This window comes from Scleropages formosus, chromosome 10 (genome assembly GCF_900964775.1).
Source record: "Scleropages formosus chromosome 10, fSclFor1.1, whole genome shotgun sequence".
Classification (NCBI taxonomy): Eukaryota; Metazoa; Chordata; class Actinopteri; order Osteoglossiformes; family Osteoglossidae; genus Scleropages; species Scleropages formosus.
In genome coordinates, this window is record NC_041815.1 from 10,396,977 (window position 1) to 10,468,511 (window position 71,535).

At 42.0% G+C, this 71,535-nt stretch overlaps 3 protein-coding genes across 4 annotated transcripts; all 3 read right to left on the minus strand.

The window, feature by feature from the left end:
* Positions 1-30,685: 30,685 nt before the first annotated feature.
* Positions 30,686-40,978, minus strand: LOC108938333 (Y+L amino acid transporter 2-like). The gene is made up of 10 exons (XM_018758835.2): positions 40,909-40,978; positions 40,040-40,605; positions 38,811-38,936; positions 38,457-38,601; positions 38,157-38,280; positions 37,857-37,960; positions 32,746-32,842; positions 32,395-32,544; positions 31,939-32,122; positions 30,686-31,367 (listed from the first exon to the last, which is right to left on the minus strand). The coding sequence occupies exons 2-10, from the start codon at positions 40,563-40,565 to the stop codon at positions 31,273-31,275; spliced, it is 1,551 nt and encodes a 516-aa protein (XP_018614351.2). The 5' UTR covers positions 40,566-40,605; positions 40,909-40,978; the 3' UTR covers positions 30,686-31,272.
* Positions 40,979-43,768: 2,790 nt separating this feature from the next.
* Positions 43,769-56,187, minus strand: ripk2 (receptor-interacting serine-threonine kinase 2). 2 transcript variants are annotated; one of them, XM_018758834.2, is made up of 12 exons: positions 55,885-56,187; positions 55,387-55,628; positions 53,784-53,937; positions 53,082-53,237; positions 52,455-52,612; positions 51,521-51,570; positions 51,202-51,363; positions 50,717-50,802; positions 49,274-49,375; positions 47,363-47,465; positions 46,730-46,915; positions 43,769-46,076 (listed from the first exon to the last, which is right to left on the minus strand). In XM_018758834.2, exons 2-12 carry the CDS (start codon positions 55,611-55,613, stop codon positions 45,697-45,699), a joined length of 1,764 nt encoding a protein of 587 aa, XP_018614350.1. In that variant the 5' UTR covers positions 55,614-55,628; positions 55,885-56,187; the 3' UTR covers positions 43,769-45,696. The 2 variants fall into 2 exon arrangements, with proteins under 2 accessions (XP_018614350.1, XP_029111264.1); XM_029255431.1 differs by having other exon boundaries at positions 55,387-56,187.
* A 657-nt stretch (positions 56,188-56,844) lies between these two features.
* Positions 56,845-57,699, minus strand: LOC108938283 (1-phosphatidylinositol phosphodiesterase-like). The gene has a single exon (XM_018758752.2). The coding sequence runs from the start codon at positions 57,697-57,699 to the stop codon at positions 56,845-56,847; it is 855 nt and encodes a 284-aa protein (XP_018614268.2).
* Positions 57,700-71,535: the final 13,836 nt, after the last annotated feature.

Genomic DNA, 71,535 nt, shown 5'->3' on the forward strand with positions numbered 1-71,535 from the left:
TGGGTTTGGTTGGCGAAGCTGGTATCACTTGAGCGTATCTGGTCTACATGCCGACACCACATCTCCAATCCAATATGGACCACATACAAAACCAGCCGGTAACATTCACTATAGTTCCTTGGACCCATTTCCTTCCCCTCCTGTAATTTCGAGCCAGCACAGAATCACACAAATGAAAGGATTGAGCACTCCTGGTAGGCACAGGGGCTGATTTGAGATGCACTTTCCGAGAAATGTCAAGGACACAGACATCCAGCAAGCAGACACTTTATACAGCCCCTACTGTGGCGTTATATGTGATTGTTTGTGTCTCTTATTATTAAAAAAAAGAAATTAAATTTAGTAGGAGGTTATCAGGATTCATCTATCCTGTGTTTTATGCACCTACTTGAGTGATGAACATCGGTGCATCAAGTGGAAGGTGACAAACTAGGTTTACTTAAATGTTACATGTCTGCAGCCATGTCTCCTTCTCTTAATGTAATGCAGAAATGGTATTTTTGCTGAGATGTACATCACTTTCGAGAAAAGCGTCTGCTAAATGAATAAATGTAAATGCAAATAAATGTAAGCAGTGAATGGGTGTCCTGAACATCAAGACTGAAGGTAACAACCTGGTGACTGCATGATGGGCGAAACTGTTACGTGATATGCTGCACTCCATTATTTTTCAGGAAACCCTTGAATTTGGCAGAACACGAACTGTGGTCCGTTATCGGAGGTTAACTGTTCAGGAAGACTGTAGTGAACAAATAAAGTTCTGGTTTCTTCCACAAGACAGGTGGCGGTGGTGGAAGGTATACTGATCACCTCAGGACACTTAGAAAACGCATCCACTCCTACCAAATACATGTTACTGTGGATCGGCCCTGCAAAATCCATGCGCTCTCTTTACCAATAGGTGTTCCCATGGGTGCAAGGGAGCACGACCCAGGGACAGTCTCCAATGCTGACACTCATCATACTTTTTAACCAAGTCTTGTAGTGCTTAGTCCATACCCAGCCACCACACGTAGCTTCGGGCCAGGGCTTTTAGCGCCACCATTCCCAAATATCCACTATGTAAGATGGTGAGCACTGCTTGTCGACATGCAGGGAGCACTACTACTCTCACTCCATAGCAGGCATCCATCATGTATTGTCAGCTCAGGCCGTTTTTAGTAATATGGTTTCAGGGGACTATGCTTATCTAGCGTCAAGGTCCAGCTCTTCATTGTCGCCTGAAACACCACACTGAGTATGGGGTCTCTCTCACTGTGGAGCCTTGATTGCTTGACCGATAAGGACAGAGGGATAACCATTTCAACATGATACAAATCAATGTATTCTAAATAGTCATTTAATGGCAGTGGAAGGCAGGACAACCAAGCAGCATTGCTGTTCATGTCAGATTTACAGTAGACTATATCATAATGAAAGCCTTGCAGAAACAGCGCCAATCTTAGGATCCTTGCAGCAGCTATAACTGGTACCCCCTAATGCAATGGAACAGGGCAGTTAGCGGTTGATGGTCAGTAACTGATGTAAAGTGTCTAACTTCCAGATGCTGTTGGAACTTACGTATTCCCCAAACTATGGCCAAACCTTCTTTGTCCATCATGGCATAATTTTTCTCCCGATTTGTGAGCATCTGGGACGTGAACGCTATGGGTGTCTTGTTACCATCGGGCATGATGTGGGACAGTACAGCACCTAAATTATAGGACGAGTTATCTACAGACAGAGAGACTGGCAGTTGTGGATCGAAATGACATAGCACCTGTTCTGAAGCCATCAGTTCCTTGGCTTTGTTGAAAGCTTGTTGTTGTCGAGCACCCCATACAAATCGACTGCCTTTTCTCAATAAGTGGTTCAATGGATGTAAAATCTCTGACAGATTGGGCATAAACGATCTATAGTACAAACTGTAATTGAGCATACCACAAAAAGCTCTTACTTGCTGTGCATCTTTGGGAGGCAGATCATGTAGCAACGCTCTCACCTTTTCTTTTGACTTGTGCAACCCTTCTTTCTCAATCACGTGTTTGAAATAGTGGACTTGGGTGCTCTGAAAATACACTTTTCCCCATTTGGTCTTAGTCCGTACTCCTGTAAGCATGCCATTACTAGATGCAGGTTGGTCCAGTGTTCTGCCTCAGTCCGCCCCGTGATGATTATATCATTAAGGTAGCATCGTGATTGTGAAATGTCTCTTAATATTTGGTCCAAGGCCTGTTGCCATAGCATAGGGGCAGAGGCTAACCCATAAACCAGATACCCATAAACCAGATTCTTGTAGCATTTCAGACCCAGATGAGTATTCACAGTCAACAAATGCCTAAATTCATCCTCTACCTCCATTTGTAAGTACACTGATGCCAGGTCGAGTGTAGTGAACACCATTCCCCCTGCTAGCTTTGCAAATATTTCTTCTATCTGTGGTAGCGGGCAGATTGGCATCCTTAGCACCAGGTTAATTGTCACAGAAGAGTCTCCACATACCCTTACTTTACTATCTTGTTTCAATGGGGCCACAATAGGAGCTGGCCTTTCAGAGCATTGGACACTTTCAATTATGCCATCTGCCTCTAGCTCTAACAACGCCTGTTCAACCATAGGTTATCTGGCAAATGACACTGGCCGAGCTTTATGAAACTGTGGAACTGCTCCTTCTATTAACTGTAACTTTGCTTTAATGCCCTTTAATTGTCCCAGTTTGTTGTCATATACCATTGGGTATTTCTGTACCATCTCTCGGAATGGACTCTTACTCCTTACGTCATGATATGAGATGTTGCTCCTTTTTGACTATTCAGCTATAGGATCAATGTCAAAAACCGCTTCCCAGTCAGCCATCTTACGTAACCATTGTCTTCCAACAAGTGGGGGTCCAGTTCTTTTAACTATGTATAGATATAGAACAAACAACTTCCCGAGTTCTTCAACCTGCACCTTAGCCTTCTGGACCACCTCCAAGTTTTCACCAGAATAGACTGTCAGGGATATCTTGGCCTTGCGGGCAAGGAGCCCAGGAAACGTCTGGTGAAACTGGGCTTGGTTTATAATGCTCACCCCGTCAATCTCCATCTCCAAAAGTTTGTCCTCGACCTTCACCATATGCATGAGTGGCTCAAATGATGTGTAATTACACATTAGCATTTGGATGGATTGCAGTGCTGGCTCCTCTAAATCACTAGCACTGCTGTCATCTGAGTTATACATGGCGTGCACTTGCCCTGTCTGGTTTGATTGGGGTTTCTTCTCATGACACATGCTTGCTTTGTAGCCTCTCTGCTGGCAGGCATTGCATGGCTTGTCTCTAGAGAAACAGGTTTGGGAAGCATGATTTCAGCCTCCACAACAGTGGCATACACTGGGTTGGTCCGACTTCCAATTACCACTATTGATCTGTTTCGGGGCTCTACTGGGATCCATGAAATGCACCTCGGTTTTGGATGTGCCTGGTGTGTTGCTAACGCCAGCAGTCTTTGACAGTGCAAAAGCTTGGGGGTCTTTTTGAGCTGCCTCCATCACTACTGCAATCTCTACAGCCCTTCTTAATGTCAGTCCCTTTTCAGTTAATAGCTTTTTCTGGATGGCTTCAGAGCCCACAAACAAACCTGTCTCTTAGTGTTTCATCTAGAAAAGTTTTAAACTCACATTTTTCTGCCAGGCATTGAACCTTCTGCAGCACCCTCCTTTGATTCCTGAGTAACTGAATAGAATCTGAAGCATTCTGCAATGGTTAATGGAACTGGATATAAATGCTCCTTCAGTGTCTTAATAACAGTAACGTAGCTTTTGACCGTTGGCTTTTCAGGAGCTAACAGTATCTGCAGGAGCTCGTAGGCTTCAGCACCTATTAGTGCTAATAACTCTTTTGTTTTCGTCAATGCTATTTGCATACAAAATTTTTCAAACTTGTCACAATAATCATCGCATAAAGCATTCTTGTTATAAGCCTCGATCTGTCCGATGAGGCTCGCCATCTTGATGTTCCTTGCTGGACGTCAGTGCATGTGGGTGCTTTTCTTTGTCCGAATGTGGCTCGTCAGAATTCCGTATTGACACAGTTGGACTACTGCATTCAGGGTCCCTTCCTACTGTAGGGATCCCATCTTCGTCGGCAGTTATTAAATCCGCAATCTGTGAAACAAGAAGGTCACATGAGGTTCAGTGGAACAGAACATGTCAACTTTATTTTTACACTCTGCACGTGCAAGCGCATGCATATACGTCAATTGGCGTTGCAGCTTGTTCATAACATACACAACAGAAACAGGCTTAAATATTTAAATATTGAAAAAAGTAAGTTAGCAAATTAGTGAGGTAATAATAATTTGTGCAGTTTAAAACACCAGTCATACACAGCTAGATGATAATTTACTGTAATAAACTGACACAGGAAACTTTAATGAACTCTGAGTTGAAAAGCATCTTGTGAGAGAAACCAGGGGGACAGTGGGATGTGGGAGTGAAGAGTGGTGCTAAGATAAGGGTGGCAGACAGCTGTGTCAAAGTCTCAAACCGGTCTCACTGTAAATGTCACTTGCAGCAGAGCATGGGCTTTTCATACTGAATAATTCATGTGATCATCTTTTAGATTTGGTCCTAAATTTACAACTGCACCACTTGATTAAGAGGAAATATGAGCTCTCTTCTAACTAAGAGAGCAAGTTAGTGAAATCCTAAGCAGGGAAAAGTGATTGAGTTTTAATAAGATAAGGGAAATAATGAAAGTTGCCGTTTCTCAAACCTTAGTCCTGATCCAATAGCTTAGAACAAAATACACAGTACTTGTTCTTCTCCTAGATTCATGGAAGATGAAAAATCTCAAACATAGAAACTCAAACCCAACAGCTGAGTATAGCTGAAAACACCTAATACAAACCATTGAGTGCAACCTGCTTAACATACCCCACAAGTTACACACGCTCATTATTGTTGGAAACAGCATAAAATCACCACCTGACAAGCCCAAAAACATTTTAACAATAAATTCCTAGAATATGAGTGTGTTTTAGCAGTATGTACTGTAACACAAGAAGCTGCTGTATGCTATCTATATATTATATATAGATACACATACATATTTTTTTACAGGCAACAGGGTGGCATGGCACAGCCAGTAGTGCTGCTGTCTCACAGTGTGTGAATGGTGCGAGAGAATGTGGGTTCAAATCCCTTCTCAGTCTGTAGGGAGTTTGCATGTTCTCCCTGTGTGTGTGTGTGTGTGTGTGTGTGTGTGTGTGTGTGTGTGTGTGTGTGTGTGTGTGTGTGTGAGAGTTTCTTCTAGGTGCTCTAGTTTCATCCCATGGTCCAAAGACATGCTGTTCAGGTTCCCCCATGGTGTGTGAGTGCCAGAAAGAGTGTGTTCCACTAGTGTATGTATAACTGACCAATTGTAAATAGTGCATCTAGCAGTGTAAGTCACCTTTGTGAACAAGGTGTGTGGGCTGATAACACTACATAATATCTATTGGAAGTTGCTTTAGAGAAAAGTGTCTGCTAAATAAAGATATGTTCTAATGACCTGTGTGTTTGGGCATGAAGATTTGCTTCTTGTACGTAGTTGGATTATGGGTAAATTGTAAATGATGTGTTAAACCACTGGGGGAAATGAAAGGGTGACCCTGTTTGCCAGTGTGTTGGGGGAGAGCCTGGGGGTGCTAAGCAGGCTGGTTGGCTTGAGGCGTAGGTCCTGGAGGAAATGGGGTCCTCGGGCCAAGAGCATTACTTCCCTGGTGCCAGTGTTCAATAAAACGTTTGACGTGAATGCTGCCTCTGCATCCTTCTTTGCCCTATCCAAACCCACAGCTCTGCGTGCCACAATATTTTTCCTTATGCTTTTTTATAGCAATTTTTTTCTTACTGTATTTTTAACAATTACAAATGTGACATTAAGAAAAGGTCCTAAATGTGAGAAATATTATAGCATTGCATTGAATTGGTGTGCGGTTAATTGTAGACAGCCATTTCCTTTTCTGAGTCAGAGCTCATCACAGCCTCTATTGTTGTAGATGAGCACCATTGCACAGTGGAGACCAAACAGATTTTCACCCCCAAAAGTGGAGATATTCTAGCTTTCTCTTTATTTCCCTATTGGAAAAGCCAAAGGGAGCAGACTTCACAGACTTTTCAGACTCTCCAGTGTGGGCTGAGCTTACGCTTGGCCACTGACAGCTTTCCAGTCCCAAGGTGCCTGTATCTGTCATCTTCTCATCACTCACGGGCAGCCCGTTTAAACCCAAGCTTAATGGGTGCCACATAAATCTAAGGTGCCCATCTGACCGTGACACAGAGAGAGGAAGTGGTAGCTCTTTTCACTTTCCATCTTTTTTTATTCTTCGTTTTTCTTTACTGCCAGTGCTTAAAGCTCTCACACTCCCTGAAACCATCTCCTTTCATTTTTCTCTGGGCTCATGGACAGCCTGGGGAACATCATGGGGACCATATGCGAGTCAGTTGATTTTTTGTGTTTATCAGGCTGGTATACTGTTGCCATGGATCACGGACAGTAAGACTGTTGTTTCATAAGCTTGTGTCATGATGGAAGACATCGCAGGAAGGAAAAATTATGCAATATGGCCAAATATACTCTATACTATATACTGTATACTATAATCTGTTACTGTAGCCTTGAATAAATCCAGGTATACTATAATTTACTGCAGTGTATAGTCATTTCAAATAGGACTGAGCAGAGGTACTATCTTTTTTTAGCATTGCATTTATTCAGTTTCTTGTGAATCAGTAAATTTGTGGAGGAATTAATACTTTTGGTAGCTGTTTTTGGCATGAAAACTTTTTCTTTTGATTTCATTTGCCATAGTTGGCCGTCAGTCACAGTTTCCCCTCCTCTGCTGACCTCCAACAACTTTTATTTATAGTTTATACTGAAAAACCAATGGGGCAAAGAGACAGTCCATGAAACCCTTAAGCATCACCTGCTATAATGGCTCCTTACCACAACACACCCTTACTCTCACTCTGATTGCTCTACTCGACTCCTATTGCTCCCAACATAAGGTATGCACACATGTACAGGTCTCTAACTATCTGATGTGGCTGTTTGTACTGTGTGGGGCCTCAGGGACTGCAGCTGTGTGTGACTGATAACAATGCAGCCAGAGGCAGAGGGAGTATAGGATTGTGTGCAACAGATTGCTCCTGCCTGATTTTATCTCAGCTTATCGTATTTCACAAAAATATTCTGTAGGACTACTGAAAATACCACTGTGCACCACAAGAGATTAAAATGTGAGACAGAACACTTTGGGAAGAGTGATCAATATCATTGCATAATTTTATACAGATTTCTACACATAATTTTTTATGCATTCATATAAAATTGTACCGTCCATTGAAAGTGGAAAAATACTAAACTGTTTGCAAATTTCAAACATGCTTGTTTCTCCAAAGTGTTTGTTTATGTTATTCATTGTGTAACCTCAGACTTTCATATTCCCATGAATATAGCAGTGTCTCTATGTCTCATAGATTCATAAAAAACCTCTTTCCGAACAATCAGTGCGACAGATTTGGCAAAAGATATGTTCAACTATGCACATATTAGTGTATTATTAAGAATAAAAGTAATCTTTTGCTTTCTGGATTTATGTTGAGACCCTACATGGTAATTTCTACTATTGTCAAGTTCAGTGTTACTGTAAAATATTATTATTATTATTATCATTATTAATATTATTATTATATTTCCAGTTGTTTCAACTTGTCAAATATTAAAATGGACATATGGATGAAAGAATGTAATAAGCAAATACAAAACATAAATAAATAATTTTGCTAAAAAAATCTTAGCATCACACTTGGAAAAGGTAAAAGAACAGTGCCATTTGACAGGGCATCTTGGGTTTTTTACTCCATGAAAAAAGCAGCGTCTTCACTTGAGTCAATATTTTGAGCCATTGAAATATGGCTATCCACCTAAAAATCTCTGTCCACTGTTCTGTCACTTGGCACCTGTAATACATACATTTATTTCTTTCTTTCTTTCTTTCTTTCTTTCTTTCTTTATTTATTTATTTATTTATTTGCTTCCATGCACGGACACAGTAAAGTGGTAATGACACCTGATGAGAGACTAGGGTTCGAGTCTCGCCCTGCCCAACCCACCAGCAAGGGTTCTTTGGTAAGACTCCTAATGTGACACCTGCCTACCTCTGTATGAGAGCAAGAAGAACAAAGAGAATCATACCAGCTTGGATGTTGTCTGGCTTAACATGGTCAGTGCCAGATATTGTGGGGCCAGGACACTATTTGAAAACTGGGGTACTGGAACAAATCATGCATGAACTAGAGCAGAGAACCTGGAATTAACTGAGTGCTACTACAACAGCAAGCCCACAGAGGGGCTGCATGAAGCACATATGGGAATTGTTGAAAGACCTACATTGACACTAACTGCAAAACAACTGGTAACACACAGCTGCAATGTTGTCTTGAGGAAGTTACTATCACAACTGGAGGTGGATGGGCTGCAAGAAATAATATGCCTCATTGAAACTTTCAGTCCCCAACAACCTTCACTGGAATACTCTGGGGACACTGTGCTGACCTTGCATAGTACAGTTTCTGATATCAGAAAGAAAATCATAGCTAAGATAGCCGCCAGTGGGCCTGGAGTCAAACTACCTAAGATGGAGCAAAAGAAACCATCAGATGCTATCACAGTAGATATCAGTGTTGCAGTGCTCAATATTCCCACTACTATCACAGAAACCAATGACCCAGTATATGCCACAATGACCCTTGAAATGCTTGGCTACAAGATCAGAAAGGAATCCAATGACAGGCTGTACCCCTCATGGAGTTTAAGGCTGGAGTCCAAGATAAAGGCAGCATGCCAGGATAGTAGTAGACTGGTTCAAGTAAAGAATGGTGTTATGATCAATGATAGGCAGTCAGTACTAAAGGAATAAAAGGTAATGTCAACAGATAAAGCCAAAAACTCATTGCACTGTCTATAGGACAACACAGATACACTAGAGAGGCAGAGATCAGAAGGGTAAATGCTCTGTTCATCAAAGAACCATCCAAGGTATGCTCCCAACTAGAATGCAAGAATATCAAGACTTCAGATCCACCAAGAGCCGAAACTAAAAAGTATACCAAGGCTATTATCCCTGCTGCTGTTCTGCATAGGCCCAAATCCCCTCAGCTACATAATCACAAAGCCACATCAGCCAGCTCTTCCGCATGGATGACACCAAGCTGTATGCCAAGAATAAGTGAGACATCGACATAGTTATCCATCTCACAAGGATCTACAGCCAGGAAAAAGAGATGTTTTTCAGTCTGGAAAAGTGTGGATTAATGACAATAAAATGAGGGAAGATAATCAAGACTGAAGGGATTGAACTACCAGAAGGCAACATAGCAGACATACAACACAGCTACAAGTACCCGGGAATCGCAAAGACACATGGGAACCAGGATGAAGAAGCAAGAAAGACAGCAACAGCCAAATACTTCCAAAGGGTGAGACAGGTCCTGAAGTGTCAGCCTAATGGGAAAAACAAGATCCAAGCATTCAACACTTATGCCCTACCAGTCATCAGGTACCAACCTGGTATTGTGAGCTGGGCATTGCAGGAAATAGAAGCTGCCTACATCAGGACCCAGAAATTCTATATGATGCATGGAGGATTCCTGCCAAAGTCCAGTACTCAGAGATTGTACATCAGCCTGAAAGAATGTATCAAGGCCACTATCCTGGATAAACCACAGAACATCCTAGAAATACATTAGAGAAATGACTCTTGGGGATGACCTGCTAAGGGAATTCCTGAGACAGCACCAGACAGGGCAACCAATAGAAGTGCCATGGCAGGACAAGCCCCTCCATGGAATGTACGGCAGATACCAGAGGTGACTGACATTACATTTACATTTACATTTATTCATTTAGCAGACATTTTTCTCCAAAGTGACGTATGTCTCTGAGACGACATCCAGAAATCCTACCAATGGCTTGAAAAGGCTGCACTGAAGGACAGCACTGAGGCACTAATCATAGCACCACAGGAGCAGGCTCTAAGCCCCAGATCAATAGAAGTAGGGGTCTACTATAGCAGGCAGGAACTAAGGTACAGACTCTGCATAGAGGTACTGGCAAGATACAAGACACAGGCGGGAACATCATACACTGAATGGCACAACCAAGTGGCTGTGATAGTGTACAGGAACATCTGCATCGAATATAGGTTGGAGCTTTCCAGGTCTAAGTGGGAGACACCACAGAAGGTGGTTGAAAATGATAAGGCTATGATCCTGTGGGACTTCCAGATCCAGACCGACAAGCAGTACTAAGCGAAGCAACTGGATGTTGTGGTGGTGGATAAAGAACAGAAGGTAGCAGTGGTGATAGATGTAGCAGTCCCAAATGACAGCAACCTCATGAAGGAGAAGAACCAGGGGCTGTAAGAGGAACTGGAATGGATGTGGAAGGTAAAAGCCAAAATAATCGTAGTGGTCGTAGGAGCCCCCAGGGCAGTGAAACCTAAATTGGAAAAGTGGGTCCAACAGATCCCAGGAACAACACCAGATCTCTCAGTCTAGAAAAAGTGTGATACTAGGAACAGAAAAGATGACCAGCAGAACCCTCAGACATCCAAACCTCTGGTGGGGGTGGGTGTGTGTGTGTGTGTGTGTGTGTGTGTTTCTATAATACACACACACACACACACACACACACACACACACACACACATTTTCTGAACCGCCCGTCCCATATGGGGTCGCGGGGAACCGGAGCCTACCCGGCAACACAGGGCGTAAGGCCGGAGGGGGAGGGGAGTTTCTATAATATACAGTATAAATTAGTGTCCTATCTATATACTAATTACTCCAACTGGGGACAGCAGGTCTGCCACCTGCTGTTCTGTCACTCCAAGTTACCAGCTACTTGCTGGATGTGTCTCACTATAACTCTATATTCAATAGAATGTATAATATTTGCAGTAGATATACACTATATTAATTTACAAATGTTCTTTTGGGCCATGGGTTCTCTCGCATAGCTGGGTTTTCTCACACAGAAGTATTTAAATTGGGCCATCTTGTGGGCCCAATTTAAAAACTTCTGCATTTAATAATAATGGATTGCATTCCTTAAGTCACTAAACTGATGTATAGTTTATCAGTGAGGGTAACCAAACACTGAAGACTTACATTTATTGTCACTATTGTGGATATAGCTTAAAATATAGAGAAAATATTACTCTTGAAGGAGGGGTGCGGTGGTGCAGTGGGTTGGACTGGGTCCTGCTCTCCAGTGGGTCTGGGGTTCGAGTCCCGCTTGGGGTGCCTTGTGACGGATTGGCGTCCCGTCCTGGGTGTGTCCTCTCCCCCTCCGGCCTTGCGCCCTGTGTTGCCAGGTAGGCTCCGGCTCCCCGTGACCCTGTATAGGACGAGCGGTTCAGAAAGTGTGTGTGTGTATTACTCTTGAAGTGGACAGCTTGTAGTTGATCTGTAATGCATCTCCCATCTGATCGGCCAATGAAAGTCAAGAGTCCTATTAATCGAGATATTCAGATGCAGTTTTCCTTCCACGCTGAAGGGTACAGGTCGACTCTGGCAACAGGGTAATAGTGTACTACAAAACCACAGGACAGCAGGTGATGTAGTGGTTAGAACCAATGCCTTGCAATCAAAAGATCTGGGTTTGAAGTACATTTCCTGCTGTAGTATCCCTGATCAAGGTATTAACCTTGAATTGCTCTAATAAAAATTAAAGATACAAAAGATAAGTAGCTATGTAAACCCAGCACAGTAAGTCATTTTAAAGAACCCTATTAAATAAATGTAAATGGCCTTGTTAGCCAGTAGCGTTGAACCGGCAGCACCCATTTTACTTCCCAGTTACTTGATACATATCGGAACTAAATCTCTCCTTTATAAAATGCATATGCATTGTTTATCACTTTCATCCTCTCCATACTTTCATTAACCTTGAAGATCCTGAGCAGCTGCAATAAATGGAATTTTTTTTTTTTTAAATTCCCCTGTTATAATATTAGTCTAATAAAATCTTCACCCTACCCTCTGAAAAGACCTTGCCTGTCTTTGTTACTTGGACATATCTGAAGAGGCACAGTAAAAAGTGATGAAGAATACTCATCACATGTATCTCATTATTGTTTCAGTGGTCAGCCCTTCTTTAAATTGATATGTGAATATAATTATTAGCACCCCAACCATTAGTGAAGCTGATAAATGAAATAATGCATGGAAAGGCCTTTCATTAGAGAGCTCTGGATTAAATTTGTTCACAATGAGCGACAAATGAGACCACTGAGCACCTGAGACAGGTCTCCATGGAAAGAACCTTTCATTTTCACTTTGAGGCAATGTCTTTTACAGAGCTTTTGAAAACACAAAAAGTAAAAAAAAAAAAAAAAAAAAACAAATTTAGAATGATTAAATATTCAAAAAATTGAAATTTGAAATATTTTACTACTTCCAAAGGGGTAAATTAAAATGAAATTTGTAATGGATTTCATGTCTACTCTTTATTTTTTATGCCGTTTATTAAAATTTTAACATATTTGCATAAGAGAAAATAAAGCTGTCATACAGATCTGTTGGCATGAGAGATGGTTGTGCAGATTGGCAGGTGACAGATTATTAGCCATCCGTTCATTACTATATTATTTCCTTATAATTATCATGGGCATTAAATGTTGCTATTTCACACTCTTTTTCAAAAAATCAAAATTCTAAATATACATGAATTAGCAAATCATGCAAATGTTACAAAATATTCCTTAATAAGTGTTAATGTAAGAAGGACACCAGCATGAAGTTTTATAGTGTGATCCTACAGTGTCTATAAAATAGGAAATGTCTATTAAGAGCTGGTTCCTACATTTGCAATTGTTATATTTATTTTAATTCACCTTAAATAGGTTCAATGTCTGTGTGTTTTGTATTTGCTCTAATAGTTGTTTCAGATTAGCAAAACTGGGGTCAAATAAATGTTATTGACTACATATGCACTTCAATATCACCAGGTTGACTCATCCGCTTCTCTCAACACTAAAGATTCTGGTTGAAGTAGTTCTATATTGGGGCAGTACAGCTCCTGGGCTTCACAGTTGAACAAAAGTTCTATCTCCACTCAGCCTGTGTGGACTTTCCTTGTTCTTGCCCACAGTATGTATATATATATGTACGTACGTGTGTGTGTGTGTGTGTGTGTGTGTGTGTGTGTGTGTGTGTGTGTGTGTGTGTGTGTGTGTGTGTGTGTGTGTGAGATCGCCCTGTGATGGACTGGTATCCCATCCGGGGCTAACTGCTTCACAGTCCTATTTTTCCAGAAGAGGCTCCTAACTACTGTGATCCTGTGCTGGAGAAGCAGTTATTGATTGTTGATGGATTAATAATTCATTTGCTATTGCATAGTTTTTAACCCCTGCCTCCCAACTCTCCAACTTCCCACTCTCTATCCCTGGGCCAGTAGATCCCACAGCTGAGCTCTAAACTTGATCTCACATGCATTGCTGTTCAGTTCTGTCACTGAATGTACAGATTTGTTTACCAGGCTGGTTAATTCAGATTCTGTGAATGGATTCTTGTTTTTCCAGTGACCTTGGTGGGTCTCTCAGTTTGAGTCACACTTTAGGGTGACGGATAATCCTTGTCAGGACAGCAGTGTTGCACTGTATTTATTACGCCCCCCAAAACTTACAGGGCCAGTCTGTTTGAACAGAACACAATTTGTTCCACAGATCTGTTTCAACTGCTTCTATGAAATATGACAAGAAGTTTTCACTGTGGGCGTTTTGGCCTGTATGTATCTGGTTTGTCATTCTCTGACTCCATCCTTTCTATTTTATCAGGCTTCATTTAGCAAGGAATTAGCTTGTCAGATGCCAAAAAAGAGAAGGGCTATACCTTTTTAATCCTTTCAAAAACATAATGATATATTAAATTACCTTGGTATAACATTTTCTCTTTCATTTAGCTGTTACTCCAAGATAAAGAAAGTGTACCAACAGTCTGCAATGTCACACCACAGCTATTTTGCATAAAAGGATAAATCCATACCTGTACATTATCACGACTTTTAAGAAAAGAAAAGAAAGCAATATGCAGCAGGAAAAATTGGGAATTTGTTATCAAAACCTAATCTAAGGGGTATGAGTCAAAGAGTGAAAGATCACCCTCAAGGGAGACATACACTGTGATGCCCTTGAACAACCTGATGCTGCCTTCCACCATTATCTTGCTGTATGAAAAAGTAAAACAAGCTGTGTGAATTGTTTTTGGATTAAAGGATTGTTTGCTGAGAAAAATAATGCAAATGAAGAAAGTCATAAAGAGAGAGATGAAGGTCAAGTGGACAGCAGTAACTGAGTCCACAACCTCGGTGACAGAAGCAGCCTTAGGAGCGGTATGAGCTCCTGTCTTGGCTGACTGTTCTGCTTATAACCTAGTGATCAAGGAGCAGCTACAAATAATATGGAGAGTGGAAAAAGGTGCATTGTTGAAGACAGGTGGGGAAAGCAGCATCTTGAGGGGATCACCTGTTTGTTGTGAAGTCCCCATAGCCTATATACCTTTCACAGTGATTAATGACATGTGATTGTTGTGGCTTTCAATACTGTTCAATGCAGGCTGACTACTGTTGGACGTGACTCCTCAGCTCCCACTTCACTGGCCCTCAGGGCAGCAGCACTTTCATGGGATGTGAGAAGACTTGAATGTTTTCACCTCCAACATGGATTCCCTCTAGGGAAGCTGGGTGCAGGTTGGTGCTGACACATGCTTCCTGCTCCACAGGAAGGTGGGGGGACAGAAATAAAAAATGTAATATGAAAAATACAAATACATACAAAAAAGTTTTCACTTAAACATTGGTGATTAGAAGGTTTTCCATCAGTTATCACAAATCACATGGTGAAGTTACACATAAACCTGAATTCAAGTCAAGTCACACATTAAGTCACACATACACCCAAAACAAGATTTTCATTGACTTCAAGAGAGCTCATACCCATTATCCCCCACTGACCATCAACAGTTCTGCCGTAGAGAGAGTTGGCAGCACCAAATTCCTGGGAGTGCACATCACTGATGATCTCTCCTGGACCCCCAACACTGCATCACTGGCAAAGAAAGCTCAGCAGCACCTATATTTCTTGCGGCGGCTGAGGAGGGTGAGTGCGCCACCACACATCATGCACACCTTTTACAGGGGCACCATTGACAGCATCCTGACCAGTCGTACCACTGCATGGTATGGGAACTGCAATGTCTATGACCGCAAAACCATGCAGTGTATAGTGACTACAGCTGGGAAGATCACTGGCACCCCACTCCCCTCCTTACAGGACATCTACCATGCCCACTGTGCCCGCTAAGCCTCCAAAATTGTAGTTGACCCCACACACCCCTCCCACTGCCTCTTCATCCTCCTACCATCTGGGAAGAGATACAGGAGCATATGAGCCGGCTCCACCAGACTGTGCAACAGCTTTTTCCCTCAAGCTGTCAGGATCCTGAACTCTCTGTACCATCTATAACCACCCATTACATACCAGAATCCTGAACTCTGACCACCAGAATCAAACCCCCCCATTCAGAGGGACACCAGCCACTTTCATACGGTCTGCAGAAATTGTCCTCTCAGGTCACTGACGGTCTCTGCTGAAACCTCACTTAAATTGGGGTCCATCCGAAAGTACAACTGTTGTATTTCTTTGATACATTCCACAACGACCTACATTATGTCACGCTACCCCTTTTTCAAAATAATTATTGCAAAAAAACTCACTTTTTGGACTACCACTTTTAAATCTCTTTACATTTCTATTCATTGTAGTAGTACACTGTATGTTGTACATGTTGTCATCTAAGTCACACCGTGGTCCTGGAAAAACGCTATTTCATTCCGATGTACGTTCCAAAAAATATTGTGGAAGTGACAATAAAGTTGACTTTGATTACGATGCCAGTCCATCATTGCAGGACAGTCACTCACAAGTAGACACACAGACACACACACACACACGGTTTCTTTATAAAAGATTTGTGCCAATCATGAAAACTTGGAGGGGCTGGTATTTCCAGGATGCAGTGTATCCTGTGTGCTGGACAGTATGACGTGGTATTTCACATGGCATTTCCTTCTGTTAAATGTTGTGTCATTTTCGTTCCAGCCAGACACTGACCTCAGAGATGGTGACAAGGCCAACAATACCCTCCATATGTCATGTCACAAAACTGACCATATTCACAGCTTTCTGCTGGTTGATTTAGACATATACACTGTTGTGTACCTCTACTGTACAAATACGAATATTTTAGATACTTTGCCTAAACTGAAATTTGTTGAACCAGTACTTACTTTCATCTGAACTTTCAAAGGACACTAGAGAGAATTGTACCAACATTGCCACCTAGTGGTGGACAGAGGCACGGCGGCATGGTCCACCCACTGCTGCTCCATCAGCTATTCTCAGGCTCTGTGTGATGGATAGAGGCAAGAGTAGCATATTACCCTTATGAAAGTGAACCAGTAATTCAGGCTCCTCTGATGGCTTTCGTCAGCGCTTTTTTGTAAGAGTATAAAACTTGTATGTGATGAAAAAGAAAGATTCTCTAGTCCACCCAGCCTCTGAACGCTGAAGAATATAACAAGATTACAGTAATTAAAAGTAGTAAGCAGGACCTTAAAATCCATTTTCAACTTGTATTAACTCTTTAGTCTCTCAGATATTCTCTAAGAAACGATTTATTAGTCATGAAAACTAATAGCTATAGAATACAACGAATAACATTAAAGCAAAACAAATATTCCTTCAGCTGCATACTAAGATGAATAAAGAAACTGGTGCGGTTTTTAACATGTCAGTAAATGGATTTAGGCTATATTTGACTTGTTGCTGGACAAACAGCCATGAGCTCAATGAACTTCAGAACTGAGTAATGCTATTGTGGTTGATCTGTCATGGTTCCACATGGGTCTGACTCAGTACATTACACTGCACGCAGCTCAGGGGGGAAAAAAAAAAAAACTTGTGTGTTATTTACATATTTAGCTGATGCTTTTCTCGAAAGGGACTTACTTTGTTGGGTTTTTACACTAAGTTACTTATAGTGATTTACCAATTTATATAGCTGTGTCGTTTTACCATATCAGTTCAGGATAAGGGGGTGCAGTGGGCTTGTCCCGGGTCCCGCTTTTCGGTGGATCTGGGGCTCCAAATCCTGCCTGGGGTACCTTGTGACAGACTGGTGTCCTGTCCAAGGTGTGTCCCCTCCCCCTGCATTGCTGGGTTAGGCTCTGGTTTGCCACAAGCAGTTTCAGACTGTGTGCGTGTGTTCAGGATAAATATCTTGATCAGATCCATAAACTACGAGATGAAGGTTTTAATGACTATACAACCTGTTGGATTCTGAGACTCTTAGCATGAGTAAGCCAGCTTCCTATTATATATATAGACAGATTAAAAGGGCGGAATAAGACACATCCACAGAGGATGGAACTGTATGGTGTTGATGACTCACTGAAGGTGTTTTATTTGATGAAGGACACAGTTTATAGATTTTCAGTGTTTTTTTTTTGTGTTTGAGTGCCTGTATATTATAGTAAAAAGTTTTTACTGTCATCAAGTGGCTCTGACCAATATCTAATTGTTTTGCCTGAGAGACCATGGCAAGAGTGGTATTGCCATCTAGTGGAATTTTTGTACATTTGAAATATTCAAGCAAAACAATATTAATTCTGGAGTAAGTAATCTTTGGTCACTGAAAAAATTACACATTCCTTCACACTGTTGAGCGCCTTTTCTTTAGGACAAACAGTGTTCTTTCACTTGTAGAAAAGAGCATTCAACATGAACCAGAAACAGTTACACTTTTACTGAAACTGAAAGTCTTCATATTGTTTCTATGGAATTACCATATCATCATAATATAAAACATGATTTTCTTATCTTGCAAATATCTGCTACAAATTACTTAAGAATAATATTATGATGATTACAATGAACTACCAAGCAATGGTGGTTCAGTGGTAGAATTGTTGCCCGTCACAGAAGAGATTTGTGTTTATGTGCTGTTACAGTGAGTTATTGGTAAATCAGTTATGATTACCTGAGTCTGAAATATGAGCAAATATTAACCATATTTAACGGTTAACAATGAGGTGGTGGTATGGTTTTCGTATTACCTGGACTTTTATGATTCCTGTCTGACAGGAAGTAGGAAATAGTTCTGTTGTTATCTTCAGTGCACCAGGTGAACTTCTCTCCTAATCTCTCCAAATCCCTTCCATCCTCAATTCTGCAACAACACTGCTTGTATGTTTCAATTCAGTTTCACTTTATTAATGTTATAGTACCTATTTTGTCACAAGATGTTATAATTTTGAGCAGTTATGTTAATAACTGGTATTGATGGTGTTACCTTACTGAAGTATTGTATAGAAATTCTCTGATAGTGTTTTTGATAAATCAGAGCAAATCTTTAAAGATTAATTTAAAGAAAGCTTATTTACTTTTGTACAATTGTGATGTTTTATGGTCTGTATACTTGTTTGGACTTGGGTTATTGATATACTGCATGTTTATTTCTTTGTCTTTAGTTTCACCCCTTGCCTAAAACCATTAAACCTGTGGGCAAAAGAAACATTTGTCTTCAGAGTCGTGTGAAGGCTGGGAGTTTAGCTGACTGTCAAACCACTAAGGCTGTGTAGAGGACAATACAGTTAAAAGGTGGCTGCAGTATGAGGAGCTCAGAGTCACACTACGTAAATTTTTTGAAGACAATGGAGTCTGCACCTTCACTGAAAACTAGATCATGTGCATCTTGCTCATCCAAGCGGTCAAGTGGCTCATCTACACGTGCGGCAGCTGCTGTTGCCAGGGCCAGAGCGGAAGCAGGCAAGGCACGCTTAACATATGCAGATGAGGAAATGAGAATAAAGCTGGAAAAAGCCAAAATGGAGGCGACAATAAAGCTGGAAACAGCCAGATTGGAGGCAACAATGGACAGAATGGCGTTAGAAAGAGAAACTGCTTCAGCTCTTGATATGAGTGAGCAATGCAGCCATGAGCTTCACCTGGATGCAACCCTTCTTGATCCTATAAGGTGGACAAGAGAGTACATTTACCAGTCTAATGCATATAACATCACACGATCAGCACCAGAAGTAGATCCACCTACTCTGGATGAGACTATACAGCCTCACACAGAGCTACAAGCATCAAGCCCTGTTCCTGTTTTACATCTTTAAACAGAGAATTGTTCAGATGATGCTGATCTTCACAATACGGTGCCCATTAATAGATCATCCCAACCACCACAGCTCACTTCAGATGTGCCTTGACCTGCAAGTAATGAACAAAATGACCATTACAAACATCTAACGCAATTTAAACAATGTAGCCCTCCTCCTTTTCCACTGCCTAGATTTCAGTTTCCCCAGTATGATAATTCAAACATTAAAGACTTTGTCTACTTTGTTCACTGTGAGCTAGTCAACACTGGTCTGATCCAGTTTAATGACCAACCACAAAGCTACAGAGCCTGGCAACACTCCTTTTGCAATGCAGTCAGTGGCTCGAACTAGACACCAAGTCAGGAAATGGACCTACTAGTCAAATGGCTGGGGAAAGAGTCAGCCAACTGCATAAGGGTCTCAGAATGATATGGGACTGACTGGAAGAGTTTTACGATGCTCCAGAAGTAATCAAAAGTGCAATGTTTAGACATGTTGAGAGTTTTCTTAAGATTTCAAGTAAGGATTACTCTAAGCTCTGTGAACTGGGTGACCTCCTCATGGAAGTGGAGTCAGCTAAAGCAGATGGGGACCTTCCAGGGCTCTCATACCTGGATACAGCTCAGAGCATCAACCCTATAGCCCTATAGTCCAAAAATTACCATTCAATTTGCAAGAGAAGTGGCTATCATATGGATCCAGCTATAAACAGACATGTCGTGTTCCTTTTCCCCCTTTTTCAATTTTAGTTGGCTTCCTCTGTCTGCAAGCAAGAATAATATAGTAAATGACCCAGGGTTCAAACTCTCAGCACAAGCAGAGCTACCTCCTAAAGCAGACAAGGGCATTTGGAAAACAAGTAGGCAGAAAGAAATCTCACTTTTCAGGACTGACATGTCTCCTGCTCACGACAGCAAAGAAAGACATGAAAAGAGGACTGAGGATGCTGAAGGACTATGTCCTATTCACAAGAGGCCCCACTTGCTCCGAAAATGCCATGCCTTTTGTAAGAAGCCCTTGGAAGAAAGCATAGCATATTTGAAGGAAAAGGTATCTGTTTCAGATGCTGCTTAGACACAACACACACAGCTAGGCCTGTAAATATACTGTCACATGCTCAGAGCGTGGAAGTGAGAGACATATTTCTGCACTACATCCAGGTCCATCACCAAAAAGCTCAGGAACCAAACCCCTCACCAAAGCATGGTGGGGAGAAAGACCCCATGTTCACTTCAGAAGTGGCAGCTCATTGCACTGAAGTTTGTGGAGGTGATCTCACCAGCAAATCCTGCTCAAAAATCTGTTTTGTTAAGATCTTTCCTAATGGCTATTGTGACAAAGCACTGAAGGTCTGTGTGGTCCTTGACAAGCAAAGCAACAAGTCATTAGACCTTTATAGACAAGCTTATCAACAGTCGCAAACACAAACAGCTTAGCCATGCGATGTTTAAGAAAACATCTGATGATGACAAGGTGGCTCCATCTATTAACAATGTGAAATTCCTTGACATAATGGAACAAGGGCAGGAGAAGGATGAAAGTAACAACTGGGGGGCTCCATTACCTTTCAAAGTCCCAAGGAACTGACTCCCCGGCAACAGGGCTCCGGCCATGAAACGACTGCTATCGCTGAAGTGCAACTTTTAGAGGAATCCAGAGCTGAGACAGCACTTCTTCACCTTTATGGAGAAGGTTTTCCGTAACAACCATAATAAGGAGGCAGCCCGTCTCAAAGAAAATGAGGAGCGCTGGTACTTACCACTCTTTAGCATGACCATCCTAAGAAACCTGGCAACACCAGAATGGTCTTTGACTTTAGTGCTCGCTCAGTGATGTTCTTCTGTCTGGACCAGATTTGAATAACAGCTTTCTCGGAGTGCTTATATGTTTTCGCAAGAAAGCTTGGCAATAACAGCAGACATTGAACAAATGTTCTACTGTTTCCTTGTAAGGGAAGATGACCGCAGTTTCCTAAGGTCTTGAGGTTCCGTTCCAATGATCCGTCTGAAGACATCATTGAATACCGTATGAGGGTTCATGTGTTTGGGAATAGTCCCTCTCCCGCCATAGCCATCTACTGTCTCCACCAGTCTGTTCAAGAAGGGGACACTGAGGTCAAGCACTTTCTTAATCATGACTTGTATGTCGATGATGGCCTAAGGTCTCTCCCCACAGTCAAGGCTGCAGTTGATCTGTTCAAAAAGACAGAAAATACCCTTTCCGGTTTCAGCCTATGGCTCCACAAGATTGCCTCTAATAGCAGAGAGGTTATAGAGACTTTCCCATCCCAAGACTATGCCAGTGACCTCAAAGACCTTGATCTTGGATCTCTGCCCACACAATGTAGTCTAGGTTTAAATTGGAATATGAGATCTGACACTTTCACCTTAGAAAGATCTGATGAAGCAAAACCCTTCCGCTCACCATAGTGCATTATCCACAGTGAATAGCATCTTCGATCCTCTTGGCTTTCTCACTCCAGTAACAGTGTAGGGCAAGGCTATCCTCAGAAAGTTCACTAGCCAGAATGGTGATTGGGACTCGCCACTTCCCAAAGAGATGGGAGATATGTGGAACAGACGACAGCTTTTACTTGGAGGTTTAAGTAGTCTTCATATTCCAAGACGCTACACAAACATCACCTTCAACAGCTGCCTGAAGAGAACTATACTTCTTCTCAGATGGATCAACCAAGACAATAGCTGCGGTCACCTACCTTAAGTTAACAGACTCCAGTGAAACCAGTCATGTTGGTTTCATCATGGGCAAAGCTAAGTTTAGTCCACGTCCTGAACACACAGTCCCAAGACTTGAACTGCGTGCGGCTGTCCTAGCAGTCAAGCTCATGGAATTCATTACTGGAGAAGTAGATATGCTTCTCACAACCAAACCAGTGATGTTATGTGGGCTTACAGGAAAATCCAGTTGGCTCTATGGACTAAGATTTCTGCAAGAGATCTCTCAGAGCCTGCTAGAAGAGAACACATATGAACTTGTGGATCCTCCAGCAGATGTTGATATACACCCTCAAGTCTCTACAATGAACACCACTATGTTTAAAAAGAAGCTTGAGTCACAGCACTTCTTCAAATTTTCCAGCTGGAAATCACTGAGGCATGGCACTGCACATCTTGTCCATATATCTTGTTAGTTCTTAAAAACCCAAACAACAGAAACACCAAGTTGCAGAGGTTGGAATTACTGCTCCATAGCACCATCAGTTGAAGAGCTCTCCCATACTGAAAAGATTATCATTCAAGCTGTTCAAAAAGAAAAATATGCTGAAGAATACCTGTGCTTGGAGAGAAATGACAAGCTCCCTAAAAAGAGCCCTTTTAAGGGCTTAGACCCTTCATAGATGAAGATACCCTTCTGAGAGTCGGTGGTTGCCTCACCAAAGCAGACCAGGTGAAAAAAGGCCACTTACCATTCCTTGTCAACACCACATTGCAATCTTATTAGGCAGATACCATCCATCATGAGAAAGTACAGCACCAGGGATGACTATTCAGTGAGGGTGCCATACGTGCTGCTGGCCTTTGGATAGTTAATGGCAAAAAGGTGTGTCTGTAAGGTCATTCATGAGTATGCCGCACGTCATAAACTTTGTGGGAAGCTACAAACCCAAAAGATGGCTGACCTCCCAGCAAATCGTGTCTCCACTGACTCCCCCTGTTCATGATTGTTGGCTTAGATGTTTTCGGACTGTGGACAGTGTCAGCACAACGTACTAGAGATGGCCAAGCACACAGTAAATGGTTGGCTGTAATAATCAGTGCTCAACCTCTTATCCCTGTGTCAACTGACCCAGACGTTCTATTCATATTTAAATCCAATACACTTCTCAAACAACGTGACAACTCCTACTGCGCCAGTTGGCAATTGGATGAAAAATCTCCACAAACAACAGTGGTGCTAGGTTCAACACTTAGCTGAAATCTTCTGGAACAAAGGTAAAAAACAATACTTGACCCTTTTGGGAGGGAGTGGCCATCTTGTGAGCCTGACCTTTAAGAAGGAAGTACTGTGCTACTCAGGGATGACCAATGGAAACATAATGAATGGTCAATGGGTGTGGTTACTCAAATTTTTCCTGATAAAGACAACAAAATCCGTAAGGTGGAGATCAAGGTCTTCAAGAAAGAAGGGCATAAGGTCTTCATGCAACCTGTCACTGTCACTGACACTGTCCTCCTCCTTGCTCCTGAAAAACGCTAGAACAATGCAAAGTCAGTGGGTAGTGACATGTTCACCACGCCAGGTGGGGAGTGTGCTGTTACAGTCAGTTATTGGTAACTTAGTTCTGATTACCTGAGTTTGAAGTTTGAGCAAATATTAAGCACGTTTAACAGTATATTGTTTTTCATGTTCTTAATAAGCAAAATGTGAGGTGGGGCCATGTACTGGCGGTTTCTTGTATATTTTTCATATTACCAGGACTTTTATGCTTCCTCTCTGACAGGAAGTAGAAAGTAGTTCTGGTGTTATCTTCAGTGCATCTGGTGAACTCCTCTCCTGATCTCTCCCATCCTCAACCCTGCAACAACATTGCCTGTATGTTTCAATTCAGTTTCACTTTATTAATGTTATAGTCCATATTTTTGTCACAAGATGTTGTAATTTTGAGTAGTTATGTTAATAACCGGTATTGATGGTGTTACCTTACTGAAGTGTTGTGTTGTATTTTTATTGTTTGAGTTGATGTTGTGTGGAAAGGTGTTGTTTGTATTTGGTTGTCAACTTGTAATTGCTGATGAATGATTGGCATTGAGTTTAATTGTACAATTTGAAATGCGATTTCTAGAACTGCCACTAGATGTCCATACGTTAATTACGTTCCTTGGTCTTTTTGCGTAAATGCAAAAAGAAGTAGTGAAGAAGAGTGTACTGCCTCAGAGTGTACAAGTGGAGCGACGGATATTTGTTGGTATTTTAATTAAATGTAACGTTTTATTAGAAATCCAGGAGTCGGTCTCGTCATTTGCGAACTTGAAAGGCTGCAACGTGGTTCGTGACAACAACATTTTTTGGTGCCGAAACCCGGGAAGAGGCGAACTAAACGGATAGCTCGTTGCACCTAGCCGCGAAGGTGAAAGAGAAAATGTCGGACCGACTACAGAGGCTGAAACATAAACGCGGAGTTTTGCGGGCATCCGCAACGAAACTACTCTGGTCTCTAGAAGAAGAAACATGTAAGGACAACGTGAATTGCGACCGTTTGAGAGAGTTGTTGTCCATGCTCTCCATTAAGGAGGAGAATCTCCGCGAATTGGATAAAGACATAGAAGACGAAATACCAATAGACGAGCTAGATACAGATGTCGCGAAAACCGCAGACTATCAGGACCACATCAGTCTGTGGAAAACCCGTGCTGCCAGGTTGATTGAACGTCAGACTGAAGCGGCGGAGGGAGTAAGGGCGGCCCGGCTAAGTAATGTGAGTACGCATGCAGACAGATTAACTAATAGATCATCGGTGAAATTACCGAAGCTGTCTGTATAAGTAAATTTAACGGAGAAGTATGTCTTTAGCAAGAGTTCTGGGATCAGTTTGAAACTGCTATCCATGAAAACAGAGAAGCAAAATGGAGAAATTTGCTTACTTGAAGTCATACCTCACTGGACCTGCTGCCCGAGCTGTTGCAGGATTAAAGATATCGGACAGCAATTATGACACAGCAGTTGATATGCTGAAGGAAAGATTTGGAAGAAAGGACCTTGTGGTGAGTGCGCACATGTCCAAATTATTGAAATTGACTCCAGTAAAGAAATCTTCCGACGTTGAAGCATTAAGACAACTGTATGACGAATGTGAGGTACAGATCAGAAGTTTAGAATCCTTAGGTGTCGTATCAGACACTTATGGAGGATTATTGTGCCCCATACTGCTTCAGATGATACCAGATGATCTTGCCCTTGAGTACACCCGCAAAATGAGTCCAGGTCATGAATGGAAGGTTCTTGAGCTTGTTACTTTTCTGCAACGGGAGGTTGAAAGTAGAGAGCGTGCGATGCACTTGACTAACGCAGGAACCATAACCAAGGAGGCACAGGCTTCTCACAAGCAACACTGTAAAGTAGATGTACGGAGCGAGACAAGGGTCAGAAGGGCAAATGTGCCTACAGCCGCAGCTCTCCACACAGGCAGTTCGACCGCGCCTCTTACTTGTATATTCTGTGATAGCACAAGCCACAAATCAGAAGCGTGCACGGATGACACAGTGAACACCCGAAAAGAGAAATTAAAGAAAATGGGGAGGTGCTTTATTTGCCTACGACCACGACACATCGCAAAGGTTTGCAAAACAAAGGGTGTGTCATGCACTGCTTGTGGCAGAAGACACCACGCTACATTGTGTGACAAGGCCAAACAAGCAGAAGCCCCCAATGACACTGAAGGTTCTACAGATGCACTAATTTCATCCGTTATGCCCCGTACTGCAAACACACACACAAAGGGTCAGAACACTGTGCTGTTGCAAACAGTGAGAGCATGGACTGAAGGACCCAGCGGTCGGAAGGCGGTGCGCTGTTTAATGGATGGTGGGAGCCAACGAGGTTTCATCCACGAGAAGCAGGTAAAGATTTTGGGTCTGCCAGTTCAAAGGAGGGAGACTCTAAAGTTGCGTACCTTTGGTTGTGAGAACCCGGTAACGGCTGTGAGAAATGTTGTAAAATTAGTGCTGGAGAATGTCTGGAATAAGGAACAGAAAATAGAGATTGAAGCCATTGAGACACCGCAAGTGTGCACTGCAATTATGAAGGTGCCTGGTGAACACATTCGACACCAGCTAGAGAAGAGAGGCCTACCACAAGCAGATGTCTCAGTCGATAGCAGGGAGGAGCCAGAAATATCCGTACTGATTGGCGCCGATTACTACTGGAGGATATTGTCAGGAAGAGTAGAGCGAATATCAGAAGCCCTAGTAGCTGTAGAAACAATATTTGGCTGGGCAGTACAGGGACCAGTCTCTGCTTCAAATATGGGTGAGGTTGCTTGTATGAACATTGGAATAAGTGAATGCAATGAAGTCTCAAAGCAGCTGCGCATGTTCTGGGAATTGGATTCCCTTGGCATAACACAGGGAGATGGGGACAGCGCAGATGACCGCGAAGCTAGACAGAGCTTTGAGGAGTCAGTCAAATATATTAGAGGGCGATATGAGATAGGGTTACCGTGGAAGCAAAATGCCCCACACCTCCCAGACAATTTCAGAATTGCCCAGAAAAGACTCGATGGACTGCAGAGGAAACTGAGAACCGATGTAGTATTGTTCAAGAGATACAATGATGTCATTGAGGATTATCTACAGCAGGGGGTGTGTGAAGATGTCCCAGAAGACGACTGTTCACAGGTGACGGAGGACAATGTGATGTATTACTTGCCCCATCATGCTGTTATCAGAGAAGGCAAAATGACAACTAAACTGAGAGTGGTCTTTGATGCCTCCTCTCATGAGCGTGGCAGTCCATCTCTTAACGATTTTTTACTGACCGGTCCAAACCTTAATCCAGACCTTTTAAGCATTTTAGTGAAATTTAGACTGCATCCAGTTGCATTCACAGCAGACATTACAAGGGCTTTCCTATAGATATCCATTGCAACGAAAGACAGAGATGCCTTAAGGTTTTTATGGATAACAGGACCCCCTGACACTAAGAACACAAGGCCACGCAAGATGAGGATGGCTCGTGTCGTGTTTAGGGTTTCTTCAAGCCCATTCCTGCTAGCAGCCACTATCCGGCATCATCTACAAGGGTACAGAAACAGCCATCCACATGCTGTTAACATTCTAGAAACCTGCCTTTATGTAGATGATCTGATTGCCAGCGCAGAGGATATTGACGAGGCTTATATGTTGACATTAGGAGCAAAGGAGATCTTGTCCACAGCCAGCATGAACTTGTGTAAGTGGACGACGAATTCCGCAGAACTGAAGGCTGAGTGGCTGAATGGTGGATTTGAATGTATGGCAGAACCTGAAGCACATGGTTGCGTGCTAAAGGTGCTTGGGTTGGTGTGGAGGCCAGATAGTGATGATTTTGTCTTTGACCTTAGACAACTGATGAGCATCTTAAAGGAGCAGGGTAACACGAAAAGAAGCGTCCTAAAATCATCAGCTAGAATATTCGATCCCATAGGTTTCCTGGCACCATTCACTATACGAGTTAAGTGCCTTTTCCAAGACATGTGGCAAAGGGGCTTAGGATGGGACGAGGAGCTACCAGAAGACCTCAGTCATGAGTGGCAACAATGGTGCATGGAGCTCCTACAGCTGCATCAGATTGCCATTCCGAGGTGGTACGGACTAAGCGACTGACAGAATGCGCAATCCCACTTCTTCATGTCTTCAGTGATGCCAGTGAAAGGGCATATGGAGCAGTTGCATACCTCCAAGGACGAACTAAGGATGGAAGAACTGTCACCAGTTTTGTTGCATCCAAATCGAGAGTGGCTCCCATAAAGAAACTAACTCTACCACGTTTGGAGTTGATGGGAGCTTTAGTTGGAGCTAGAGTAGGGAGCAACTTGTTAAAGATTCTGAACATGATGCCATCCCAGCTTTGTTTGTGGTCAGATTCCATGATAGTTATTCAGTGGATTCGTGGCTCAGCACAAAAATGGAAGCAGTTCGTTGCGAACAGAGTCACAGAAATACAGTCACTGACAGCACCAGAATCATGGTCACATTGTTGTGGTAAGCTCAACCCAGCGGACCTTATCACAAGAGGACAGACAGCATCCAAGCTGAAAGGAGATGGGTTGTGGTGGTCAGGTCCACCTTTCCTAACATCACCAACACAACCAGAATCAACAGTGGAAGGGTGTTCTGAGGAAGAATTGAAGTCTGAGATGAAGCCATGTCAAGTGACAGTCCAGCTTAGCAACACTGAAGTGACTCAGTCTGAACCACTACTACAACTAGAAGCATTCAGTAAGCTTACCACTGTTTTAAGAGTCACTGCTTGGATCAGACGATTTGCCCATAATTGTCGTGCTCAAGACAAGAAACGAGGAGACCTCACAGCAGAGGAGCTGTCAGAAGCTGAGAGATTGTGGATTCAGGAGGCACAAGGCAAGGTGTTTGCCAGAGAAATAAATGAATTGAAGACAGGGCAGAATATTCACAAGGACTCAAAAATCAGAGACCTTAACCCTTTCCTTGATGAGTATGGAGTAATATGTGTGGGAGGAAGGTTGCAACAGTCAAGATTGAGTGAGAGAGAGCAGCATCCATGGCTACTACCTACCAACCACCGACTGTCTGACATGCTGGTTATGTGTTGCCACAACAAGGTAATGCATTCAGGGGTCAGGGGCACATTGGTCCAGCTGAGAGAAAGATACTGGATCCCAGGTGCCAGACGGAAGGTAAAGAAGATCATATCTGCCTGCATGATCTGCAAAAGGTTCACAGCAACCCTAGCTCAGCAGGTGACTGCACCCCTACCGAGGGACAGGATTGTTGAAGCGCCTCCATTTGAAATTACAGGCACTGACTTTGCTGGCCCTCTTTATGTGAAAACTCAGACCACCGTAGAAAAGGCATACATTGCATTGTTCACCTGTGCTGTGACACGAGCGGTACACTTAGAGTTGGTGTCAGACTTGTCCACAGAAAAATTCCTCCTGGCTCTAAAGAGGTTCGTATCCAGGCGTGGCCTCTGCAGAGTCATCTACTCAGACAATGCTCAAACCTTCAAAAGGGCTGATCATGATCTCAGAGAACTCTGGGCAGCAATTAAAGAGCCTGAGCTTCAGGAATATTTTTCCTCAAACGGTATCAGGTGGAAGTTCATTGCAGAAAGAGCACCTTGGTGGGGTGGATTCTGGGAACGGTTAATCCGATCAGTGAAAACAAGCCTGAAAAGAGTGATGGGGAGAGCTTCACTGAGTTTTGAAGAATTGTCTTCATTCTTGACAGAGGTGGAGGCTATAGTCAATTCAAGGCCGCTCACATTTGTGTACAGTGAGTTGGAAGAGCCTCAACTGTTGACACCAGCACATTTTCTTGTTGGGAAAGACTTACTTCTTTACCACCAAAGTCTTTCCACATTGACAGTCAAGCCACCAACACTGGCAAAGAGGAACTCACACGAAGATGGAAATATCGTCAGAGGCTTCTGAATGAGTACTGGAAGCGATGGAGAACGGAGTATCTGTTAGACTTGAAGTCTGCACATGCCAATAAGATACCCCCTCCTACTCCGCTAAAGGAAGGAGATCTGGTCTTGGTTGGAGACGACCGAATGCCACGACAGATCTGGAAAACTGGGATAATAAAGGAGCTGATCCCAGGCAGAGATGGACGTGTGAGGTCGTGCACTGTGCATCTTCCAGCTGGGACTGTGTTACGAAGACCTGTTCAGCGTTTATATCCTTTAGAAATTTGATGGTGTTACGGTCTTCATGGGGGGGGAGGATGTTGTATTTTTATTGTTTGAGTTGATGTTGTGTGGAAAGGTGTTGTTTGTATTTGGTTGTCAACTTGTAATTGGTGATGAATGATTGGCATTGAGTTTAATTGTACAATTTGAAATGCGATTTCTAGAACTGCCACTAGATGTCCATACGTTAATTACGTTCCTTGGTCTTTTTGCGTAAATGCAAAAAGAAGTAGTGAAGAAGAGTGTACTGCCTCAGAGTGTACAAGTGGAGCGACGGATATTTGTTGGTATTTTAATTAAATGTAACGTTTTATTAGAAACCCAGGAGTTGGTCTCGTCATTTGCGAACTTGAAAGGCTGCAACGTGGTTCGTGACAACAACAGTTGTATAGAAATTCTCTTTCAATAACTTGAAATTGCTTCGTTTAAAAGAAAAAAGAAAAAAAAAAAAAATCCAGCTGTACAAACGGGTAAAAAGCCTTTTTTAGAGAAATTACAAAAAAACCAAAAATAAAAGTTGAAAATAAAGGTAAAAAACAAGCAAACATCTTTGACGCTTTTCTCCAAAGAATCTTACAGTGATAAGTTACTTACAATTATTTACCTATTTATACTGAGGTTTCATTTCAACGGAGCAGTTTAGGGTAAGTACCAGCTCAGGGTTAGTACAACTGGAGTCGGGATTTGAACCCAGAAGTTCAAAGGCAGCAGGTGTTATCGCTATGGTATCACCTATCCCTATATAAGATGCTACACAATTCTTGCATAACCAGTTGATATCAAAAACACTTTCAGAATGTGCAGTAACAGAAATAAAAACTTGTTGAAAATTTTAAAGCTTGAAAGAAGCAAAACTGTACATGAAGTGAGATCAGTATCAAAATATAAAATGCATAGTGTTATGCCAGTATGAAACTGGTGAAACTGTTTTGCTCACATTCACATGGTGTGTTGCCACATGGGAGACCCACCTTTACTGGTCAATCACAAGTGCAATGTTATAAAATATCATGGAGACTTACGCATTATAAAGTGCTTGAAAAACAGATTCCCGATTATACTGTCCCTTGAAAAAGCAGAATTTGTCATTAATTACAAATCACCCCCAATAAAAAATAAAGAAAAAAATTAAGAATCAGTTAAATTTATCACAAAACAGGTATGTCATGACAAGCATTTGACATAAATCATGTTTGTCATTTTATATTGTTCACATATAACTTTATAATTCAGTGTACAATTGCAGTCTGCCCATGTCAGTTGCATGTTGGTCCACTGTAAACTTATATTCACATGTATTATGCAGCATGGGGGGGAAAAAAAAAAAAAAAAATCACATTTTTCCAGTCCAAGTTTTCCCAAATGTATCGTATATCCATACAGCAGTCACTGAAAATATGTGCAAGCCTATGGCCATTATAAAAGTACTAAGAAACTATTTGTTGATACTTGAGCAATATCATATTTGCAGGTGTGCATCTGTTGACCCCATCTCCAAGTAAGGAAGTAAAACAATGTGGTCAGCGTTTAAATATTAAAACAAAGCATTGCTTTGCCATGCGTTTAAATGGCACCTGTTACTAAGTACTGAAAAAGTCTCACTTGGGAAATGTGCATGTCCAGTTGCACAAGCACCGCAGAGCAGATGAATAGTGTCACTGGGCTTTGGCCTCGGCCTGCGTCTTGGACTCAGTGTCCAACTTGGTGAGACAGCAAAAACACAGGATCTGGGTGTATCTGGTGATGGCAGCTGGCAGAGGAGACAAAAGGAGACCGCATTTGGAGGAAAGGAGGGTTAGTCAGTATGATGGACAGTGCGGTCAGTGGAAAGATGAGCCTGAGATGAGTAACAGACTGTTAGCTCTTTGGATGTTGAAACCCTTGGTGTATAACTTCCTGTTCATTATATTACACTGACATTAAAAGAATATTCTCAAATAAATAAAGTTAAAATTTTGTAAATTCTGCTTTTCAGTGTTGCTGGGTGACTAAAGCCAAAAACAGGGAGACTTGTACACTATATGTTCATTTAAGGATACCAGAAACAGTAACTCAAAGCCAAACTACCTTAGCCAAGAATATAATGTAACACCAAGCAAGTCAAATAGAAAGCAGAAACACACAATCTAAAAACATGACAAAACTTTTTCTTTCCTTTACTGTGTCAAACCAGCTATTCAAATTCAGTATACTGGCAACATTGCTAATATGATAAACTGGCACTTTTAAAGTCTAAGATAAGCTTTAATTTTTGGTGGTGTTTGAGGAGTGTATGTGATGAGGAAGTGATCTGTAAGTCGTACTGATCCATGTGTACTCACCATTCAGCTGACCAATGAATTTTGGCCGCTGGTCCCCAGGGAGGTAAATCCCTACATAGTAGACAGGGATTGCCGACAGAGCAATGGCAACTCCGATGAGGGAGTTTACAGTGTCCCAGTACAGTGGGACAATGACTAGAAACACACTGCACAAGCAGTAGATGAACGGGAACAGCAGTGTCAGCTGCATATTCAAAGGGAGACAGCAGTTACCTTCGAGAAAGACTTTGATTAACTCACATAGAACAACAAATGATGCATGAAAAATGAAAATATTAAAACTATGGAAAACCTTGGAATATGACGGCAGATGTAAACCTGAAACATGTTTAACAATATTACATAACAATAAAACAATATTTTATCATAAAATCATTATAAAATACACATTTTAGGGTCTATGAGTTTATCTTGTACTGGCTGAATGAGTGATTGCCATGGAAACTGCCCCATTACCTTGACAGGTCTGTGTCGGTCAGGCTGTGTGATGCGCAGATAGATGAGCCCTGCCACTGAGAGACCCACAAACAGCCAGTAACTGAAGCTGAAGTAATTGATGAGCTGGAAGACATCTTCCACGCACAGGAAGATCAATCCCATGACCCCCTGTAATAACATATGAGAAGTTGGCATAGTTATTTGCTTCATTTGCCACTCTGCACCAGTGTGTCTACAAGCACTAAAACTTTCACAACTGATGTTAAGTTTCTATAAAAATGAAATGGATGTATTTAATAAGAAATCATGAATACACTGGGAGTGTGTGTCAGTTCCACCCATCTGACTGTTCCTGGCCTGGATACTCACATTGAAGATGAGTGCTGGGACGGGGGTGAAACGCTCCACATGGATGAGGCTAAGGCTTTCAGGGAGATGCCCTTCCCTTGCGCCTACAAAAAAGAGTCTGCAAAGAAAGTGAGATACTGGGGAATCACTGCTATCATAGCACTTCCCAGTCCTTATCCCCAGCAGCCAGAAAGTTTTCCTTCACTTAACCTCAAATTAACAAGAAAAGAACTCAAGCAACACAATAGTATGTACATGAAGGTGAAATCAATGAAAAAAGTCAGGCAGATATAAAAATTTATAAAATTGTAAAAATAATTGATTGATAAGTTGCTCAGTCTTGGATCAATGAAGTATTCATAAAATATAATACTGTGTTTCCTTGAATATAAGTGGCACTTTTTTCCCCAAAATTCAAGTTAAAAAATCGAGATACGAGATATATGCGGGAATTTTCGGAAACTAAAGTTTTTAGGAAAAAATTAAATTGACGTTTATAATTAAATCTTCAGTATTAATTATAACTGCTCACTTACTCTTCATGCACAACACAGTGACATTTATTCATTTAGCTAATGCTTTTCTCCAAAGCAACTTACAATGTTAAGGTTGCAATTATTACGTGCTTACAATCATTTACACAGTTTGGTAATTTTACTGGAACAACTGAGGGTAAGTACCTTGCTCAAAGGTACTACAGCTGGAGATGAGGGATCAAACCTGCAACCTTTGGGTCAAAGGCAGTAGCATTAACCACTACACTACCTGCTGCCCTCAATACAGCCATCTTTACGCACACCTAACACATATTCAAATAACATCCTCCAGTGCAGTAAACTTTCCACATTCAGGTCCTCAAAATGCTTTTCTTGACTTGTTGGTGTTTTGTAATGCAAGTTTCTGTTTACGCCAACAGAATATAACATGCAACGGCAAGCTAACAACTGTTGAAATGCTGATTCTCTTTAACCGAATTCCAAAATATCTGAAACTGCCGTAATACTAATTATCCATTTCCTATAGTTTTAAACTTTTTTTATGTGCATGATATATGCAAGACTTTTAAATTTAATTTTAAATTTAAACTTTTAAATGTCCCCTCTGTGAACCGCCACCTTACTGTGGTGGAGGGGTTTGAGTGCCTGAATGACTCTAGGAGCTATGTTGCCTGGGGCTATATGCCCCTGGTAGGGTCTCCCATGGCAAACAGGTCCTGGATGACAGACGAGACAGAGTGCGGTTCAAAAGCCCCTTATGAAGACAATCAAACCAAGGCTTTCGTTTACCCCGCCCGGTACGGGGTCACCGGGGCCCCACCCTGGAGCCAGGCCTGGGGTGGGGGCTTGCATGCAAGCGCCTGGTGGCCAGGTCTATGCCCACGGGGCCTGGCTGGGCTCAGCCCGAAGCCATGACGTGGAGCCACTCTTCGGTGGGCTCACCACCTGCTGGAGAGACTGTAAGGGGCCAGTGCGTTGTGATTTGGGCGGTGGTCGGGGCCGAGTGCCCGGCCGACCCAAACCTTGGGCGCCAACTCTGGTTTTTGGGACTTGGAATGTCACCTCATTGGCGGGGAAGGAGTCTGAGCTGGTGCAGGAGGTTGAGAGATACCGTCTAGATATAGTCGGGCTCACTTCCACTCACGGCTTGGGTTCTGGAACCACTCTTCTCGACCAAGGGTGGACTCAACACTATTCTGGCATTGCCCAGGGTGAGAGGCGGCAGGCGGGTGTGGGCTTATTAATAGCCCCCCAGTTCAGCCACCATGTGTTGGAGTCTACCCCGGTGAATGAGAGGGTCATCTCCCTGCGCCTTCGGGTCAGGGAACGGTCTCTCACTGTCGTTTGTGCTTATGCGCCTAGCGGCAGTGTAGAGTACCCGGCCTTTTTAGAGTCCCTGGGGGGCGTGCTGGAAAGCGCTCCCACTGGGGACTCTGTCGTTCTACTGGGGGACTTTAACGCCCACATGGGCAGCGACAGTGACACCTGGAGGGGCGTGATTGGGAGGAACGGCCTCCCTGATCTGAACCCGAGCGGTGAGTTGTTATTGGATTTCTGTGCTAGTCACGGTTTGTCCATAACAAACACCATGTTCATGCATAAGGGTGTCCATCAGTGCACTTGGCACCAGGACACCCTAGGTCGGAGGTCGATGATCGACTTTCTAGTCGTTTCTTCTGACCTTCGGCCATATGTCTTGGACACTCGGGTGAAGAGAGGGGCTGAGCTGTCAACTGATCACCACCTGGTGGTGAGTTGGATTCGATGGCGGGGGAAAAAGCTGGACAGACCTGGCAGGCCCAAACGCATAGTGAGGGTCTGTTGGGAACGTTTGGCGGAGGCCCCTGTCAGAGAGATCTTCAACTCCCACCTCCGACAGAGCTTCACCCGGGTCCCGAGGGAGACTGGGGACATTGAGTCCGAATGGACTATGTTCCACACCTCCATTGTCGGGGCGGCAGTTCGGAGCTGCAGCCATAAAGTCTCCAGCGCCTGTCGTTGCGGCAATCCCCGAACACGGTGGTGGACACCGCAAGTAAGGGATGCCGTCAAGCTGAAGAAGGAGTTCTATCAGGCCTGGCTGGCTCATGGGACTCCTGAAGCAGCTGACGGGTACCAGCGGGCCAGACGGAACGCGGCTCTGGCAGTCGCCGCGGCAAAAACTCGGGCCTGGGAGGAGTTCGGTGAGACCATGGAGGAAGACTTTCGGTCGGCCTCAAAGAGATTCTGGCAAACCGTCCGGCGACTCAGAAGGGGGAAGCAGTGTTCCGCGAACACTGTTTACAGTGGAAGTGGTGCGCTGCTGACCTCAACTGAGGATGTCCTCGGGCGGTGGAAGGAGTACTTTGAGGATCTTCTCAATCCCTCCGACACGCCTTCCGTAGAGGAAGCTGAGGCTGGGGACTCGGAGGGGGACTCGTGCATTACCCTGGCTGAAGTTGCTGAGGTAGTCAAAAAACTCCTTGGTGGCAAGGCTCTGGGGGTAGATGAGATCTGCCTCGAGTTTCTCAAGTCTCTGGATGTTGTGGGGCTGTCTTGGCTGACATGCCTCTGCAGCATTGCGTGGGGCTCGGGAACGGTGCCTCTGGACTGGCAGACCGGGGTGGTGGTCCTTCTTTTTAAGAAGGGGGACCGGAGATTGTGTTCCAATTATAGGGGGATCACACTCCTTAGCCTCCCTGCGAAAGTCTATGCCAGGGTACTGGAAAGGAGAATCCGACTGATAGTCGAACCTCAGATTCAGGAGGAGCAATGCGGTTTTCGCCCTGGCCGTGGAACACTGGATCAGCTCTATACCCTCACAAGGGTGTTGGAGGGTTCGTGGGAGTTTGCCCAACCAGTCCATATTTGTTTTGTGGACCTGGAGAAGGCATTCGACCGTGTCCCTCGTGGCATCCTGTGGGGGGTGCTTCGGGATTATGGGGTTCGGGGCTCGCTGCTACGGGCTGTTCGTTCCCTGTATGACCGGAGCAGGAGCTTGGTTCGCATTGCCAGCAGTAAGTCAGACCTGTTCCCGGTGCACGTTGGACTCCGCCAGGGCTGCCCTTTGTCACCGATTCTGTTCATTATCTTCATGGACAGAATTTCTAGGCGCAGCCAGGGAACGGAGGGTGTCTGTTTTGGTGGCCGCAGGATCTCGTCTCTGCTTTTTGCAGACGATGTGGTCCTGTTGGCTTCATTAGATCAAGACTTGCAGCATGCACTGGGGAGGTTTGCAGCCGAGTGCAAAGCGGCGGGGATGAGAATCAGCACCTCCAAATCCGAGGCCATGGTTCTCAGTCGGAAAAAGGTGGATTGCCCCCTCCAGGTTAGGGGGGAGTTGCTCCCTCAAGTGGAGGAGTTTAAGTATCTCGGGGTCTTGTTCACGAGTGAGGGAAAAATGGAGCGGCAGGTTGATGGACGGATCGGTGCAGCTTCCGCAGTGATGCGGTCATTGTACCGGTCTGTTGTGGTGAAGGAGCTGAGTCGTAAGGCGAAGCTCTCAATATACCAGTTAATCTACGTTCCTACCCTCACCTATGGTCATGAACTCTGGATCATGACCGAAAGAATGAGATCGCGGATACAAGCGGCGGAAATGAGTTTCCACCGCAGGGTGGCTGGGCGCACCCTTAGGGATAGGGTGAGGAGCTCAGTCACCCGGGAGGAGCTCGGAGTAGAGCCGCTGCTCCTCCGCATCGAGAGGAGCCAGTTGAGGTGGCTCGGGCATCTGTTCCGGATGCCTCCTGGACGCCTCCCTGGTGAGGTGTTCCGGGCATGTCCCACTGGGAGGAGACCTCGGGGCAGACCCAGGACATGTTGGAGAGACTACGTCTCCCGGCTGGCCTGGGAACGCCTTGGGGTTTCCCCAGGGGAACTGGAGGAGGTGTGCGGGGAGAGGGAAGTCTGGAGGACTCTGCTTGGACTGCTGCCCCCGCGACCCGGCCCTGGATAGCGGAGGAAGATGGAATGGAATGGAATGGAACTTTTAAATGTAAATTTCTTTTTTCGTAAAGCAAAACTGGGGGTGTGAGATATATACAAGGGTGAGTTATATTTGAGTAAATAAGGTAAATAAAAAAAGCAAAACTTATCCCTTAATATATTTTGTTTATAAACAGCCAGTTTCTGTATATCTTTGGATGTCTTAATTGCCTGGGAGGATCATGTATCCTTTCAGCTTGTTGTGCAACACAGGGGAATTTTACTGTTTCCAGGGATTTTTCTTCTCAAGACTTTACTATTTTGTTTTTGTTATTTTGCAACACTTAACACAATGCATTACTGTAAAATTTTTTGACACACCTAGATATTTACTTTTGGATTAACAACTTATCTTTTTCTCAAGACCAAATGTTCCAGTACTATTTTGAAAAACCTTTGCTCTCAGCTTACTCAACTTTTATACCACAGTTTGAGTGTCTGCTGTGTTTGTAGTTGTCAGTGTCCTCCTTTCTTTCTTTCTTTCTTTCTTTTATTTCATAATTTTATACACATTAACAGTGAGTATTTTCAGTGTGAGAATTACTCAAATTTGTTTACATAGTTAACATTATTGCTGGACTAATACAAGTGGCTCGTTCGTAGTTCTTTAATCCTGTGGCTTCATTATGCACTCTTAAGGTTCTTTCAGGCTTTTTCCTCCATTCCCATTACCTTGAGGCAGCAATGATTGAGGCATTTAGTCCGCCATAGCAGGACATCGCCACAGCAATGGGAATGACCCACTTCATGGGTCCAAGCACTTCGTTCCCAAATGTCTGAGGGACAAATTCATGAAAACATCAAATTGCATATACTTTGTGATATGGTGCACATGCTGAAATATATAAAAAAAGGCACTGGCATATTAAATAACAGAATACTACATGGACATAATGCACTCTCTTACTTAAAAAGACTATTTAATGATATAATCTGTTGTATTGCTATGAAAACAAAGCAACAAAGCATTACCACAGCAACCGCATCACTGGCCAGCAAAGATGACATATCAAGCACCACGTAGTATGCCACATTTGTAAGCAGATAGATGATAGTTACAATGGGCATGGAGATGGCAATTGCCAATGGCAGGTTCCTGAATAAAAAAACAATATGAATATTAATAGCAATAAATACATTTCAACCAGGCGGGTGAAGTGCTATCTCTAGTTTTTTAAGCGTTTCAGTGTAGTTGACATAGAGATCCTCCATATTCTGAAGGTCTAGAGACTCCAGTATCTTTGGTTTTTGGCCAGACTCAGCTAAGGTTACCTCTCTGGGTTCTGGATTTCCTCTGTGACAAAATTGAGGGTGTCCCAGCCGGAGTAGGAGAAAAGGGCCGAGTACAAGGCAAGGGCAATGTTCCCAAGATCCGTGGAGGAGCCTTTGAAGGGACTTTTGAAGTTCTCCATCTCTCCTAGAAGAAATTATAATGAGATTCAATAGCAAAGACTTGGTTATTGTTACAAACATGTTTTCAGTGTGCTCCAAGGACATACATTGTTAAATTCAGTAACAGTTTGTGAAATGCCCTCAGATGCTGTCTCAGATATACTCTCTGTGTAGACACTAACGATATGAATTAATGGTATATAATGTAGGATGTCCCAGAGTAGAACTCTTCACCTTGCATTATCTTCAGGGCACCCACAGCAATGATGAAGATGAGTGACAGGAGCTTGGTGTAGGTGAAGAAATCCTGCACCATGGTGCCCCACTTCACGCAGACACAGTTGATGAAAACTAGTATGCCTGCATGAAGAGAATGGGACAGTAAATGACAGCCATTCTTTTGACTAAAAGAAGGTTGCACGCACACACATTTTCAGAACCGCTTGTCCCATACGGGGTCACGGGGAACCAGAGCCTACCCGGTAACACAGGATGACGGCCGGAGGGGGAGGGGACACACCCAGGACGGGATGCCAGTCCGCCGCAAGGCACCCCAAGCAGGACTTGAACCCCAGACCCACCGGAGAGCAGGACCGTGGTCCAACCCACTGCGCCACCGCACCCCCTCCACCACGATACAGTTTAGGATAATAGAAGTGGTGTCAGAAGAGACAAAAAATGTTTTATTATTCATCCAATTTTTGCAGATCCTAACTGGTAAAAAAAAAAAATTGAATGGACATATGCATTATCCAGTTTGTATAGATTACAAACTGAAAAAAGCACATTTCAAGTTACAAACATAATTTATAAATAGACTTCCTTTCCCAATTGTGTTACTCATCTGAAGTCCAAGTGTATAACAAGATTATATATTAAAAACAAACAAACAAATCAAAATAATAATATTAAATAGCAATGAATATTTAATTCAACAGTAATATTAGGTAATAGGATTTTTTAAATAAATATTTAAACCAATGCAAGATGTAGGCAGGGAAAAGAGGACATGAAAGTGAGGATTCGCATAGTCAGCTGTGGTTACAGCAACAAACTACAGCTGCACCAGCTAATCACTATTGTTTCACTCTTGAGGAGGAAGATGACAAACCCATGTCACATGGCCTGACATTCTCAGTACTATAAGCCAAATCATCTCAAGAAAACATTAAAAGGTGATCACAGTGCACAATTCCTCTCATGAAAGAAAATTATGCATTACATAATGAAAATCAATAAGAGCTCTTAGCCAAATGCATGATTTACTCTTGACTTATGATTTACCAAAGCACATGAAAAAGTATTCTCTCATTTTCAGGTGCTTACTGTAAATCAGTTTTAAAAACAAAACATTTTTCCCACATCTGTCAAAGAAAATTTTCAAAATATAAATGAATTAAACATATTTATTATCAAACTGCTATTTCTTTATTAAATAATATAAATGGACTTGCAATACCCACAGATGCAGGCAGCAGCAATAAGTCTCACAGTGTTGTAGGGTTGCTGGCAGGTGGGGTAGAGACCCTCGACGAGGTAGTTGGCAAAAGTTAGCGAGATGACTGCCTGACTGGCCGGTTCCACAAGGAGGATGGACGTCCAAAGGCGGATGAAGGCTATAAAGCCTCCAAAGGATTCCAGGATGTAAGCATAGCTGGCACCAGATTTGGCAATAGTGGTGCCCAGCTCTGCATAGCAGAGTGCCCCAAAGACTGAGAAGATGCCACCCAGAGCCCAGATGACCAGTGACAGCCCATAGGACGCGCTATACATCAGCACACCCTTAGGAGAGACAAAGATGCCCGAGCCGATCATGTTGCCCACAATCAGGCATACTCCATTCATCAGTGAGATCTCCTTCTTCATCTGCAACTTGTCATTGGTGTCAGAAGCAGATGACTTTTGGCCAAAGTTGAATTCACAGTGAACCCCGGACTTGGAGTACATTCCCCTTGTGAAGCCCATCATAGCTGCGAGCCTCTCTCTCATGGCAGTAGCATGAACAGCAGTAGAACAGTCAAGGCTTGAGCTAGAGGAAAGGTGGGCCCACACACAAATACACACACAAACTACATTTGTCAAATACTTTTTCCTTGAAGCTTAAATAGACTGTTTAATGAAGCCGATTATTCAGATTTATCACACTGTAAATCAGTTTTTTGTGTCTATAGCAATGAAATAGCCATGGTTTCTCCTATGAAATAAAAACACAACTTACTGAAGCTTTAAAAACGGACTGAAATAACTTTAAATCACTTTGCCACACGGTTAACTGACATGGAACAGAGCAATCTGCACAAACAAAACTATATATGTAAAATGCTCCACTTACCTGCTTTTATGCGTAAATCTTAAAGGGACTGGGTGATTACTTAGTTCAAGGGCAGGATGTAGTCCCAGTTTCTTTGGGAAAGCTGGGGGTGCTCATGCAGACAGACTGAGAGAATAAACAGTGTTGCAATACCCTGAAAGGAGATCCAGTCATGTTTTCCAGAATAAACAGGCCCTCTCATGTTCTCCTCTCTATTTTTGGTGGCAGCTACTCTGAAGCAAGGACCTTGTTTCATGAAAAGCCACTCGGTGGAGCCAAACTTTGTGTGGCCAACATCCACCCTTAGGTAAAGTGACCAGTTTGAGAACCAGAAATGTGCAAAGAGGACACAGGCTCACAAACAGCAGGTGGTGCAATGGTTAGATCCAACGCCTTGCAATTAAATGAATCCCACCTCCTCTGCAGAAGTAAGGTACTACCCCTCAATTTCTCCTGGAAAAACTGCCCAGCTGTATAAATGGGTAAATGATTGTAAGATTAACTTGTAGTTAGTTGTATGAGAGAAAAGTGGGATGTAAATATAAAAAAAAAAAAAAAAAAAAAAAATCAAGAAAACAATTGAATTTTCTTGAGGAAGCACTGTCTAAAACCAAATAAACTCAGGACCCAACAATTACAGCCAACAATTACAGTTAATGTCCATGTAAAAGTGATTTGACCAAGGGCAGTGAAAGATTTTGATTCTGAATGGCAATACAATCTGAAGATACAAGGTACATTATTGTAGCCACATTGTCCCACTTAATGCACTGTGGTGTGTGATATGTGCCAGAAGAACATTGTTTCCCAAAATGCAAATCTGACATCAGAATGAACTCAAATCTTGGTGAAAGTAAATGTGACCTTCTGCTTTTGGATACATTTACTTATTTAGCAGATGCTTTTCTCCAAACCAGCTTCTAATGAACTCTAGTGTTATCAGCCCAACCTTATTTACCAAGGTGACTTACACTGCTAGATACACTACTTATAATGGGTCACTCATCCATACATCAGTGGAACACACTCTGTCTGTCACTCACACAGTATGGGAGAACCTGAACAGCATGTCTTTGGACTGTGGCAGGAAACAGGAGCACTGGGAGGAAACCCACACAGACACAGGTAGAACATGCAAACTCCACACAGACTGAGGGGGAAATCAAGCCCACATCCTCTTGCACCCCCCACCCCCAGGCACTATGAGACAGCAGCATTACTTGCTGTGCCACCATGCCACCCAGTTATCTTGCTTACAGTTTTATTTATTTTTTTTTAAATCACCTGAGGAAACAGTTGTAAACATATAGACACCACTGGAACATCAGGCAGGAGGTCATTTCCAGCTCCAACTTTTCATTCACTAATACAGCTACTGAAATTGATTTATAATTAAAGTATCCTGTGGCTGCACACTTCCATTAAGTCAGTTTCAGTTTTAATCACTGTAAATAATTTGCCTTTGAATACAAGTCAGAGTGTGCAGGATGTCAAACATAATAAGGGAAATAATGTGAAGACACTTGAAGATCTTCTACACATTTTAATAACAGCAGCTAAACATGCTGCCATAAAACATTCCTCATCACAAACATTAACAATTAACTATTTCGGTGATACAAGTGCTCCAGAACTACTCATACTGCTCGACAGCATATATACTTTTCTTTTAAAATTTCTGCAGCACTGAAAGTAAGTTGTGGAAAAGAAAAATATTCCTGTTGTAATATTACTGTGACAGTAAAGTTGCATGCTAATAGTCAGTCCCAGAACTACACGAAAACACAATTTCAGCCATCAGTTTTATATTTTACCACTATCCATTTTAATGTGAATTGATACTCACTGTTAAGAGCTTTTAACAAGCTTGTTAAAACAAGGAAAATAAATTCACAAAAGTTATATTGCAATGACAGCTGAATATATTTCTATTGTACTATGTAATGCCCACTTGAAGTGGGACCACCTCTTCGCCAGGTTTTCTAACGATACAAATCTATAGGTAAACGTCACATACTAATTAACAGGCTATTTCAAAGGCAATGTAACAGGGTGTTGAAGAGAAAAAAAAATTTTAAAAGGGCATTGAATCAATGGGACAGGAAGCATTTTGTACACTTCAGTTTCTTAGGATTAAATCATAAAATGAGGGGGGAAAAGCCCTTAAATAAAAGAATGAAAACAGCCATAAAAAGTCAATATGAGTCCATAAATGGAATGAGAGACAATGAGACCTCTGATAGCACCCTCTAGTTTGGCCAAAGTTGCAGTATGGCACAACATGTGATTTTAAATAAAATTAGATATTTAAACTCTTCATGAATGCAGCAGTGACAAAACACATTTTAAACAATATGAGAAGACCTGAAAATAAATATATGTGCTAAACATCACTGGCTGTTGCATATTGGGCCTGGAGCCAAAAGAACAGTGATAAGACCAAACACATGACCGAGACCTGTTCCAAAGGTTTCTACTAACAAGGTCATCACAACAGCAGGGCCCATGGAACTGTCATAAAAACAGCAGAATAGTGGCTTCCAGAGCTTTTAATGTGAAAATTACACAAAGGACAGATTTTGGCACATTAATTTCTGAAGAGGCATTAAATTGCCAGTTCTCAATTTCAGAGTTGTTCTATAATAAGCTCATGTGATCCTTCCAGTGGAAATAATACAGGTTCCATTTTTATTCTCTGCTCTTTATTCAAGGTTCAGGGTTTCATACCTTCAAAACGAGCATCACCGCGAATTACATTACTAACCCACAGACTTGAATGAAGACATAGTTGTTACCATTTCAAAAAAATCTTGAGAAGGTTAAGAGTTGTTATAGAAGGCTTAGTAAGCCTAACATGCCTCTACTTTGAACAAATACTATTCATACAAAAAAAAAAAAAAAAAAAAAAAAAAAAAAAAACCTACGGCATGCGCTTACGCCAGTACTTTAAAACTAATATTGGTATGTCTTTATATCACTTGTACAACTTGAGGTGATATGCACCAACACCGTAAGGAGATACAGAATCTGGACAAATTTAAGTAGCACCAGGTAAGGCAATAAATGCACTCTGATGAGTGAAAATATCCTTTGCCGAGTACCATTAACAGTCCATGTCTGTATACAGTATGCAAGTGAAACGGTCGAGTACTGCTGAGAAGCTTCTGAAAGAGCATGTCATAATGCTGAAGGAATGCCAACAATGCTGTGCCCTTGCTCTAACAAACAAGCCAGATGGCATACAAGGGCTTCACTGCACGTGGTGCCATCAAAAAGATCACTTCAGCGAAACCTGTCTGTGTAGAAATGTCTCCTTTCCACAGGAGACATAAGGGTTTCAGCCAGCTACACTTTAGGCTTAAATGAAGCAGAACAATCAGTACAATAAAAGCAACAGTGGCAAATGAAAGAAAAAATACAATGCTATCATTTTCTAAAACAATTTGCACAAATGCCCCCTGGGTGGGCCCTGTGCATCCAGGTGACACCACTAAAAAGCATGAATCCTCTGACAGCATGGGCTCTGTGGAAATACATCCCACATGTGTTCCTTTAACTTCCAGAGTGCAGATCCTGACAAAGGGGGCTTTGGACACAATGTAACAGTAACGCATGAAGAAACAAATCTCATTTTCCTACAAGTGCAAAATTAACAAAATTCAAAACTGTAGGAAAGAATAATAGGTACTTTCTGTGGAAAGCATGAAACACAGGCATTGAAAGTGGAAGCTTCCAGAAATATTTTTTTTCATGAATATACAAATACAACATTTTCTTAAAAAAAACTAGTAAGGCTCAAAAGTGTATGTCCTTCAGACCACTATTACAGTTTACAGGGATCAAAACAGATGTTTCAAAGGAAAAAGGCCATCGAAATGGAACCAAAAACTGTCACTAACTTTGCACTGCATTCCAACCCTGGAAATGCCGTGTGGGTGCGTTTGTGTGCCCTCCCTGCATCTACCCTTCAGTGATGTAATGTCACTGTATGTGGGGGAAAAAAAACTATTGCATTCCTTTGGGATCACTGCATATTTGAAGTGAGCTCCTAATGCAGAGTAAGTTATGCAAATGGGAGTCTGACATACACGGAACAACTGTCACAAGATCTGGCGATCTAGTGTTTTCCTTGGGTGGACCTCCTCTCACTTCCAGTAGGTTATTCAAGTTTAACAGCGCAGATGTGATAAATCACATCTACAATAAATGAACAACTTATTTTCAGAAACTTAAATCCGCATTTCAGCACTTAGCCTCTGAACATTTTGGGCCTTGTGAAGGTGAAGTGAATTATGGTCTGCTGGAAATTTAATGACTCTAATACGAGAATGCAAACATATGAAATATTTTGAAGTGGCCAGCATGGAAGATAAAACAATATGTTATAGTCTTCTGATGTGAGGCATTAAGAATTTGAGAGAAATGATGACTGCAGGGATTTCGGTAGCCGTAACAAGTTCACTGTGAGAACCGCTCATGTCTGTTTGTAACAAGCAGCTAGGTATGATGCTTCAATAATCCAGCAGCTGTTAGTCTCAGGAAAAGCTTGGAGAAGCTTCCTCCTTCAGCTGTCACAAGGTGCATTTTATCAGCATCTGTGTTCCATCATTTTAGCTCATATTGCATTTCTGTCCGATACACAGGGCAGGGTGAGAAGCTCTGTGCTCTAGGAAGGAAGAGGCTGCCCTTTCATAGTCACAATGTCAGTTTCTCTCTGGGATTCATGAGCCAATAGATCCATCAATTCAACTGCAGGCCATGAAGATGTGCGCCCTCCGAGGTTAGCATGCTGAATGCACTTTCTGGGCTTTATAGTATGTTGCGGGGGTTGGTGTATGAGCACATGAATGGCGCGCTGGGGACTGGGGAAGTAGAGGGGAAATCAGGGTAGGGCTGCAGGCCACTCTGCCTGTTTTCTTGCAGCTTGAGGACAACGATGCGGCAGAAATCCTCGCTCTGGCGGTCACAGGTGTCCAGTAGCTGGCGAACCTTAGCAGTGCGTGTAGGTTTGTTGGAAATGAGCTCGTAGTCCTCACGCATAAGCATGTCACGAGCCAGCAGTGCATCCAGGCTCTGGTTAAGGCAAGCCTCTGTCATCTGCTTCACAATCTCCTCCCGGCGGGCCTGGACCCACTGTGTCGCCAGGCCCTGCGTTGGTGGTGGGACAAAAGGTGTGCCGTAGGGTGGGGCTGAGACAGGAGACACACAAAAGCAATTAATTCAAAATCCAGAGCAAAGGTTTTTGGTTCCGGCTCCGATGTGGTGGAATGACCTCCCTCTCTTACTCATTTAAGAAGGGTCTTAAAATTCACCTCTTCCAGACTCACTTCTCCCATGATTGCTGAAGTACATGCTAATGTACAGTATAAACATTTATGCTCAATAATTTTGATCATAACTGTTTAATAATGGATAAACTTTTATGCAGCTTCTCATGCTGTAAATGTTTGTTACAATTTTCTGAGTAGAAACTGTGGATTAATGGATAAACCTTTAGGCATCTACTTGTGTGATGTGCATTGGTTCACGTGATGCAACGTAACAAACTGACTGCTTTAGAATCACATCTCTCTTTCTGTTGATATAATGCACTCATCGTATTTTTATGAGATGTACGGCGCTTTAGAGAAAAGCATCTGCAAAACAAATAAATGTAAAAGGTTAAACAGACCTAGTGCGGTCTCTTTCAATGGTAAATTTTCTGGATGCTTTTTGACATTCTGCCTTGTGCAGTTACTATTTATATTATGAAGTACCTAATGTCAATTCTGGATGTTTATGGAGCATGTGAGTGCATGTGATACAATGGACATGGTTGCGGGCCATGTGATGAGGACAGCACCTAGCAAACGCTGCTGCAGGGTGAACTGGCTTGACTCGCATTCGCTGTCTGGGATGCCTGACTTGATGGGGATGTTGTATTCAGGCACCGGCTGGGCTGCCTGACCGTAGTTTTCCAAATTGTCCTCAATACTGGGTGCAATCAGTGGCTTGGGGGGGTCTGGCATCAGGGACGTGGAGCTAGCATCTGGTAATTGAAAGACGGTAATCGCTTGTAAAACAAATACCTAAACACAACCCTTACAAAAAGTATACTTTATTTCAGTGCTCTACTTTGCGCCTTTTACAATACAAATGTTTATGCTGAAATGGATAATAAGACTATAATAATAAAGATAATTTGTTTCAAATCAATCATAAATCCAGCTAAATCAGTGGCCTTAAAATTAGAACATGCACTACTTCCTATTGCACCAAATGCAATAAAAAATTTTCACACTATAAGCACAGATATTCTAAACTTAAACCTTGCAGTTACAATTGTAAAACACTGAGAAATCTAACCTGTACAGTATATGGTTTAATTTCAGACTTTGTATCTAGGTTTGAGGCTATGTGAAAGGCTTATCATAATGGATGGACAACAAGCTGTTAAAAAAGTTACTATATTGGCACTGAAAAGAAAGGAACATGCCTTTAGTGGGAGGGGCACTGATTGTGAGAAATGCAGGCTGGGAGACATCTGTTTCTTGGGAGGAGCAGGAGCAAGAACCAGAGCCAGAAGCAGAGCTTGTGTCCTGTTATTTCACACACACAGACATTTGTCAACACTTTCTAATAACTCAGGGAAGCGTTTGAGAGTCATGGTCACCTAGGAGCTACATGCTGTATATACAGTGGATTTGAAAAATTTGCACATTCTTAGTAAAACTTCAGTTTTTGTTAATGTAATCCCTGAAATCAAAACAAATAAAACATTTTGTTATTTTAATAAGGTTTTGAAAGCAACCATATTTATGTAAACAAATGAATTAAGAAAAATAAGGAAAAAACCTTTCAATGTGTTGACTACATACACAAGTGTGCTCACCCTTTATAATGGGGGAGTGCAACTGTTCAGATTTAACCACATTCCAGACGATCTATAAAGGTAACTTGTCTTAAAAAAAAATAAATAAATAAAAAACCCTTAAAAAGGCATAACACACATCATAAAACTCAGAATATCATCAATAAGAAATGGAAGAAATATGCCACTAGAAAGACTAGGATGACCCTCCAAAACTAAATGACTGTGCAAAACAAAAGTCTTTCAGAGAGACAACCAAGAAGACAGTGGCTTATCTTCTGTAGGGACAAGAGCTATTGTGAGGACAGTAGGTGAGATACTCAAAATATCAAGATATTTTGGTAAAAAAAAAAAAAAGCTTCCCTTTGCTTGATAATTGAAATGAATTTCTCCTTCAGCAAGACCACGAAGCACATAGGTAGCTCACACAAGAAATTACATTAAAAGGAAGATGACAACATGGACTTCGATCCTCCAGGCAACCTGTGCAATCAGAGGACTAGGCACTGTGGATCCCCTTGCAATGTGAACAAAAACTCTTCTACAAAAAGGGTTTTCCTTTAAGTATTATTGGTTACAAGGTCTTCCATCAATTACCAATTATTGCATGTCCTGGTCAAGGCTGTGGTGGTGGAGATACAGAGCAGGGCCAGGGCAGAGTCATACACCAAGGGAAATTTGGCTCAGCCCAAATGGAGTTTGTGTATTCTCCCCATATCATGCAAACTCTACATAGACTGAGTCAGACTCAAACCACTGTCCACACCAACAGCCCAGAAGCTGTGAGACTATGTACGGAGATGCCAAGTTGCCCAATTACATTATTATTTGTCTTGACTTCAAATTTCACATCAGCACAAGTTGAAATTTTAACTTTAAATTTCAAATGTTAAATTTTAACGGTGAAACAAGTGGTTGAGTCACATGTCTGCAGCTATGTCTCTTTCTCTTAATGTAAATGCACAAATTGTACTTTTGCTGAGATGTACGTCGCTTTGGACAAAAGCGTCTGCTAAATGAATAAATGTAAACGTAAAAAGGGGCTACACCTTTGATATCCATTACATACACTTCTATTTCTAAACTCAGATGACTTAACTGAAAACTAAAACACTCAGGCAGATGGCTGGGCTTTCAAATTTTATGATGGAGCTGCACAATCTACAATTTTTGTCTTCATATGCTCTGATATTTCATACCTGGGTGCATTTGTAATAAAAAATGTTACAAGACATTTTCTCCAACAAGATCTGCAAATTTATTGGCACTACTAAAAACAGGCATATAGTAGAAAACACCTGGCTGATCATCTGTTTAGGACAAAATGTGTGGTCATATAGTATCAGACATGAGCAGTTCCACCAGAAATACTAACAATGCGATGTTAGGTAATGGGCTATGATTTCATGAGACAGACGTCCCGCTACTGTACATGGCTACATGATTACTGGACATATGGATACTGAAAGAGTTCAATGAGGTTTTCAGTGATTTCCAGCTGTCACTCATGGATAAGTATACCATAGGCACACTGACCTGCCAGGGAACACTGCTCTCTCTGAGGGTGTTCAGTGTCTTCTCCTCTCTATTCTTCTCAACTACTGGTACCAAGGAGTGAAAGCCTGGCCGCGGCAACATCTAAAAGTAACCAGGTCAACGTGCTAGACCAGTTTAATCAGTGTGTTCATAATATGACAATTTTCAAGACAGTGAAATTTCAGCACACTGATACCCATTTAACAATTGCATGATGATCTGTATTTTGATTAATCAATATGTTAAACATTGATTACCCATTGTCAATATGTCAAAACAAAAGTTTACAATTGCCCCTGACTGTTAGTTGGTTTAACAGGTCATAACTCAGTCAAGTCAGAAAAATAGGAAGAGCAGAAGCCAGACAGGCAACTGGCATTATTGTTAACATCAAAAGGCAACAGGTTCAAGTTCTAAGAAAGTCATTTTTGCAGTAAACGTACATCCATTAATAAACAAATCATACACAATTGCAAGTTTTTGCTTTCAGTGTGCCTATATAAGGAGGCCAATCCATTAACTGCTAATAAGAGCCGTTAAACAGACTGTTCTCCTCTGGTTCAGGAGCTGAAGGAAAAGCAGCTGAACCAAAACCCACAAGAGACACTCAATGAGCAGCTGAGCTGAAGTGCTAGGCACAATTTGTGGTGTTGCACAGAGTACAATCAAATGTTAAGCGTTCAGTCCAGTGCAACAATGCAGAAATGGGTTTGACTCAGTAAGAGGCATCATGGTAATCGCTTATAGTGCTTGACAATGTGTTGTTCCTTGGTGATTACAGTTCTGCCTTTAGTGTGTAGTGCCTGTTAGCCCACCTGAAGGTAGCAGGTGGTGTGACACTTTACTACTTTACAGATTAGCAACAAAATATATATACACCCAGCCTTAAAAGTTTGTCCCACTATGGCTAAGTTTAACAGAATAACCTGTAGAGAGTACATGCCTGGCTTTAATGTTTCATTTACCTGTGACGAACACTTCAGAGACAAATGAGAATCAAAACAAATGATGACTTCCAAAAAGAATGAGGTGTCCCAGGCTTTAGGAACAAATAATAAAAAAGACATAAAGGAAATATTTAATTTTCCTGACTCAGAAATCCATCTGGAAGAATGCCACTAACCTATGATCCTCTAATATCTTTCTTAGGTTAAGAACTTGCATTGTTCTGAGTTCCCCATACATACTTTTGGCAAAGAAATCCTCCGTGCATCATACCAAAGTGCCACACAAATTCCAGATTCAAACTTAAGACATCGCAAAGACATGTCTTTTGTGATTAAAGACGGTAATATCCAACCTGTAATGGAAAAATACCATCATCACTTGTGATTTAAATATAAACTGGACACTTACTGGATGTGTCCCCTGAATCTTGCCTATTCTTAATGACCTCAGTACAAGTAACACAAGAAATGAGACAAGTTAAAAAAGCTCTCACACCTTGGGTCTCTTCACCTCCAACACAGCTTCCAGGATCTCGATTTCATCAAACCTACGCAGCATGGGCTCCAGTTCAATAAGACACTCTGTAGAGAGAAGAGGTAAAAGGGGAGGCAGTGGAGTTAGGAAATGTGTGGGTCATGAAGAGCAGTGGACAAGGGGTAGCAGTGCTGGAGCATTAGGTGGAGGGAACGATCTGAGTTATGCGACACACTGCTGTGACCAAGAGCACAACTGTTTGGGGGGGGGGGGGGCACACCATCACTCTACCAAAGGTAAGATGGGCTCAGCAGATCACAGTAGAGAGTAGTGGCAAGTAATGAAAGGAAGTACTGTGGTAAAGTACTAGAATGGAGGTGTAACATTATATGGGGGGGGAAGAGAAGGAGAGGTGTGAGGGGTAAAGATGTAATTCACGTTGAGCTAGGGTATCAACTTTTAAATACTAAGGCTATGTTGTCGTGAGGCAAACAATGGACTCTTACTCAGAAAAGAAGGTCGCTCATCTGGGTTAGAAGTCCAGCCACAAGTCATGAGGTCAATGAGGGTTCCTCTGCCAGGGATGTCCCCGGGGAGTGAACTGAGCCCTGTGTCTGGCCGGTTCCCCCGCAACACACTGAACATGATCTGCATGGGGTTTGTCGCTTCTAGTAGAGAAATGTGTGAAACTGTGAAATCAATGTGCACAGTGTCCAGACAACCATCTTATAGGTACTAAATCACTAACTAATAGAGATATATGGTTTTATTTTGGTCTGGGGGGTATTAGGACATTGTGAAACAAAATCAGTAATGATAATTTACCTTCAAAAGGTACACGTCGAGCCAGAACTTCCCACATTATAATTGCATAACTGAAAGAGAAGCATTGTTTGAGGTGAACATGGAGCTGGAAATATCTACAATTAACTCAGTAACCTAAAATAAAGATACAGGGAGTTTCCCATAGCATTTCAAATAGTCAGAATTCCACAGTACAGACAGAAACTACATTACTCAATTTCTGCAACTTCACCGGTCATTAAAGATAACAGTAAGTGAATCACAGTGCAGAACAAAAGCAAAGAATATGAAATGCCAATGGTTGTAGTAGTAGCTGGGCAGCTGGTAGTGTAGTGGTTAGAGCTACTACTGTGCCCCAAAACAAGAAATTACCCAAACGGCTTTTGGAAAATGCAACGATTTTGGCGCCAATGCAGTTCAACAAATCCAAATTTTCTACAGAACTGGTGGATCCCCTTTAGCATTCAAGAACTGCTCCACAAGCTTAAATCGCATCAGTCGTCATTTGTATTTCCAATCAATTCTATAGGCAGTTATTTGTGTAATGTGTACCAGAGAAACGGTATTGGACAAACTGACTTAACTTTGACAACTGCATTTCTCTTTTGAAAGCTCTTCATCTGTTGTGAAATGCACTTTTGCTTATTCAGAGTTATATATCACTTTAGAGAAAAGTACCTGCTAGAAAAATAAAATATCAATATAAATGACAAACTTTAGACTGAGAGAGTCACATCTTCCCTTCACTCTCTGACCCATAAGGTGTGTTGAATTAGTCCTGGGGCTAACTGGAACTCCAGCTCCCATGGGGAAACTACTAAAAATACACAGGTGGTCAACATGTGCACAAGGAGTGCTTTTACAGAGGTGCCTCCAGACTTTTTTTCCTCTATGAGGCACTGTAATATTTAACAATGCTCCCTTCCCTTTGTGTGCCACTCTCCCACCTCCTTACCTGTACATGTCGTGTTTGACGTCGGCCCTTTTGCTCTTGGAAGGTTCGTATTCTTCTGGTGGCATATAAATCACCGTTCCCCCCATTTCTGGGGGCTTGGAGCCTGATGACTTGCTGATGGACAGTTGACGCCACTTGGAGAGACCAAAATCTGCTATCTGTTCATTTAGGAGAAAGAAGTGTCAATGGAGTTGATATGATAACAGAAAAAACATGGTAAAGGAAAATCATGATCAGCATCAATAATCATAAACTTTAGGAGTAATGAACTAAAATCCTTTGTGGGGGTAAAAAGCATTACGTTCCTCATGAACAAATTGTCTAGGGATTTTTAAAAAAGTTGGTCTAACAGATTACTCTTATTATATTATCATTACTAGATTATTTTTATAGCATCAGTGAGAGCAGGAGTATTGCATTCAAAGTCTTACAGCATGTTTCTTTTTTTTTTAACTGCTGAGATGAAGGTAAGTACACTATTCAAGGACAGAGTTGTTCTACTGGGTCTTGAACACTTCTGCACTACCTGCTACCTTAGCCTATGAGATATACATATTTCTGAAACTAATCAATCACTCAATTCCTGAGGAGAAGAGAAAACTCTGGTCACTCTGATACCACACACACCTTAACATGGAACTCCCCATCCAGGAGGATGTTCTGTGTCTTCAGGTCATGGTGCAGGAGTGGGGGGGTCATGTTATGCAGAAAGTTCACCCCTAAGGCAATCTCATACAGAATTCGCAATCGCAGGGGCCATGGTAGCTGGGGATACTTGTCCTTCTACACAACATGACACAGGGAGGAGACAGAACAGACAGTGTGTTTTCAAAGTCATTTGTGTGAGCATTTCTATTTATTAAATGCCTGTAAAAAAGCATTTCACTACTGTGGGGGGAATCCAGACATTTGATCAACATATTAGGTAAAAACACAGTTCAAGATACAGCCATAGTTGATCACACCTCTCTTGATTTACAAATAAGAAGATATAATTCATTTGCTTGCAATCTTTTATTTTCTAAAAATACAATTAGTGTGGTTTGTAACTGTGGTTAAAAAAAAAAGCTCTCTCACACATGCGTAAAGCAAAAGGTTGCAGCAGAAGGGTTATTACTTATATCTTGTTTAAACAGTTTTCATTATTTCACAAAAACTGCATCCGAGCCAAAGACTATGATTACTACTGACCCATACGCACCAAAAATTACTTTAACTGCAACATGAAACCTGTTCTCCAAAAAACGGAAAACGGAACTAGTTCGTTGTATATATTTCCTTCAGCAAATGACACTTCACAACTTTTAGGCCCTGGTCAAATGCCCTGACCTCGTGAAGCAGCTGGTCCAAAGAGCCATTGCTCATGAACTCTGTCACGATGCAGAAAAATTCCGGCTCATTGCAGACGCCAAAAATCTGGATGATATGGTTGAATCTGGCCTTATGTAGAACCTCCGCTTCCTTCAGCAGACAGTTTCTCTCTCTGAGGGAAAAACAGGAAAATCTCTCTAAAATTTGAGAAATGTGCTTGTCATATCTACCTAAATATGTAAATTTTATATGACATTTAAAAAACAGTATGCAGTACAGAGGTAATGCTCATGCAGTGACAGATGCAATATTAATATTAATTACAATGTTAATGTTTCATTCTTCAATCCCCAATTAAAAGCTTCCCGAACCCAAGTTCAAGGCAATCCTGAAAAAAAAAGTGTCCAAGATTGCAACCCCCACCTGAAACATCTTCGGTACCAACACTGCTAAATTTGTGCCCATGTGAGGAATGACTAATAAATAAATGCCATAATGTTTTAATTATTCTCAAATGACAGTCTGTATAGGTTATAAGTTTATTTGACAATATCACCTTTAGTAAAATCAACATAAAAATACTCTGAAGTAGTATTTATTTTAATAGGAAACAAACATTTAGGACCTTTAAGTGACTGCTACTTATTTTAAAGTTCACTAAAATAGTTCTTCGAATAAAATGTGACCAAAAGTCTGTATCTCGGTTACTCTAAGTTCACGTTTACAAGTATATCATGACAAAATAAGTTACCGTACATAATATCATACATCCATACAGTTAAGACATAGAACAGTGGTTTATCATCACCTGGCACTTGACATAGCCATTTCGAACCCTATCTCCTATCACAGTACCCTTGAGCAAGGTATTTATGCCTAAAATGTTCCTCTATATCAGTGAAATAACAGTGATAATACCCCAGGTACTAAAGAGCTACATTTCTACCCAAGATAATGTAAAATTAAACAATAGCCCTAATGTGTCTTGTTTTGCTTTTTTGCTGTTTGAATTGAGTATATTTATAATCTACTCACATAAATACACTTATAATAAAAATGTGATAATCATCATAAAATGACCTTTAACACTAAAAAGTCATGAGAAATACTTATCACTCCAATTGGATAATGTTCTCTTGCATGGTTCACTAATACACCACAGTAAACATTGAAATTCTTCATTTCAAGTTTTTCCTTGAATTTTAGATCTTACAAATACTACTTATGAAAGTCTAGCAGAAACACACTGCAGCACAAATCAAACCCTGACAACTCATAAGCCACAGCAGGAGAGCAACACAATTACAATCACTCATACACAATTTCCTGTAGTTTCAACTTTTTCCCTTAAGTTTGTTTATTTATTTAACTAACTGATTTGGGTTGGTGAAGGTTCATAGCTCCAATTTCTGTTGTAATATCACTGATCAAGGTATACCTAAACAGATAATAAAGCACAAACACCATGCTGTGTGTATGCATAAATCAGTTCTTATAATCTAACTCTCCAGTCTCCTGACAGAAACCCCGGAACGCACAGACTGGCTGTATCCAAAACTTGTGGAACGTCTTGGTAGAAACACTTCCTTAGGCCTCGAAGTGAGATCGGCACGACACCCACCTTTCTCCAACGGGGGAGTCCAGTTTGAGGCACTTGATGGCCACCGTGGTCCGCCAATCCGAGTGGCGCGCCCGGAACACGGTGCCGAAGCCGCCCTTGCTCAGGTAGTGCAAGTCCGTCAGTTTCTGGTAAGGGATCACTGGTAAAGTGCTCGTCAGATTGCAGATGTTCACACAGCCCGTGTGCTCCATACTATCCCGCAGATTACAGTGTGTGTACACACACATACACTCATACAGGGCCTTCACAGGGCAGGCGAGTCACCCGTTGAAGGAAAAAAAAAAGAGGAAGTGTGAAACGGCAAAATGAATGACTGCAACACACACACACAGAGTATCTTCTTTCCCACCGCGGGTGACACTTGACGCCTCGCTTCGTTCGTTTACGCGTAGAAAAGCATCGGTTCAAACTAAGCCAACTCGTTCTTTTCAAGTTCAACTAGCTGCGTTCTGGTGAGAAAACATGATCAGATCCCAACAAAAGGGGATATACACATACATAGACGCGGCGCTTTTAGACATCCTTCTCCTCTGCTCTTCGCTTCGGCTGCCCGCCTGTTCTGCGTTGTTCGTTATTATCTACTACGCAACCGAGGGAAGCAGACACACGAATCTGCGCCGTGTGGCTCTGTAACCGACTGTTCAAGACATTCACGGTTCACCCATGTGGACACGAGCTACTCGCTCCCCCGCACCAGCAGGCGCGTGTCCGTTTTGTCCACGCCGCTCCGTTGTGAAATTCGCATTATCCGAGTCCCCCGAATGACGCTGAACGTCAAGCACGTACACCGACATGCCAAGCAACGGATGGCCACTTTCTGCGCCTGTGCAGTGCACTCTTTCAGGTTTCCCCGCCGTTCTTCCTCTTCCTGTATTCACTGGCGCACATGCTCTGTGTATTATGAGTGAAACAAAACTGAAATCAATCACGTTTGTGAAACCGGAGTGAGACAGGTAGTGTCACGTATCTCACAAATTCCGCTATAAAATGACCGGTGTTCGCTGTGTTTTAGAATTTGGTGACTAATATTGCAAAAACGGCTGCTCTCCCGCAGTCTGTATCTGAGCGACTCGCTCACTCACTGCGCCGTTCGTTCTGTGACAGACTGTTCCTGAATGAACACGAAACCGGTTCTTCTTCGCACTTCGGTCTTTAATAATTCCTGTCACCGACAGGCACGGTAATGGTCGGTTAGCTGGTCTGCTACTAACTAACTAACTAACTATTGTTTGTTAGTTGTACTGAGTGAAGACACTTATAAATCAAAGCCCTTACAGTAAGCCTTACACAAATTAAGACAGGAAACAGTGCTTGTAGTTGTAGAAGCTTCCATGCCATGGCATGGTTATTTATTTACTTTAAGCAGGAGTAATTTTTATTCGTGCATTGTAACATCGCTTTATAATGCTGAGCTACAAACAATGTTAAAGTTTCACACGTAAAACATGATAATTACTGTTATTTTCCATTGCTTTTACTTCCAGGTGAATTATTATCATTTTTACATTTTGACTCATTAACTTTAATGATTTGTTTGATTAGCTCAAGTCCAGGGAAATCCATGGCTATGATGCCAAAACATGAGTTCCTATCTTCAGTATGCAGTTCTGCAAGCTTTTGGCAAAGTTTTTCGTTTATGATCTTTGCCAAAGACTTAGGTGTTATAGGATTACATGATGAGCCTACACCTGTTCCACTTGAATACAACAAAATTACATGGCCATTTTCATTATTACACTTGTTTTTGGCCTCCAGGAGATGATTCTGAATTATATTCCACTTGTCATTAACATCTTTGACTTTATGTTCACCTTTTCTATGAGTGGAGTCAAGGTCAATCCCAAAGTCATATCTATCTTGTATCTTCAAGAGAACAATCTTACCCCGAACATCGCGTATTAATGGTTGATCATTGTTACTCACATCTTTGTTGCCTAGTTTGTACACAAAATCTTTATTTTCATCTCTTTCTAGTATTACTAAACTTTTTTCATACATTTTATTCTTGTTAGGTCCCTCTAGTTTCACCCTTATTAAAATAGTCTCGCTGGGGTGTTTACCAAGAAAATATACTGCTTCCTCTATTACTGTACCCAGTTTGATGAATTGAATAAATATGCCATGCACCAAATTCAAATCATTTCCAGGTCGGTCACTGACTCTGAGATCAAAGTACCTCACTCCTGCCATAAGCTGGTTTTCAAAACTCCAGCTCTGACATTTTACAAAGGCACCCCAGTGCCGAGCCAGAGCATCATGACTTCCAGGGATTGTAATTTGTGAAATAGGCACATCATCCCTGATATTCTTCATCCACTCTTCATTCTTGTCAGATTCTTGAAGTCTTTTGTTATTGTTAAAGTGGTGCGAAAGGACTCCATGAATCCTTTAGTGAAAACAACGAAAAAACAATTACAAGAAGTATAGGTAATTTAGATTATACATTCCATTGTTGATTTTTAGAATAACAACATCTCATCGTGAAGCTTGACATTGAAAAATAATGTATTAATGTATTTTTAGTGCATAGATATGTAATAATGGTGACAGTTACCCTTTTTCCATGGCTTTTACCTGTCTTTTTGTTTTTACTTAAATTAATGGTAAATAATTAAATTTGCTTTGATGTTCAAGCCTTTTATTCTGGAATTATTATTGAATATAGAGTAAATGAAATATCTTTTGCATTTTTAAAATGATGAAATAAAGGAATTAATTTATGTGATCTGGAGCAAATTCACCTTCAGCAATTTTATCCTCAAACTGATCTATACAGTACTGCACAAAGACCAGAGCAGCATAAAGAGGCACATTTCTCATGGAGATACTCACACAAAGAGCAGACAGACGCAGAGACAGATGTGCTGAAGCGTCTTCAGGAGCATCGTCTCTTTGGTGCTGAAATTACAAAGCCAAGTCTATGAGGAAAACTGTCACTCTGCAGCTGGACTTCATGTTATGCTACGACAAAATATTTTACAACTGTGCTTTATATAGGAAAGCTACATGTACCACAGTGGTGTCCTCACAAATAAAACTCACCTGAGACAAATGGATCAAATACTTTTAATAAGAGCTTCAGATAAGAAACAAATTAGCAATAATATTAAATGATGTAGAATTATTATAACTTTATAACTAACCATTTGTGTTTTTTAGTTTAATTTTGAAATTCTCTTAAAAATTAGAATTATTTATCAGACAGTTTTCTCCAAAGCAATTTCCAGTGAACTCTATGGAGTGTTATGAGCCTGCACCTTATTCACCAAGGTGACTTACACTACTAGGTACAGTACTTATAATGGGTCACTCATCTATGCAACACTCTCTCTGTCATTCACACACTATGGAGGAACCTGAACAGCATGTCTTTAGAGTGTGGGAGGAAACCAGAGCACCTGGAGGAAGCGCATGCAGGCACAGGGAGAACATGCAAACTCCACACAGACTGAGCAGGGATCAAACCCATGTTCTCTCACACCACCCAGGTGCTATAAGAGAGCAGCACTACTGGCTGTGCCACCATGCTGCCCAGATTAAATATTTACTTCCAGTTCTGTTATTTTGCACATTCTAGTAACTTCATATTTAATTACTAGAATGTGGAACGTTCCTTTTCACATAATTAATTTCTCAGTCATGTCATTTTTCTAAAGTCAAAGAAAAAGATCATAGTATTCTTTTAGAAGTGAAAGCCTACATACTTATACACACCTGGTTCTAAAATGCTTCTGATGATGGTGGTGGGGAATTAACGTCCTGCTGTAGCTTCCTCTACTGTGTTGGCTCTTTTGCTGTAGCTTCCTCTGCTGTGTTGGCTCTTTTATATCTCTCTGCTGAGATAAATTTAATATTCAGCTGACATCACAGTAGCATTTTCAAGAGGCACCATTTCATTTGTTTTTTTAGACTTTCTTTTTTGTTTTAATTTCTTAAACATGTAAACATTTATTAAAATTAAATTACATTTATTAAATTAAATTACAATTATATTTTATATGTTTAATTTCATAAACATATAAAACCAAACCACAAGTACAACTTTAAATTATCATCACTTCCTTCATGATACTGAAACAGACTTCTTTAAGTACTTGAAATTCTTTTAATAATTTAAAGTTTATGTTTTTTATGAGTGTCTGTGACTCCTGCTGGTCATTTACAAAGACCATGTGTATATCACAAAATGACATGTTGCTGTGTGCTGCAGACTTTCACATACCTAAACAAAGTTTTAAAGAAAAAATTATTTTCATCTTATATCTTAAATAATGCCAAAAACTGCAATAATCTCTATACCTTAACACTGTAAATTGCTTTGGAGAAAAGCATAAGCCAAATGAATAAATGTAAATTTTAATGTAATCTGGTTCATTAGGATTTATGACCATGTATACAGGAGTGAAAAAATGGCCATAACAAGGTTAAATTACCTTACCGTTTGCCTCTGCCTCTGCTACATTAAAGTGACTGTCACATTTTACAGATAAAAAACAGTCAGTTTAGATGTGTAGAAAGTTATGACAACAGGAATTCTAAGGAAGTTGGAGATAAGTGTTAAAATGCGTGAGTTAAAAACGGGTGTTTGGATATGGCTGTGAGTGCTCTTGGATAGAAAACAGCATTTTTCAAAACTCAGTAAAAACAAGGGAGACTAGTCAAAGAAGCCACCTAGAACCATCAATGTCCTCTAAAAAACTCCACAGGCATCCTTTGATATTTACATTTACATTTATTCATTTAGCAGATGCTTTTCTCCAAAGCAACATACACCTCGGAGAAAATTACAGTGAATGATTACACCAACAGAAGGGACTTTGTCGTTCTCAAAACATAAATTTAACTGTGGATCATAGTAATTACATTAAGATCCAGTTTCATTCATGATTTAGCTACTTACAAACTCCCAATTCTGATGTGTTTCCATATTAAGTGAAAATATATTTAATATTTAGTAGTTTCTTTTATTAACACTATGGATTCACCTAAAGTAGTTAACAGACCTACACCTAAATTTTCCAGTCAAGTTAATATTCTGAACCAAGCTCATAAAATTAATCTCTGTGTCTAGCTATATTTCTAAAGTATAAAATGCATTCATTCAGTTCTGTATGAATTTACATTCCTATCATCTAAAGAATGAAAATGTGCTCAGTTCATGATAGTATTGTACAAAATACACACATACACACTATAGGTCATTTGTAATCAGTAACCTGAAACCGATCTTTTGCATCTGAAAATTTACATGTGTTAGAGGAATGAGAAGCCGCCTCTGTTAAACACTTCAGGTAACATTTCTTGCAAAAAAGATATCATTACTTTTCAGCGCTGTGACCATTACGAATCTGGTGACCGTTATGTATTCAGGCATTTGTATAGAGAGTGCTTGCTGTGCACTTTCTGTCAGGTGTAAAAGTGCTAAAAGTGTGTGTCGGGTTGTTTTTTTATGTGACCCATATTTCGTGTTACACTCTTAGTTGCTAGCCACAGAATTCTAGTTCTTCATTCTCATGCTGCTTTGCACAGTACAAGACCACAGCACTGCACAATACTGTACTGGGAAGCAAAGTGAGTACTACTGGTTTCTCACACCTGCTGCACTGTGGGACAGGATATGGGTTTAAATTTTGTTTGGTCTGTGTAAAGTTTCCATTTTCTCCCATGTTCGCATTGGTCTTCTGTCGGTGCTGGTGCTTTCCTAACAGTTAAAAAATGTTTTGGGTGAATTTGCAAGCAATGTGTGAGTGAGTGAGTGAGTGTATTTGTGTTTGTGTGTATGTGTGATTTCCCTCCAGTAGACTAGTATGTCATCCAGGGTGTACCCTGTCTCATGCCCACTGTTTCCTGGATATTGTCCAGATCACCACAACTGCATTAGACTAGCAGTTACTGATACTGTATGGATGGAGGGATGATACTCTGGTTGTGTGCTGGGTAGAGCTTTGACCCATAACTTCATAGGGTTTTCCTTTTAAAAAATGTTTTGTTTTTTTTTTCCTAAATAAATTTTCTGAAATGGGCTATTGTGTAACTTGTCTGTAATATTTGGTTATCCACCAATAATGTGTACACTTGCATTCCATGTCTCCCGAGATCCTAGGTATAGATAGTTACTGTATCAGTCACTATGTTGATTTGTCATATTTCATAATTTACATATGAACTTGTGGAAATGAGTATGTATTCCATTGCCCTCATTTTACCTCTGGTAAAAAACCCTCTCTGGATCCTGACTCAGTCCAAAACTACAGGCCAGTCTCCCTCCTCCCTTTTCTGTCAAAAACTCTGGAACGGGCAACATGTGATCACCCAGAACCATCTCCTTGATGAATATCAGTCTGGATTCAAAGCTGAACATTCCACCGGCAAAGTGCTCCTGGCAGCGTCAGATGCTCTTGCCGACTGGAGAGCAGCTTCCCTGTCCTCAGCAAAGAGTCTAGGAGTGATGATTGACTCAAGTCTGTTTTTTTCTCAGTATATCGAAGAAACAACTCGGACCTGCAGATACATGCTGCATAACATCTGCGGGATCCATCCCTACCTAATAACAGACTCTACGCACTACTTGTCAAGGCCATGGTGATATCCTACTTGGACTACCGCAACTCTCTCCCATCTGGCCTTCCAGCTACAGCCATCAGACCTCTACAGCTGATAGAGAATGTTGCTGCATGAGTTGTGTTTGACTTGGCAAAGCATTCCCACATATCTCTTCTCCTTGTATCTCTGCATTGGCTTCCTATAGCTGCCTGGATCAAATTCAAGACTCTGGTTATGGCCTACAAAAGCACAAATGGAACTACTGCCAGATATCTGCAAGACCTGAACATCCGCTACACCCCAACCAGACTGCTATGCTCCTCCACCTCTGCCCGCTTGGTGGTCGCACTCTCAAAAGGTGCAAAAGCACAAAGGTTCTTGGTTCTGGCTCCAATGTGGTGGAACAACCTCCCCTCTCACTCAGAACTGCTGAATCTCTGTCCACACATAAAACGGGTCTTAAAACTCACCTCTTCCGGACTCACTTCTCCCATGATCTCTTAAGTTCATGTAATGTGTAAGTGTTCATGCTCTATAACTTTAAGATCATACCTGTTGAACAACAAATAAACCTTTACGCAGCTACTTGTATGATATAATGTGAATTTTTTTTTAATAAAAAATTATTACTAGGAAGAGGGGGTGCAGTGGTGCAGCAGGTTTGACCGGGTTCTGCTCTCCAGTGGGTCTGGGGTTTGAGTCCCCCTTGGGGTGCCCTGTGACGGACTGGTGTCCCATCCTGGGTGTGTCCCCTCACCCTCCAGCCTTACGCCCTGTGTTGCTGGGTTAGGTTCTGGTTTGCCGCGACCCCGTACGGGACAAGCGGTTTCAGATGATGTGTGTGATTAGGATTTGTTGATGTTTGGATAAAGTTTTATGCAGCTACTTGTGTGATGGACATTGGTTCATAGGCTGGAAAGTAGCTAACTATACTTTAGAATCATGCATCAGTATCTAAGTCTATCTTTCTGCTAATGTAATGAACACATTGTATGAGATGGACATCACTTCGGAGAAAACACACACAGACACTGACTAAATCCAGTTGTCCCAAGGGGGGTTGCGGTGAGCTAGAGCCTAACCCGGTAACGCAGGGCACAAGGGGACACACCTGGGTAGAATTCCAGTCCATTACAAGGCACCCCAAGCAGGACTGGAACCCCAGACCCACCAAAGAGAAGGCACAGGCCAAACCCCCATGTGCCACCGCACCCCTGTACTACCACTAATTATACTGAATCTTAACTTTGGAGTGCCTGCTAAATGAATAAATCTAAATGTGTTGAATAACGTATGCACATTACAAGGAAACCCCTTCTAGTTTTATTCCCTGATTGGTAACAAGTTTTTAAGTCCATCCATTTGAAAAAAGTACAGTAAACTAAAAAAAAAAATGAATACAATCCCATAACCACATGCACACTGTCTGAACCACTTGTCCCATACAGGGTTGTGGGGAGCCGGAGCTTAACCTGGCAACACAGGGCATAAGGCTGGAGGGGGAGGGGACACACCCCAGATGGGATGCCAGTCCATCGCAAGGCACCCCAAGCAGGACTTGAACCCCAGACCCACTGGAAAGCAGGATCCAGTCCAACCCACTGCACCACTGTGCCCCCACTCTATAACCATGATGGGTTCATAGTGAAAAGTTTGCCCAAACAACAATAATGATGAAACTTTAACATCTTTATGGTCGTTGTCCTGAAATAAAACTTGAAAAAACTAAGATATGACATTTGAAAGTGTCACAGGTACACACAAACTACTTTTTGAAGAAGAAAAATTGAAAAGAACTGAGGAGATTAGCTGCTGTGCTCACACTGCAGAAACAGCGTGGGCATTGACAGGTAATACTATCTGCTTTTGTGTGAAAGCTCAGCTGTCTTAGGTGAGTATTTCTGAGGCAAAGTCTATCCTTCCGGATTGTAGTTTAGGAAAGTAAAATCCAACAGGGGATATCATATTCCATATGTTGCCAGTCATCAACAACAATATGTCATCTTGTCCTGAACCACTTGTCCAAGTCAGAGTCATGGGGGTCCAGAGTCTATCCCAGCAGAACAGGACATTTAAGTAGGTGACATGGTAGCGTGGTGGCACAGCGAGTAGTGCTGCTGTCTCATAGCACCTGGGTGGTGTGAGAGAATGTGTGTTTGATCCCTGCTCAGTCTAGAAGAACATAGCAGTCTGGCTGGGGTGTGGTTGATCAAGTCTTGTAGATAGCTGAGAGCAGTTCTATTGATGCATTTGTAGGATATAACCAGGGTCTTAAATTTGATCCAGGCAGCTATTGGAAGCCAGTGCAGAAAAAACGAGTAGAGGAGATCCATAGGAATGCTTTGGTAAGTCAAACACAAGAGAGTTGCAGTAGTTCAGACGAGATGTCACCATGGCCTGGACAAGTAGTTGGGCAGAGTCAGTTGTGAGGTAAGGACGGATTCTGTGGATATTATGCAAGATATATCTGCAGGTCCAGGTTGTGGCTTCGATGTGCTAAAGAGAAAGATAGACCTGAGAAAAATACAACTGATTTAACTTGGTTATTTATTAACCAAAGAATTTTAAGTGCATGGCTCAGAATAGTCTTGGGAGACAAAAATAAACTGTGAGAAGTAGTGTACCTAAAACAATATGCTGAGTCATACTTTTGGGTAAGGGGGTGCGGTGGCGCAGTGGGTTGGACCGCAGTCCTGCTCTCTGGTGGGTCTGGGGTTCGAGTCCCGCTTGGGGTGCCTTGTGACGGACTGGCGTCCCGTCCTGGGTGTGTCCTCTCCCCCTCCGGCCTTACGCCCTGTGTTGCCGGGTTAGGCTCCGGTTCCCCGTGACCCCGTATGGGACGAGCAGTTCTGGAGGTGTGTGTGTGTGTGTGTGTGTGTGTGTACTTTTGGGTATTCTGAATAAGAAATAACTTCTAAGATTGACAGAAGACATCAGAATCACTGAATTTATATTAGAGCTGTTGGAATACCCTGCCAAATTTACTACACTGGGCCAAGATTTGCTGAACTGTAAGGCGGAACTCAGTCAAGGTTTGCTCAGCTTTCAAGATGCTGACTAGTAACAGTACCATATTGCAAACAGTATTTTTCATAAATTTTTAAAAACTGTTCCTTTGTCATTACTTTTTCTCTTGCAAGTTGTGTATTGAATAAAAAAGCAATGGTAGGTCTCATGGAAATCTCCTTTTCCGTGCAATCTCATTATGGTCCACAGCAAGAGATACGCTGTCTGTGAAATCTTCATTTCTGATTTTTAACATTTTAATTAAATCACACTGTATTAAAATCACGAATTGTTTTGACAATTAGTGAATATAATTTCATATACTCTGATTTAATGTAGCTTGTGGATTTCTAAGATTTTCAACTTTCTCTATAATCACTACTGTTACCTGTTATAATATCACACCTGTTCTTACTGGCACCAGCAGAATTGTTAGCTCTCATGAACACCACACACACTTTCTGAACCGCTTGTCCCATATGGGGTTGCAGGGAACCGGAGCCTACCCGGCAACTCAGGACATAAGGCTGGAGGGAGAGGGGACACACCCGGGACAGGATGCCAGTCTGCCGCAAGGCACCCCAAGCAGGACTCAAACCCCAGACCCACCAAAGAGGAGGACCCAGTCCAACCCACTGCACCACTGCGCCACCACACCCCCATCTCATGAACACCAGACACTGAGAAAGCAAATTGAATTCATCAGGTCTCATGCTCTGGGTCAGCAGGTAAATACAGGTCACATCTCTTGGCTACTGACAGAAATTTGAAGTAAGATTAGTCAAGACAAAATGCAGTTTATGGGGGGAAATGATCATTAGAAAGTGATTTGTAAGCATTTTTAACTGGTGATTCATAACATAACAAGGTAAACTACAGTATCATTGTTTTACTGTATTATGGGAAGAATTATAACTACCTTTTTAAGATTTTATAACACAGATTTTTTCCTCTATTCACAAAAGTTTAATAGAAATTGTCTGATATTGAAGATGTAACAAAAGCAATCAGATGCCTGCTTAAGTAATACAACACTGCAGTACTGAGCTAGAGAACTGAACTGATGGGTAGAGTAACTAACTAAATACCTGCTGCAGCAACCCATTTGAACAATGGCTGCTTCATATTTTGCTATGCTTTATGTTTTAGAGGTCAGAGGTATCACATCACATGAAACACTCGCCTTTAGAAATTTTAGAACTTTGAGCAGAATATTACCAGTGGTGGGTAGAGTAGTCAAAAACAATTATGAGATGTACCTTGCTGAGCTGGGAAATCAAGCTACCATACAGCAGCAATGCCATTGTTACCTGTAAAATGACTTATAAGTCTTATTTAACCTAGAATGCCCAGGAGGGGTGGGCAGCCACTGGACCTTGGACCCCCAGTGGTTTTTTCTCCCTCGACTTTCACTTGAGAGTTTTTTTGTTCCTTTCCTCAGTGGCCAGTAGCTTTGGATTGATAATATATTACGCTAGTCTACAGTCAACGGTCTTCTTTGTTTCTTTGCCTTATGCCCTTTTTAAAGTGCTTCGTGTCAATGCGTGAGAAGAGCTTTCTATAAAAATTAAATTTAATTGAATTGAATGCTGAAATAAAAGTACTTATTCTTCAAAACAAGAAAAAATCTAAAATATATACCTGAGTAAAAGTAAAAAATGTATGAGGTCAAAAACTATTATGAAGTAACTTTGATTCAAAGCAGGCTTCTTAATATTCAGAACCTCTAAGCAAAGTTAATAGCATCAATATACAGTTTTACACACACCCACACTTGTCCCAAGCAGGGTCATAGGAGCTGGAACCTAACTCAGCAGCAGCAGGCATAGAGCTGGCAAGGAAGGGGACACACCCAGGACAGGATGCCAGTTTGTCATAAGGCACCCCAAGCAGGATTCATACCCCAGACCCACCTAAGAGCAGGACCCGGCCAAATCTGCTGTGCCACTGCACGCCCCATAAGGATAAAACAGCAGTTGTATTATCTCCATTCAAACCTGCTAACCAGGCAGCTCAGATAATTTGTTGTGAGTTTCAGCTTCTTTTCTGTCAATACTTAAAGTATCTTTTCAGTTTGTTTGCCCACAAACCAAATCTGATAGATTAACTTTGTGCAGCATTTATTGAAGGGTTTGCAATGCCATATGTAATGGTACCGTGCCTTTGATGCTGTATGAATGTTAATCTGTCATTTAGGGCTCCGCCTCTCAATTCTGACAGATGAGAACCTGATCCTCCACATGGCCCTTCCTTGAGATGTGGGCTGGGATGATGAGATGTTTTCACTCTTTCCATTTAGTCACCTGACTCTGAGATAAACAAATCACTGTCAATGACTGCACAGTGCTGTATGATACAAATTCACAAAACATATGAACTAGCTTTCCGTATCAAATTTACAGTGTGCTGATGCTTTTCTCCAAAGAAACTTACAGTGATCACACTTATTTACCAATTTATACTGCTGCATAATTTTACAAGAGCAGTTTAGGGTAAGTACCTTGCTCACATTGCTATAGCCAGAGATCAAACCCACAACCTTTGGAGCTAAAGACAGTAACTCTAACTACTATGCTACCAGCTGTCATAGAGTTACCCTCTGGTTTATGATGGCATAATCCACATTAGAGTGTGTTATACCATTTCAGTCCTCTATTGATAATTTCAGGGGATTAAGGGATGTGGTGGCATGGTGGTGCAGTGGGTTGAAGTGGGTCCTGTTCTCTGGGGGGTCTGGGATTCAATCCTTGCTTGGGATGCCTTGTGATGGACTGGTGTCCCCTCCCCCTCCTGTGTTGCCAGGTTAGGCTCCAGCTCCCTGTAACCCCATATGGGACAAGTGGTTCAGATACTGTGTGTGTTGATAATTTCTCATTTGTGAGAAAATACATTTTGGTTTATAGACTGGAAGTGTGAATTGTCCATGTAAATTGCTGGAATCTATTTTCACATCATCATGGTTAATATTTCAAATTTTTGAATGCTAGTAATAATAATTTAGCTGACAATTTTTTCTTAAGTGACTTCATGTTACGATACTACTTATACCTATTTACACACACACACACACACAATTTTTACCAGAGCAATTCAGGGTGAGTGTACTACAGGAGGAGTGGGGGATTTGGACCTGGTTCCTGTGAGTCCATTGTAGTGGCTCTAACTGTGCTACCTGTTGCCTCCTGATCAAATCCCTGAATGCTGTCCACTGTGATTGGGGAATGGGGTTTGTCTGGTAGGAACTTCTGTCCTCTTTGTCCTTGATAGTTTCCTCTCTCCTCTCCACGATGATTCACTTATTGCTGCAGCAGAATCAGTTGCCTTTGGAACTTGGAGGATCAGTGGATCTCAGGATCAAAAAACATGACCCCTCCCATCGCTCAGTCTCGAGCCACATACCTCTACTGACCACTCGGGGGTGCTGATATCATTCATAGCATTGCTTGGTAAGGTGGAAGTGTGGGAAAATACTACCCAGCAGTAGGACCACAGGCCATCATCTGTCTGTATGCTGTCTGATGCAGGAGCAATGCAACACATCATTGTCAGCAGGGCAAACATTCTGGTATGGAAATCTTGCGTGGAAAATCCACTCTCCAATAGGGAGCCTTTCAGGAAACATTTAATCTTCACACCCAGTGATATGGTTGAAGACATTTTTTGTCCAGCGAAAAAGGTATAAAAGACCATGACCCTTGTGGACTGGAACTGCTCACTGTTAGTGCTCATTGTTGCACTCAACTGAGTGTTCATTGTTGCGCCAAATCATATTTCTGCTAGCAATTTGCTGATGGTTAGGGTCAGGGTTGGGGTAAGACATGTGGGGTAGGGGTATCTGGCATCTACAGAGGGCATGTAAGGCAGGACAGAAGATGGAAAATTGGTTACAGAAAGGTACTCTCCCTGAAGTGCTCCAGTAAAAATGAACCAGCTATATAAATGGGTAAATCATCGTAAGTGGCTGAACACTGTAGGCTGCCTTGGAAAAAAACACCAGCTAAAGGAATAAGTGTAAATAAATAAATTAATGTAAGGTAAGAAAGCACTACAGGTTCACAGGTATGCCTGTGTTATTCCTACACATCATTGCCTTTTTATGGCTGACCCCGCAGCCAACTAGCTTAGAAGTAGATGGAGTGTGTTCCATTATATATAAGTGACACACATTCATTGTGGATGGGGTGCAACAGTGGGAGGGTGACAGATGTTGCAAGCAGTCTGCTGGTTAGTAAGCCTGCCAGCTGGCTCCTGTTGTTAAGATTTCATTAAGATTAATAAATATTACACATCACTCAAAAATAGGACTACGTATCTTTTAAGGTCTACTTCTTACTAACTTAATTCATTCAGACTTGTGCTACTCAGCTGAAACTTTCATCCAAGCCAATTTACATAGGTTTAAACTAGATAGGATACTATATCTGAGCGTGTCATTTTACACTGTACTCAAAAGCATAGAAGGACGTCCTCCACTAGGATGTGAATCTGCGTATTTTTTAATTGAAGTGCAGTTCTTTATTCACATTGATACAAACTCGGTAATTTATTAAAATATAAGTCAAGCAATATGAGACAGATAGGATGTCATGAATTCACTATAGCTTTCTTATGTTGGGACTGGGCAGCTTCAGGTGTTCAAGGAGGAGTTTGTGATGGAGGATACCTTGGAGAAATACTAATACCACACACACACACACACACACACACACACACACACACACACACACACACACACGCTGAAACCATTTGTCCTGAGCAGGGTCGCAGCAAACTGGAGCCCAACCCAGCAAGACAGGGCACAAGGCTAGAGGGGGAGGGGACACATTCAGGATTAGACACTAGTCTGTTGCAAGGCATCCCAAACTGGGCTCTAATCCCAGACCCACCAGAGAGCAGGACTCAGCCAAGCCCGCTGCACCACCGCACCCCCATAATAATACTACTAAATCTTACTTTTACACACACACACACACACACACACACATAAACAAGCACACAGAGTCTGAAATCGCTTGTCCCAAGCAGGGTCACGGCGAGCTGGAGCCTAACCTGGCAACACAGGGTGCAAGGCTGGAGGGGGAGGGGACACACCCAGGATGGGACGCCAGTCCATCACAAGGCACCCCAAGCAGCACTCGAACTCCAGACCCACCAGAGAGCAGGATCCAGTCAAACCCGCTGTGCCACCGCACCCCGCTTTACTAAATCTTATTTAATAATAAATCATTTACGTCTTTTGATGCTTGCATAAAAACATATTAAATCAAGAATTCATTTGGCATTGGCTGTGTAGGTGTTGGTCATGTCTGCTGTGTATTTCTCTGTGTGCAGGTAGGGACCAGGCTAAATGGTTCCAGGTCAGTAGATTGACTTGTCAAATCTATTCATATCTTACAAAAATACCCACACAGATTTATATCAAGATAATAAATTTGGTAAGATTAAGACAAGGGCCTCCAGTAAGAGACCCAACCTCATGCTTCAACTCCATGCAATGTCACATTGGGCTCATCCTGGTGCAGAAAGCTTTAGTTTGATTACAGGGTGGAAGTCTATGCTTGCAGTCCTGCACTTGTCAATATCCTCTTTATACTATCATACTGAGATACACAGTTATGAACTGCCTACTCAGCTTATGAATTCTAGAAGACTGTAATTCCATTTGTTTATAAATACAAATTGTTTACCACCACATAACAACCAAAATTTGGTAAGTACATGTCTCAGTGATTTATATGTCAGGATCTGTAAAATCATGGTGTCATAGTTTCCCCATGGAGAGGGGCAACGGACCCAACTGCAGGTGTTCAAGTGTTTATTCAACAGGGCAGGCAAAATCTCGTGGTCCAAAAAGCAGGCAAAGGGTCACCGAGGAGCAAACGTGGTTTCAGGGAAAATCCAAAAGACGTAGTCAGGAAAAGAGCCGAGGGTCAGAAAACTTAGGAGACGATGACACAGAGGCAGACGAACAAAGGAAAAAGGAACACGGAGGGAGTCAAGGAGAACGGGTTTGTACGCAGCGGTCATAGTATGCTGAACGGTAGGTTCCACGATTCATTGTGTCCGGAACCGCCCTTTATACTCCCATTCCTTGGTCAGCTGCAGGTGTCTCTGGTTGCGTGGGAGTTGGGGGCGTGAGAGTACCCCCCCTCCATAACCAGCCCTGGCCGCTCCGCAAAGGCTAGGAGGACGCCCCCAAGGCCTGAGTGCCAGTCAATCTTGGTGGTCCCTGTGAAAAGATGAGATCAACAACCGTCCAATCCCTGCACCCCCCAGCAGCGGGAGTCCAGGAGTTCACGTACCGCATAGGCAGGCGTGTCCCCGACCTGTATGGGAAGCAGTAGCGTGGTGTCTGGGGGTTGGTGCAAGGATGTGGCACAGGGCTTGAAGAGGGAAACGTGAAAGGTTGAGTACACCCGTAGGTGCAGGGGCAGCTGGAGTTGATAGGACACAGCGATGACACGTCAGAGAACCTTAAAGGGACCAATGTATCTAGGAGTTTCAATCAGAGCCCTTTCGTAGATAACCAGACCCTCTGTCCTGGCATGAAGGACAGGGGACGCCAAGGGTGATCTGCATGTTGCTTGACCCTTTTGTTGC

What these genes read in the sequence shown, in the direction of transcription:
- ripk2 (XM_018758834.2), bottom strand. Translation starts at nt 55,613, where the DNA reads ATGTGTGTGTACACACACTGTAATCTGCGGGATAGTATGGAGCACACG. An exon ending in ATGGGGAGTTCCATGTTAAG is followed by an intron (nt 52,613 to 53,081) that starts GTGTGTGTGGTA and finishes CTAAATGAACAG; the next exon opens with ATAGCAGATTTTGGTCTCTC. An exon ending in CCTGCAGCAGCGTTTGCTAG is followed by an intron (nt 46,077 to 46,729) that starts GTGCTGTCCTCA and finishes CTCCTGTCTCAG; the next exon opens with CCCCACCCTACGGCACACCT.
- LOC108938283 (XM_018758752.2), bottom strand. Translation starts at nt 57,699, where the DNA reads ATGAAGAATATCAGGGATGATGTGCCTATTTCACAAATTACAATCCCT.
- LOC108938333 (XM_018758835.2), bottom strand. Translation starts at nt 40,565, where the DNA reads ATGAGAGAGAGGCTCGCAGCTATGATGGGCTTCACAAGGGGAATGTAC. An exon ending in TCAATCATTGCTGCCTCAAG is followed by an intron (nt 32,843 to 37,856) that starts GTAATGGGAATG and finishes CTTTCTTTGCAG; the next exon opens with ACTCTTTTTTGTAGGCGCAA. An exon ending in TCCCAGCACTCATCTTCAAT is followed by an intron (nt 32,545 to 32,745) that starts GTGAGTATCCAG and finishes ATGTTATTACAG; the next exon opens with GGGGTCATGGGATTGATCTT.